A 69,347-nucleotide genomic window follows, 5' to 3' on the forward strand; every position below is an offset into this window, starting at 1 on the left:
TACAAATCAGCTGGGCTAGACAATCTGGACACTCTCTTTCTAAAATTATCCGCCGCCATTGTTGCAACCCCTATTACCAGTCTGTTCAACCTCTCTTTCATATCGTCCGAGATTCCTAAAGATTGGAACGCTGCCGCGGTCATCCCGCTCTTCAAAGGGGGAGACACTCTAGACCCAAACTGTTACAGACCTATATCCACCCTGCCCTGCCTCTCTAAAGTCTTCGACAGCCAAGTTAACAAACAGATCACTGACCATTTCGAATCCCACCACACCTTCTCCACTGTGCAATCCGGTTTCCGAGCTGGTCACGGGTGCACCTCAGCCACACTCATGGTGCTAAACGATATCATAACCGCCATCGATAAAAGACAGTACTGTGCAGCCGTCTTCATCGGCCTGGCCAAGGCTTTCTACTCTGTCAATCACCTCATTCTTATCGGCAGACTCAATAGCCTTGGTTTCTCAAATGATTGCCTCGCCTGGTTCACCAACTACTTCGCAGACAGAGTTCAGTGTGTCAAATCGGAGGGTCTGTTGTCCGGACCTCTGGCAGTCTCTAAGGGGGTACCACAGGGTTCAATTCTCGGGCGGACTCTTTTCTCTGTATATATCAATGATGTCGCTCTTGCTGCGGGTGATTCCCTTATTTATTTTAATTTTAATTTCACCTTTATTTAACCAGGTAGGCTAGTTGAGAATAAGTTATCTTTTGCAACTGCGACCTGGCCAAGATAAAGCATAGCAGTGTGAACAGACAACAACACAGAGTTACACATGGAGTAAACAATAAACAAGTCAATAACATAGTAGAAAAAAAAGATTCTATATACATTGTGTGCAAAAGGCATGAGGATGTAGGCAATAAATAGGCCATAGGAGTGAATAATTACAATTTAGCAGATTAACACTGGAGTGATAAATGATCAGATGAACATGTGCAGGTAGAGATACTGGTGTGCAAAAGAGCAGAAAAGTAAATAAAATAAAAACAGTATGGGGATGAGGTAGGTAAATTGGGTGGGCTATATACCGATGGAATATGTACAGCTGCAGCGATCGGTTAGCTGCTCAGATAGCAGATGTTTAAAGTTGGTGAGGGAGATAAAAGTCTCCAATTTCAGAGATTTTTGCAACTCGTTCCAGTCGCAGGCAGCAGAGAACTGGAAGGAAAGGCGACCAAAGTAGGTGTTGCTGCAATTACTTCGCTACTATGGCCCTGATCCACCTCTACGCAGACGACACCATTCTTTATACATCTGGCCCTCCTTTGGACACTGTGTTAATTAACCTCCAGACGAGCTTCAATGCCATACAACCCTCCTTCCGTGGCCTCCAACTGCTCTTAAACGCTAGTAAAAACAAATGCATGTTTTTCAACCGTTCGCTGCCCGCACCCGCCCACCCGACTAGCATCACTATCCTGGATGGTTTTGACCTAGAATATGTGAACTACAAATACCTAAGTGTCTGGTTAGACTGTAAACTCTCCTTCCAGACTTATATTAAACATCTCCAATCCAAAATCAAATCTAGAATCGGCTTTATATTTCGCAACAAAGCCTCCTTCACTCACGCCGCCAAACTTACCCTAGTAAAACGGACTATCCTACCGATCCTCGACTTTGGCGATGTCATCTACAAAATAGCTTCCAATACTCTACTCAGCAAACTGGATGCAGTCTATCACAGTGCCATCCGTTTTGTTACCAAAGCCCCTTATACCACCCACCACTGCGACCTGTATGCTCTAGTCGGCTGGCCCTCGCTACATATTCGTTGTCAGACCCACTGGCTCCAGGTCATCTATAAGTCTTTGCTAGGTAAAACTCTGCCTTATCTCAGCTCGCTGGTCACGATAACAACACTCACCCATAGTACGCGCTCCAGCAGGTATATCTCACTGGTCATCACCAAAGCCAACACCTACTTTGGTCTCCTTTCCTTCCAGTTCTCTGCTGCCAGTGATTGGAACGAATTGCAAAAATCACTGAAACTGGAGACTTATATTTCCCTCACTAACTTTAAACCTCAGCTATCTGAGCAGCTAACCAATTGCTGCAGCTGTACATAGTCCATCTGTAAATAGCCCACCCAATCTACCTACCTCATCCCCATATTGTTTTAATTTGCTTTTCTGCCCTTTGCACACCCGTATCTCTACTTGCACATCATCATCTGCTAATTTATCACTCCAGTATTAATCTGCTAAATTGTAATTACTTCGCTACTATGGCCTATATATTGCCTACCCCCTCACACCATTTGCACACACTGTAGAAAGACTATTTTCTTCTTTTGTGTTATTGACTGTATGCTTGTTTATTCCATGTGTAACTCTGTGTTGTTTGTGTCGCACTGCTTTGCTTTATCTTGGCCAGGTCGCAGTTGTAAATGAGAACTTGTTCTCAACTAGCCTACCTGGTTAAATAAAGGTGAAATGAAAAATATAAAAAATAAAGAGGGGCTGCTGTGGGGAAGCACACATTGCCATTCACCATCGATCCAGTGCATTGCTATCTGGTATCCAAGGAGGCCACAGTGCTCTCCAGGCCCAGTCTATTCATTGTCGGCCAAATGGCCAACTCTCAATGGGCCGCTTAATGGTCAAGCAGGGCTTCCGCCCAACATGGCAAGGACAACCAATAGAAAAGGGAATTTCTTGGTATCACTGAGAGCGAGGGGACATCTACTGTTTACTATATTTAATGAAAAAAGGAATTGATATTGTGTTTTGGAGTAGTTGCTGTTTCCGAGTAAAGGATTGTCATCAGGCTCAGTCAACAGGGATATCTACAGAGTTCATGAATCATGAGCAAACCTTCTAGAACACGCTAGTATGTGAGTAACACCCTGATTCTGTATGTCTGTATACATTACTACATGTGTCTAAGTCAATAAGGGGAGCATTCCAGTGCCTGCTGGTACAGTAGAACAGCAGCTGACAGACAGACAGCAGATAGATAGACAACTGTTTAAGCAGTGAACACACACACACACACACACATCAAATTCATCTGGTGATGTCTATAGACAGCAAGTCAACACTTATGTTAAATCAATCCCAGACCATTGAGGTAATATTTCCTTTTACAGATGTCCATTTTGGCGTAGAGGTAGCAGGGTGCCCCATTTCACAGGTACAGACACATTTAATTGTTCAGAAATATTTCCTTTGCTGAACAGTAGCAGCTTAGACCTTCACTTCCTGTGGAATTGTTTGTTAAAAACCCATTTGTTGACTGTGGTGTTATTGGGGAATCTGTGTGACTTGTAAGACTACAATCAGCCGCTTGTTGAGAATAAGGAGAGAGAGAAGGAGCTAAGGGAGCTAGTTTGCATGGCAGGATAGTTGACTAGCTCTTCAGTGTCACTATGGGGATGAGAAGAGTCTTTTTCAATTAGCTTCCCTTAACTGAAGGTCTTCTGTTAAGGTATGTTACAAATCTGATGTTCCATTTTAGATGCATATGTTACCATGGAAAAAATACACTTTGGTAAAAATCTATTCATATCAAAAATCTGTATTTACATCATAGAACGTTTAAAAAATAATAGTTCTAAACCATGCTCCAAACATAATCGTAAATTTACCCAATGGAACTATTGCTGTTGGCCGTGGTTCCCCTAACCCGGAGTAATGAGGAAGGAGTCAATTCTGTCAAACATTCCTTTCACAACTGCACAGATCTCAAGAATCTAGGCATTTCAAACTATTTTTCAAAATTAATTGAGGAAAATAAGAACAATCCGAAATTCCTTTTTGATACTGTCGCAAAGCTAACTAAAAAGCAGCATTCCCCAAGAGAGGATGACTTTCACTTTAGCAGTGATAAATTCATGAACTTCTTTGAGGAAAAGATTATGATTATTAGAAAGCAAATTACGGACTCCTCTTTAAATCTGCGTATTCCTTCAAAGCTCAGTTGTCCTGAGTCTGCACAACTCTCCCAGGACCTAGGATCAAGAGAGACCCTCAAGTGTTTTAGTAATGTATCTCTTGACACAATGATGAAAATTATCATGGCCTCTAAACCTTCAAGCTGCATACTGGACCCTATTCCAACTAAACTACTGAAAGAGCTGCTTGCTGTGCTTGGCCCTCCTATGTTGAACATAATAAACGGCTCTCTATCCACCGGATGTGTACCAAACTCACTAAAAGTGGCAGTAATAAAGCCTCTCTTGAAAAAGCCAAACCTTGATCCAGAAAATATAAAAAACTATCGGCCTATATCGAATCTTCCATTCCTCTCCAAAATTTTAGAAAAGGCTGTTGCGCAGCAACTTACTGCCTTCCTGAAGACAAACAATGTATACGAAATGCTTCAGTCTGGTTTTAGTCCCCATCATAGCACTGAGACGGCACTTGTGAAGGTAGTAAATGACATTTTAATGGCATCGGACCGAGGCTCTGCATCTGTCCTCATGCTCCTAGACCTTAGTGCTGCTTTTGATAGCATCAATCACCACATTCTTTTGGAGAGATTGGAAACCCAAATTGGTCTACACGGACAAGTTCTGGCCTGGTTTAGATCTTATCTGTCGGAAAGATATCAGTTTGTCTCTGTGAATGGTTTGTCCTCTGACAAATCAACTGTAAATTTCGGTGTTCCTCAAGGTTCCGTTTTAGGACCACTATTGTTTTCACTATATATTTTACCTCTTGGGGATGTTATTCGAAAACATAATGTTAACTTTCACTGCTATGCGGATGACACACAGCTGTACATTTCAATGAAACATGGTGAAGCCCCAAAATTGCCCTTGCTAGAAGCACGTGTTTCAGACATAAGGAAGTGGATGGCTGCAAACTTTCTACTTTTAAACTCGGACAGAACAGAGATGCTTGTTCTAGGTCCCAAGAAACAAAGAGATATTCTGTTGAATCTGACAATTAATCTTAATGGTTGTACAGTCGTCTCAAATAAAACTGTGAAGGACCTCGGCATTACTCTGGACCCTGATCTCTCTTTTGAAGAACATATCAAGACCATTTCAAGGACAGCTTTTTTCCATCTACGTAACATTGCAAAAATCAGAAACTTTCTGTCCAAAAATGATGCAGAAAAATTAATCCATGCTTTTGTCACTTCTAGGTTAGACTACTGCAATGCTCTACTTTCCGGCTACCCGGATAAAGCACTAAATAAACTTCAGTTGGTACTAAATACGGCTGCTAGAATCCTGACTAGAACCAAAGAATTTGATCATATTACTCCAGTGCTAGCCTCTCTACAAAGCTTCCTGTCAAAGCAAGGGCTGATTTCAAGGTTTTACTGCTAACCTACAAAGCATTACATGGGCTTGCCCCTACCTATCTCTCTGATTTGGTCCTGCCGTACATACCTACACGTACGCTACGGTCACAAGACGCAGGCCTCCTAATTGTCCCTAGAATTTCTAAGCAAACAGCTGGAGGCAGGGCTTTCTCCTATAGAGCTCCATTTTTATGGAACGGTCTGCCTACCCATGTCAGAGACGCAAACTCGGTCTCAACCTTTAAGTCTTTACTAAAGACTCATCTCTTCAGTGGGTCATATGATTGAGTGTAGTCTGGTCCAGGAGTGGGAAGGTGAACGGAAAGGCTCTGGAGCAACGAACCGCCCTTGCTGTCTCTGCCTGGCCGGTTCCCCTCTTTCCACTGGGATTCTCTGCCTCTAACCCTATTACAGGGGCTGAGTCACTGGCTTACTGGGGCTCTCTCATGCCGTCCCTGGAAGGGGTGCGTCACCTGAGTGGGTTGATTCACTGATGTGGTCATCCTGTCTGGGTTGGCGCCCCCCCTTGGGTTGTGCCATGGCGGAGATCTTTGTGGGCTATACTCGGCCCTGTCTCAGGATGGTAAGTTGGTGGTTGAAGATATCCCTCTAGTGGTGTGGGGGCTGTGCTTTGGCAAAGTGGGTGGGGTTATATCCTTCCTGTTTGGCCCTGTCCGGGGGTGTCCTCGGATGGGTCCACAGTGTCTCCTGACCCCTCCTGTCTCAGCCAGTTTGTTATATCTGGAGTACTTCTCCTGTCCTATTCGGTGTCCTGTGTGAATCTAAGTGTGCGTTCTCTAATTCTCTCCTTCTCTCTCTCGGAGGACCTGAGCCCTAGGACCATGCCCCAGGATTACCTGACATGATGACTTCTTGCTGTCCCCAGTCCACCTGGCCGTGCTGCTGCTCCAGTTTCAACTGTTCTGCCTTCTTATTATTCGAACATGCTGATCATTTATGAACATTTGAACATCTTGGCCATGTTCTGTTATAATCTCCACCCGGCACAACCAGAAGAGGACTGGCCACCCCACATATGCTCTCTCTAATTCTCTATTTTTTCACTCTCTCGGAGGACCTGAGCCCTAGGACCATGCCCCAGGACTACCTGACATGATGACTCCTTGCTGTCCCCAGTCCATCTGACCGTGCTGCTGCTCCAGTTTCAACTGTTCTGCCTTATTATTATACGACCATGCTGGTCATTTATGAACATTTGAACATCTTGGCCATGTTCTGTTATAATCTCCACCCGGCACAGCCAGAAGAGGACTGGCCACCCCACATAGCCTGGTTCCTCTCTAGGTTTCTTCCTAGGTTTTGGCCTTTCTAGGGAGTTTTTCCTAGCCACCGTGCTTCTACACCTGCATTGCTTGCTGTTTGGGGTTTTAGGCTGGGTTTCTGTACAGCACTTTGAGATGTCAGCTGATGTACGAAGGGCTATATAAATAAATTTGATTTGATTTGATTTGCCAAATGAGCACTTGATCACTGTAAACCTCAATGGGCTGTCATTATTCAAAACTTTTGAGAAAACCTATTGCACTTAATATATCTGAGTACAGTTACTTAAAGTGATTTTGTAGTCACTACTCAAACCGATAGAGTCACTGTGACCCTATATGGAGTCTAGTTTTAAGTTGTATCAGCTTGACATTTTTTGACTAACGCCCCCACTAAGCTACACCTCAAATACAATTTCCCAGTGTGCTATGCCTTTTCAAGTGAACTGCAGTTACTACCCATTATTGTATTAGTTAGTGACAGAGACATGGTTGTTGAATTTGTTCAAGCCTGGGATCTTCATCAAGTTAGTTCCTAGGTAAATATTATCATTATAATAAAACTCTATACAACACTACATATCTTTTAGTCCTTTACCCTTACAGTGGCCTGAGAAATTTACCAGAATTTTACAACCCTACCTGCAAGTCACATTACGCTGGCTTGCAAAGCAATATGTAAAACCTATTGGAAATAGGATATCCAACAGTTAGACTTTTCATTTACCCACAACCTGTATTCATAATAACTGCCAGGGTTTGGAATGGTGTGAGGAGACTACCTAACCCATTTAAACTGGAACAACCAATTCAGTAACAGGTTAAAAAGAAATCTAGTTTAGAAAAATTTATGTTATTTATAATTTTGTTGCGTAAGATTAGCCAATCAATCACTTAATGTGGCAAGTAGCCTAGTGTTCAGCGGCCAGGTTTATTTTTAATATTTTTTATTTCACCTTTATTTAACAGGTAGGCCAGTTGAGAACAAGTTCTCATTTACAACTGCGACCTGGCCAAGATAAAGCAAAGCAGTGTGACACAAACATCAACACAGAGTTACACATGGAATAAACAAACATACAGTCAGTAACACAATAGAAAAGTCTATATACAGTGTGTGCAAATGGCGTAAGGAGGTAAGGCAATAAATAGGCCATAGTGGCGAAGTAATTACAATTTAGCAAATTAACACTGGAGTGATAGATGTGCAGATGATGATGTTCAAGTATAAATACTGGTGTGCAAAAGAGCAAAAAAAGTAAATAAAAACAATATGGGGATGAGGTAGGTAGTTGGATGGGCTATTTATAGATGGCCTGTGTACATCTGCAGTGATCGGTAAGCTGCTCAGATAGCTGATGCTTAAAGCTAGTGAGGGAGATATAAGTCTCCAATCAAAGGAGGTGTTGGCTTTTGGGATGACCAGTGAGATATACCTGCTGGAGCGGGTGCTACGGGTGGGTGTTGCTATGGTGACCAGTGAGCTGAGATAAGGCGGAGCTTTACCAAAGACTTATAGATGACCTGGAGCCAGTGGGTCTGGCGAAGAATATGTAGCGAGGGCCAGCCAGTGAGAGTATACAGGTCGCCGTGGTAGGTGGTATTTGGGGATTTGGTGACAAAACGGATGGCACTGTGATAGAGTGCATCCAGTTTGCTGAGTAGAGTGTTGGAGGCTATTTTGTAAATGACATCGCCAAAGTTGAGGATCGGTAGGATAGTCAGTTTTACAAGGGTATGTTTGGCAGCGTGAGTGAAGGAGGCTTTGTTTGCGAAATAGGAAGCCGATTCTAGATTTCATTTTGGATTGGAGATATTTTATATGAGTCTGTAAGGAGAGTTTACAGTCTAGCCAGACACCTAGGTACAGTATTTGTAGTTGTCCACATATTCTAAGTCAGAACCGTCCAGAGTAGTGATGCTAGTCGGGTGGGCAGGCGGACAGCGATCGGTTGAAGAGCAGGCATTTAGTTTTACTTGCGTTTAAGAGCATTTGGAGGCCACAGAAGGAGGGTTGTATGACATTGAAGCTCGTTTGGAGGTTTGATAACACAGTGTCCAAAGAAGGGCCATGTGTATACAGAATGATGTCGTCTGCGTAGAGGTGGATCAAGGCAAGAGCGACATCATTGATTTATACAGAGAAAAGAGTCACCCAGAGAATTGAACCCTGTGATAACCCCTCTATGAGGGTGCCCATGTTTACCGATTTAGGGTTGTACCTGGTGGGTTCCTTGATGATTTGTGTGAAATTGGGGGCATCTAGTTTAGATTGTAGGACTGCTGGGGTGTTAAGCATTTCCCAGTTTAGGTCACCAAACAGAACAAACTCTGAAGATAGATTGCGGGCAATCCATTCACATATGGTGTCCAGAGCACAGCTGGGAGCTGAAGGGTGTCTATAACAGGTGGCAACAGTGAGAGACTTATTTCTGGAGAGATTCATTTTTAAAATTAGAAGCTCGAACTGTTTGGGCATAGACCTGGAAAGTATGACAGATCTTTGCAGGCTATCTCTGCTGTAGATTGCAACTCCTCCCTCTTTGGCAGTTCTATCTTGATGAAAATGTTGTAGTTGGGAATGGAAAGCTCAGAATTTTTGGTGGCCTTCCTAAGCCAGGATTCAGACATGGCAAGAACATCAGGGTTGGCGGAGTGTGCTAAAGCAGTGAGTAAAACAAACTTAGGGAGGAGGCTTCTGATGCTAACATGCATGAAACCAAGGCTTTTGACGGTTACAGAAGTCAGCAAATGAGAGCGTCTGGGTATGCACAGGTTCTGGGTTAACCTCTACATCACTCGAGGAACAGAGGAGGAGTAGGATGAGGGTACAGCTAAAGACTATCAAAACTGGTCGTCTAGTGCGTTGGGGACAGAGAATAAAAGGAGCAGATTTCTGGGCGTGGTAGGATAGATTCAGGGCATAATGTACAGACAAGGGTATGGTAGGTTGCGGGTACAGTGGAGGTAGACCTAGGCATTGAGTGACGATAAGAGAGGAGCATCTCTGGACGCACTAGTTATGCTGGGTGAGGTCACCGCATGTGTGGGAGGTGGGACAAAAAAGGTATCTGAGGCATGTAGAGTGGGACTAGGGGCTCCGCAGTTAACTAAAACAATGATAACTATCCTAAACAACAGTATGTAAGGCATATTGACATTAGAGAGAGACATAAAGCGAGGCATGCAATCACAGGTGTTGATTGGGAGAGCTAGCTAAGACAACAACAGGTAAGGCAACAACAGCAAATCAGCTAAGACAACAACAACAGATAGAATGGCGATGAATGGGCAGAGATGGTCAGTTAACTACACACACGGCCTGAGTTCGAGGCTGGGGCTGACAGATTAACAAAACAACCAAAAGGTTCCTGGATCGAATCCCTGAGCTGACAAGGTAAAAATCAAAAAACCAACCCGCATTAGAGCATGCTGGATAACATTTTTATTTGTTAACATAAATCCCAAAAAGGGAGTTGCTGTTACTTCTCATTTAGTTTTGTAGTCAGTACCAAATAAACACTTTAAGTAATAATTACTTTACGATTACTTTGACTTCACCTTACTAAAAGTATTTGTTTTACAAATTCTAGTGCTGAGCGATTAACTGTAATTAAACAACTAATTGATGGACATAGGTTAAATTACTTGAATTCTATTTCTTTCTAGATTTTTCCGTGAGCTCAATTGGCACACATTGTACTGCAGGTACTGCATCTCTACGTGAAAATACATGATCTAAGTGATTGGTAGTTGGTTTTCAGCAGTCATAAAGGTATGCCTTATTTACCTTGAAGAACTATTAAAACAGTGATCTTGTCAGACTGCATAGGCAGCAGCTCATTGGAGAAGAGAGGATGACTTGGAATTAAATAATAAAGTAATTAAATGACAAATATTCTAAACCGATATCGAAAACTGAACCGGCCTCAAAAAGTACTAATCGCTCGCACAAAACAATGCCTTGGTGTTTACAGTGTAAGGTCTAAGTCTCTGGATTTGGGTGACATAAAGGAGAGATGGCAGGTCTGAAAGCTCCAAGTTATCTAGAGGTTTTCAGGACACGGACTCTGCCACCTCTAATTGATTTCCCATTCAAAAATAGAGAGACGGCTCCTGGACAACATCAATAAGACATTTGTCAAACGTCTCCATGAACAATAAATGCATCCAGGCTACTTAGTATGCCGGCCAGCACACCTTCTGAAAGGAAGGGGCCAAGGACCAAGTTGCCATTTAAACACTTCTTTCTTATTCACCAAGTTAGTGATCCATGCAAATCATCTGTACAGAAGTCTCTTTGTTGCTACAGTAGATATCATTTAAAAAATGACATCCATTTATATTCACAAGTAGACCAAAATAATAATCCAATTTGTTGAGACGTCAATGGTGACATGGTCTCTGCAAAACCATAGAATAACCATCCCTTCCCTTCCTACGAGGAACTATGAAACGTAATGTTGCTACCGATGTCTGTCAATAGCAGGTTTTCCATCCAATTGGCGACAATATTAAAAAATCCACATTAAAAACAATATGTGCATTGTCCCACCAGAGATGTGTTTCCATCAAATTCACCTGTTGCATTATAAAAAGCTGTGCGTGATGATGTAGTGCACATAAAAATACCTTTTGCGGTTAAATTCCCATGTACCCTATAATGAATACAAGTTAACATTAATTACATTTTACCAACACAAAGAGATCCCACCTTCAAATCAAATCAAATCAAATGTATTTATAAAGCCCTTTTTACATCAGTTGATATCTCAAAGTGCTGTACAGAAACCCAGCATAAAACCCCAAACAGCAAGCAATGCAGGTGTAGAAGCATGGTGGCTAGGAAAAACTCCATAGAAAGGCCAGAACCTAGGAAGAAAGCTAGAGAGGAACCAGGCTATGAGGGGTGGCCAGTCCTCTTCTGGCTGTGCCAGGTGGAGATTATAGCAGAACATCTAGTGTCTAGTGTTTTGTCAAAATGTTCTGTTTCTATCAGGCCTGTCATGACATTTTTTTATCCCAAAGGCACTTTACTCACATAAAAAGGTTGAATGGAAACTTGGTTAGTGAACCATTTTCAAACCATTTCACGGTATCCTCCAGTATTATTCCTCTAAAACAAACAAATTCAAGTATTACGAGGGGGGGTTAATGATGCACATTTTACTTGCCTTGGAGTCAGACTTGACAGTGCATAACTTGATAGTTTGGACATCAAATGTGAAAAAGTGATTGAGGAAAAAGAAAATGAATTTGCTTATAGACTCTGACAAGGGTATGGTAATAACATGACATTACAGAAAAACTGTAAACTCAAACATCTTTGTCAAGGATGAGGATTTAGTTTCAATACAGCCCCAAAGAGACAACAGATGCCCTCGCTTTCCATTATCAAAGGCTGAAAATATGTGTGCTAATCTATGACTCAAATGCAATGGATTTCAATTTCATTCTTTTGAAATGTTTCCGATCTTTTTGTGAATTTCTTGGCTGCGCCAACAGGCGCTGATGTTGCAACATGAACCATATGACAGATCCAATTAGTTCTCATTTGCACACCCTTTGTGCTGCAATGAGTCAGGGTTTACGGTGAAGTAAGTGCAAAATTGCTTCAAAATCTGACGTATTCAGCTGCCATATCATACTTGCACAACAATATATTCTACATTTTGTCACTCGCTGTTTTTCCCTGAGTTGGATCATCTGGAAAGAAGACTGGCTGACCAGAGAAAACTAGTACTAAACTGGACTGTCAGAATCTGCTGGATTCACGACATTTGATGGGGCGGCAGGGTAGCCTAGTGGTTAGAGTGTTGGACTAGTAACCGAAAGGTTGCAAGTTCAAATCCCCGAGCTAACAAGGTACAAATCTGTTGTTCTGCCCCTGAACAGGCAGTTAACCCACTGTTCCTAGGCTGTCATTGAAAATAAGAATTTGTTCTTAACTGACTTGCCTGGTTAAATAAAAAATAAAACTTTTTTTTTTTTTTCCAGTGACCTTCACTGGAATGATTTACATTCTTCTCTAGAATGGTTCTACACCATGTTGTCGTACATGTACAGCATACTATATAATAGCAGCTTTTTCTCTCTGGAGCAGGTTTCAATTTGGGGTTAAATCACCTCAGCAAATTGAAGCTGGGTAGCTCATTCCAATGTATGCTACATCACGTCAATCCAATATTTTATGAAAAACTAAATGAATTGTAATCTGAAATTCAATAAGGGCAATGAATGCTTATCTGGATAAAAAATTATAATAATAACAATAATAATAATTGAATAGAAAATGAAGAAGGGTTGGTATAATTATGGTGAAATAGAAAGATGTAACTATTAGTTGGTTCATTTTGCATTCCAACAGAAATGTCACTGCAAAAACCTTTGACCTAGTTTTTGAAGTCAGCAACGTGAGGTATAGTCATGGAACACTGTCTGTTTTAACATTATAGAATTGGAGGTAACATTCCCATCTGAAACCAGATATACAGGAACCATATTGTTTACCACGGACCACAAGACGCCTATCAAAATAGTTTGCCATGTTGGTTATCCCTTTAAAGAATGCCTGTACAACTACATTTTGCACTAGGATGAGACATAAAAACAAAGGAAAACATCTGTTGCCTGCATGGCTGTGTCTACTTCAGGCATTGTGGAATTTGACTAGCTGTTCTCTGCTGTACTCAAGCATCAGTTAATCCTACAGTACTTACCTCTTACATGACAAAATAGTTCAAACAATTTCCATTTAAATGTCTTTATGCTTCATTGAACCTCAAGCTTTAGAGTCCATCTGTCAACTCTCTCTGTCTGCTTTGCGTGGAACAAGAGTGTAACATACGTGATTATGGTCTGTACTGGACCTCACTGCACCTTCGTAGGGACCATGTAGCTTACATGGAGATTGGTTGAGGATCAACCAGAGGACAATCAGACCACCAGGAGAGGTCCACCAGACCACGGGAACACATAGAACAGCAGACCACATTGGTTCACTGGGGTTATGCGATCACAGTTCCAGTTTAGGAACCAGGAGAAGCAGCCAAGGGTAGTTATTAACCTCAGCCAAACAAGGATTCCTCTGATGTTCATTTTGATATTCTTACAAATGACGAGAGTGATTCGTCTCAATCACGAGACACTACACATCACGCACTGTAACGCGGAGGGAAAAAGATTCACTATGCAAAGATGCCGTACAGATGTCAAAAATAAGTCAGGGATGTGAGAAGAAGAATAACATACCATGAATATTTGAATGTTTTCTGTAATTTATTTAACAGGGTACAGAGGGACACTACATTGCGGATCGCTACGCAACAGACGGACTTTCCATTAACATCAAAACAGACAGTTGTGAGGGGGAGGGCTGTGCGGCTGTGGCGACCTACTCAGGGATGTCAGTGGATGTGGCCAATGTGTGTGTTGAACTGAGCTCATGTAATTTATCACCCCTATGGCCCCAGGGAGAGGGCACTCCGAAAACAGCTCAACTGTTGGGGGCTAGGGAAGGGAGGTGGAAGTCATATCTACAACTATATCTCTTCGAGGGCCCATGGAACAAAGGGGGGGGAAGCAAAGAAACCTTTGTTATGAAACCCGGGGATGAAAAGGAGCAATATGCTGTGAAGAGAAAAAGTAGGCGTGCAAACTGTGAGAATATGATGGAAATCATTGTTTCTTTGGCTGCTTGGGTATCTGTTAGACCTATAGAGGCCAACAACAAATACAATGTATCAGTTCTTTACAGTTATTGGTTGCTCTCTGTACATTTTGACAAATTCAAAGAGAAAGACAGACATATTCAAATAGAGAAGAGCCGAGCGGTAAGTCCTGTCGCATCTGCTGCCCCTGATTTGTGGCAGAGTTCTAGGGGGAAAGAGCCTCGGCGCGGCCAGATTCTACGGAATCAGACAGCCTTGTTCTGAGAAGTGGAAAACAAAGAGCATCTAAGCGGACCCTTGTGACTCTGCTTCCAAAGATAATTGGGTCACTGCAACTCTCCCAACCTCACTAGCTGACATTGGAGGAGACGCAGAATAAAGGAGGCATTTATCTAGTATAGTAGAGTCCTCATAGAGGACGACTGTCCTTCTGGTTGGATGTCCTCATCAGGCTAGTCATAATGAAAAATAGATCAACTGTATTTTTCTGTGTGTTATGTCCTGTTTTTGTCCTACACAGGGGATCACATTGGAAATAAGTGGTTTTATGCGTTCATGTGTCATCCTCTGGATTTCTTGTAAAAAACTGTTTTTAAACTGTACAAATTGTTTTACCCAAAATAAAAATCAATCAATCAACTCTGACATAGGGAGGTATGCCGAGGTACTGACTTAGGCATTCCCTTGAACTTAGACATTACCTGGAACAAAATATGCCGGCCAAATGAGTATGGACCACAACCAGAAAGACAATCAAGGGTAGCGAGGGTAGCTTGCTCAGGCAAGCCCAAAGATTGTCCTAGTTTTTAAACAAACACACACTGAATACATTACTGTTGTACCCTTTAACTTGGCGAAGATGGCCATGGGCAGAGGCAACCTGACAAAGTAGTCCTTTCTAACAGATCAATGATATGCTATGTGTTTCACAGGGGCAGGCAGCTACACTAGTTATCTGTTAGCAACTGCACAATTAAATGGTGAGAACATTGAGTAGCGAATGTTTTGGAGTCTGTGGGAGTGTGTTGGTTGCAGTGTATCTACAGCCTAGTCTAAGAACCCAGATCAAGGAAAATGCGCATTTTTAAACGAATAATCCATTTTCGCGAAAAGATCACTGCATCCATCTGAGTTATGTCTGTATTATTTTGATTAAGGCCTATGTACGGCAACCTGCTAGAAAAACTGAAAACACTCAAGATGATAAAGTTAAAGGGTTGCACAACTCCTGTCTAAAATCACTTGATCTAAGTAACACAATGCCAACTGCCATTACAGCAACAAGTCTATGAGATTGTAAAGTCGTCCAATAACTACTGTAGGGGAGAGTGGGGTATGTTGAGCCATTCTTTACATTCAGCATCACTCCTTCAAAACATACAGAATATTTCAGGATGTGGTGAATCTCTGGAAATATTCAGAATTCATGTTAACATTACAGTTTTGATAACATAGCTTGTCCAAAAGAAAAGTGCTCTTGGCACATCGTATGGGGCAAAGTAAGTTGATCTTTTGGTATTTAATTTTCACTACATATTCAAATAAATTCTAGAAACATGTTTTCACTTTGTCGTTTTGGGGTGTTGTGTGCAGATGGGTGAGAAGGGGAAACAGTTAAGCAGCCTGTACTGAATGAAATTTTACCACTACCTTTTTAAAACCACGTCTAATTTTATTTTCCAAACACAATTGAACAAAATCACACTATATTTGTTGTCTTTTAATAGTTTTAAGCATATTTTAACCCATGCTTAATACCTTACAAATACTTTGCTCTCTTTTTTTTTACACTTTTAACATAGGCCAGGCCCTGTTGTTACTTGCCTTACATTATGCCTGGGGAAAAAACACTTCAATTTGCTTAACTTTCCATTGGGTCAACCATTTGCTCAAATTACCCTATGACCATTGACTCAACTTACACCAAGGCAAACATTGGTACTATATTAGCCCTCACAGCTACAATAATGCACTTTCATGCAAAGTTTAGGACCTCATATTGAAGCTTATAAAGTCCCTGACTGATGTATAGAATAATCTTACAGATGTATACTTTGGTTTAGATTAAAGCAATATGAAGCCTCTAACACAATAAATTCATAATGATTTGGTGAAAATCCGTTTTTTGGACGTAACTTTCTTACCACTTTTTCCATGCGGTTTCTTCCTTCACTGATTACATGAAATGATGACCCTCTTCCTAAATATTTGGCCAAATTATTAATTTAGTGTATGGTTTCCTAGAAACAAGGGTGGCTCAACTTACCCCTTTTGCTCAATTTACCCCAATCTCCCTTAAAGGTAAATCATTTGTAATCTAACCAGCATTTTATTGAATTCTAACCTGGTGATCCACACAGTAACAGACCTGGAGTCTGTCATTTATCATCTGAGACGTGACAGATCCCAGACTTACAGGCGGAGGATCTTTCCTACACAGTTGCTCATAATCAGAACTAATCAATCATTTCCTTTGTCCAGAGATAAGAGGATCCACGTGCCACATGCTGACTACGAGTCTCACACATTAGTCATCATGGCCCAACTCAAGTATGTCACAAACACATGTGTCAGATGTTGATACCGCAGATGGCAGCTGTTATTCACCACATTTCTTTTAGACCTAAGTTTCCCCCCAAGCAAATTTCCAGGACTGTGGCATTCAGATTATTTCTCTTTAGTCAATATGTGAGAAATCCTCAACTGGATATGTATTTCAACTGAGGATTCACCCCAATATCCTTTATCAGTGAGCTATGCTATGATGCTATGTGATACAATGTGTGAATACTTCTCCTGTGTACATACAGTAGTTTTATTTTGAACTGGACTAACATTGTCAAAGTCGCCTAAATCCTTGGTCCCGAACTTAATTTGTGTGGGAATATGTTAATTATTTATTCGGCTTTTCTTATTTCGGCAATGTCTTTCCTTTCTGCAAAGAGTGAAGAGAAGCGTTAGGCATTATAATATTCTAACTGGAAAAATATATATATTCTAACTGGACATCAGTTATTAGCCATTTCAGAGGGTAAAAATGTATTTTTGGTCCACAAGTCTATACTGCCATCTGGTGGTTGATTCCATACTGCTATTTATGTTGTATATTTTTTGTCAGTCAGCTTTGTCATTCATTGTAATGATGCTGAACCTCTGTTGTGACTCATGAACAAATACATGTGATGTACAGAAGAGAGTTTGAAAACATATGTCCGTTTAAGGACAAGGGGATTAATATTCAAGTATCAAATATATTGAATTACACCCAAACCCATTACTTTAACCTTGTTATTCATCTTTTCCTACAACAGAAAATTACAGACGTGGTATTGATGATTGATGACAAATACACATTTGTGATAATAAGTGATGATAATACAGGACAATGGGGACATTCCTATAGTACATTTGTATACCTTTTTAAATAATAAAAACATCTCAATAATGTGTACATGTCAGAATTAGATCACCTAATCTTAAACTTTCAAAACGAATATAGAAAATAGTTGCTGGGGTTGTATCTGATTGGTCCTCAATAGTAATTCAAGTCCTGATTGGTCTTGTTCACCATAATTGTGAACAAGACCGTAAGACTGGAGCTCAGATTCTTTCAGAGAAAATAACATTTATGGAAGCATTTGGGGGGGGGAAACAAAACCATATAGAGTGCATCCATTAATATAATGACAGCAGTCTTTCCACTAGATGGCTATTACACCCAGTTATAACATTGCTTGTGAAATTGTAAACTCTGACACTTGAAATGCATTCATATCAATTTCAACAACCATAATGAAAGAGCTTTTGAATGTGCACAGACAAGCTTCATTCTGACTCCATTCTCGCTATCCCTACAGAAAATAAAACAGAGGCGCCAACATAGCCTATCGTGAGAAAAGAGAGGGAGAATTATGCACTAAAATAATCAAAAAATAGACCAAAAAGACCTCTCTTGTGGAAAATAACACGTGTCAAACACAATGGCTGTGTTTCGGGCTGACTACATTGCAGATGCCTGCCTCCACATGTCTAATATTAAAAGGTTGTGGAGGTTTCTAATGAGCAATCATCAACTGCACTGCTCAGGTTCATCTGTAACAGATGAGTTAAAAAAAAAAGAAGAAAGTCCTCTTAAAGAGGACAGGATAATATACCACCGCCCATACTTTCTCGAATGTCAGTTTAACGCCTTCTAAATGAGCATGACGACGTGCCCGCTTTTTTTTCAGTTCTGCTAGGCTCGACGGTGTGTCCCCGAGTCACGCCATGGTGGCTTGTGTGTGTGTGTGTATGTAGACACAGGGCTGTGGGTTGCAGTGGGCGGAGGGGACTATTCTATTATCAGTCCAAGCGCATGTGAAGCGTAGGGAGACAGTCAGTGCGTCAGAGATGAGTCATTTTGAAGTTTCATAATGTGATGATATGATGTGACATGTCAAAGGACCACAAAGACTCAAGCTTTTGCCCAGTGACCCCTTTATGTGAATGCCGTTCCATATAGCCTTATCAATAACAGAGGCTGTTGTACATTAAGAAGCATTAAGAAGACTTGGTAAAAATGTACAGAGCCTTGCAAAAGTATTCACCCCCTTCGTGTTTTTCCTATTTTGTTGCATTACAACCTATAATTTAAATTGATTTTTATTGAGATTTCATGTAATGGACATACACAAAATAGTCCAAATTGGTGATGGGAAAATGTTGTTGTTTTTAAAAAGTGGTGCGTGCATTACTGTATGTATTCAGCCCCTTTGCTATGAAGCACCTAAATAAGATCTGGCACAACCAATTACCTTCAGAAGTTACATAATTAGTTAAATAAAGTCCACCTGTGTGCAATCTAAGTGTCACATGATCTCAGTATGTATACACCTGTTCTGAAAGGCCCCAGAGTCAACACCACTAAGCAAGGGGAACCACCAAGCAAGCAGCACTATGAAGGGCAAGTAGCTCCAGAAACAGGCCAGGGACAAAGTTGTGGAGAAGTACAGATCAGGGATGGTTATTAAAAAAATATCTGAAACTTTCAACATCCCACAGAGCACCATTAAATCCGTTATTAAAAAATTTAACTAATATGGCACCACAACAAACCTGCCAAGAGAGGGCCGCCCACCAAAACCCCCGGACCAGGCAAGGAGGGCATTAATTAGAGAGGCAACAAAGAGACCAAAGAAAACCCTGAAGGAGCTGCAAAGCTCCACAGCGGAGATTGGAGTGTCCATAAGACCACTTTAAGCCGTACACTCCACAGAGCTGGGCTTTACGGAAGAGTGGCCAGAATAAAATAAGCAAACACGTTTGGTGTTTGCCAAAAGGCATGTGGGAGACTCCCCAAACATATTGAAGAAGGAACTCTGGTCAGATGAGACTATAACTGAGCTTTTTGGTCATCAAGGAAAACACTATGTCTGGCGCAAACCCAGCACCTCTCATCACCCCGAGAATACCATCCCCACAGTGAAGTATGGTGGTGGCAGCATCATGCTATGTTTTTCCATTGTCAGGGACTGGGAAACTGGTCAGAATTGCAGGAATGATGGATGGTGCTAAATACAGGGAAATTCTTGAGGGAAACCTGTTTCAGTCTTCCAGAGATTTGAGACTGGGACGGAGGTTCACCTTCCAGCAGGACAATGACAATATGCATACTGCTAAAGCAACACTCGGGTGGTTTAAGGGGAAACATTTAAATGTCTTGGAATGGCCTAGTCAAAGCCCAGACCTCAATCCAATTGAGAATCTGTGGTACTGTATGACTTAAAGATTGCTGTTCATCAGCAGAACCCATCCAACTTGAAGGAGCTGGAGCAGTTTTTAGAGACATACCCCAAGTATTGACTTTGGGGGGTGAATAGTTATGCACGCTCAAGTTTTCAGTTTTTTGGTCTTATTTCTTGTTTGTTTCACAATCAAACATATTTTGCATCTCCAAAGTGGTAGACATGTTGTGTAAATCAAATGATACAACCCCCCCCAAAACCCATTTTAATTCCAGGTTGTAAGGCAACAAAATAGGAAAAATGCCAAGGGGGGTGAATGCTTTCGCAAGCCACTGTATGTGTCAGAGGATAGAAGGTTCATGCAATTTGGACATATAGAGTCCACCATTACACCAAAGTGATAGACTGATAAGACTTTAGGAAGACAAACAGACAGATGTATCTTTACTAGATATCTGTGTAACACTACAGTGCCTTGCAATCCTATTCCTTGGATTTCCCTTGGATTTCCCTGGGATTTCTTCACATTTTATTGTGTTACAAAGTGGGATTTTATTGTTGGTAATTGTATTCTTTTGTAAAAAATCGACACCTAATACTCTGTAATATCAAAGCGGAAGAATAATTCATAAAAATAAAACAAATAGTAATAAATATGTAAGAACTAAAATATTGTTTGTTGCATAAATATTCAGCTCTCTGAGTCAATACATGGTACCTTTGGTATTGATTACAGCTGTGAGTCTTCTTAGATAAGTCTATGAGAGCTTTGCCTTGTTGCATGCAAGATGCATGTTTTGGAATATTTGTATTCTGTATATTTGTATTCTTTGTTTCACTCTGTCATTTAGGTCAGTATTGTGGAGTCACTATAATGTTGTTGATCCAATCTCAGTTCTCTCTCATCACAGCCATTGAACTCTGTAGCTGTTTTAAAATCACCAATGGCCTCATGGTGACATCCCTGAGCAGTTTCATTCCTGTCCTGCAGCTTAGTTCAAAAGGACAACTTTATCTCTGATGTGTTTGGGCGGTTTAATACATAATCCACAGCATAATTATTATCTTGACCATGCTTAAAGAGATATTCAATGTCTGATTTGTTATTGTTACCCATCTACCAATCACTGCCCTTCTTTACGAGGCTTTCGAAAAGCTCCCTGGTCTTTGTAGTTGAATCTGTCCTTGAAATGCAATACTTGTCTGAGGGACCTTATAGATGTTGTATGTATGGGGGACAGGGGAAGGGTTAGTCATTCAAAAATCTGGTCAACCGCTATTATTTTACACAGAGGGAGTCCATATAACCTGTGATTTGTTAAGGAAAATTATACTCCTGAATTCATTTAGGCTGGCCTAAACAAAGGGGCTGAAAACTTATACGACAACTATAGTTTAGTTATACCATTTTTATTTATCTTAAAATAACATTTCATGTTTCTTCCACTTTCACATTACAGAGTATTTTGTGTAGATGTTGACCAACCAAATGACAATTAAATCAATTTTCATCCCACTTCGTAACACAATCAAATTTGACGAAATCCAAGGGGTCTGAATACTTTTGCAAGGCACTGTATATACAATATATCAGGGTCCTATGTCTATGTGTAACACAGCCACACCCAGGCATCTGATAGGGCCTATCAGACCTATATACGTGCTGTGTATAACTGCTTGTTTCTTAGAACATAGCACATAGCAGTGACTTGAAACGTTCCTCTCTGAAGTGTTTCAAAAACATCCAAATGCTAACTGAGTTTAAATGGCTACGCATGAATAAGGACACTAAGATGGTGTTGAGAGTCCGAGGTTTGCAAGGTTGAGCTGAAATACGCTGGATGCTGAAGAATCCGAATCACTCTGTTCAGAAGCCCTGCAGCGGCAGAATTTCCAAACCTTGTATGCAAATGTAGTTTTTGTAGGTTGTTTTTTGGACTTGAAAGAGATGGAGAATTGTGCAGGCTGAATTGTCTTTTCACTATGTACACCCTCGTAGACGCTTTTACATCCACCTCTTTGGGGTTTTCTGAAGGCAAAACTAGCACGGTATTTGCTGAGGACAACAAAAGGTCGCCCAAAACCTCATCTACTCAGGTTGTTATCTCGATTCAGAGAGAGGCTCTGCAACCCTATCACAGGGGAGAGCACATTTACCTCCCATTTTACCTCAAATGAGTTCTCAGAAGTTGTTTTGGCTTGTCAAGCTAAGAACTTCTCAGAACTCTGGGCTCTCCACAAAGAACTCATTTTTTTTGTTCCAACTTAGTTCAGTATAAAGCACATCAATGATTTTTTTTTAGGAGAAAGGACAGCCGGGTGAAAAATAATCCACCATCAGATCTAAAAAAAATAAAGTTTAATGTTCGTGTATCACAAAGTAAATATATTAGTGTTTACAAAACAATTGGGTGCATGACAATAATGCATAACCTAATTACGTCTTTTTTTTTTTTTACCAACAACAACAGTGATAAGAACGCCTTCTATCGACAACAAACACGGTTTCATCCCACAGTTATAAATGTATAATTCTACTGTATAAATGCAAAAGCTGTTACAAGTTCAACAGAGTGTGAGAGCAAAGGTAGGTGTTGCAGAGGAACAGGAACTCACAGGGAGCTACGGTGGTTCAGATAACCTGATCTGTTTCTTTTGGAGCCGACTTGTGACTTGCCTTACCTTATTTAGAGATCGCTCTTTTGAATACAGATACAGTCAGGTACAGAATTAGGTAAACATTTTGGAATAAATCATACTGCCAAAATATTTCCATGACGTAGGGGGAATCTATTGAGACATTCGAATTACTTAACAATACTGTTTTCAAAATGAGGGTGAATGTAGACGTCCCATAGGCCATTAAATAGCAATCCCCACATAGGTAAATGAACAAAGATTTGCATGCTAAAAATGATTGGTGTTCTGAACAAAAATGCATCCATCTAATAGATTGTAAAAATGTATATTTTATCCTCACATTTTGGTTGTTCACTAAATATAAAAATTCACGTTTTTTTTTTTACTCCATGGTGTTGCAATGATCAACCCGACAGTTGTTCAGGGCTTATCCTAGTTATTGTGTAAGTGTCAGCATGCTTTGGATAGCCTCCCCTGACCAAAAGCTAACCACACCTTTGTAGGCATTGTCGTCGAATGCTGTGCTCTAAAAACATTAAACACATTTAGTGGTAAATCATACAATTTCGATTTTTAGTGAATTGTCCCTTGAACTATTGCATGAGAATTGAGAACACAAATCGATCAGTGTAATTGAAAGAAGAGGTAATCATTTTAAACATCAATACAATTAGTGAGACAGCTGAACTGGTACGTGACTAAAATATAAATTTGAGAGGGAAACCTGACAAATGACATCATATGATGGTGGCTCTAAAATTGCCTGATCTAAAGTCACATTAATAGAGGGACCCCAGTACCCCAGAAATGCATGTCATTGACTACATTACTCAAACGTTGCTATACAAACATGTACAGCACATCATTCATGGGAGACAATCAGAAATGTGAAAAATACTTTGATGGAAAATCTGAAAACATGACGATGCATTTTACAATCAAACAATAATGCATATCTGTTTCAGGTCATCTTGAGGATGGGTGTTACCTAGGACTATGGCTAACGCTAGTCAACAAGAAATTAAACAACTGTACAGTGAACAAGATCCCCAAAACTGGGACAACTAGACATTTGCACTGGGTTCCTCAACAACAGCTAGTTGGTATTGCTCTACTAAACACACAATTGGTACTGTACGAATCAAAGTGAGATGGTGCGATGGTAAACCCTGCTTTCAAATTCAGTTATTACTGGTTTATGGTTCACACCATTTTAAATTCCCTCCATTTGGTAAAATCGAGAAGGTCAACGTCTACATTTGAAAATACTTGTGCTTATTATTGATGGCTATAATACCCACCCAACGTTATCACATGAAGTTGTCATCCCATATACAGTGCATTTGGAAAGTATTCAGACCCTTTGACTTTTTCCACATTTTGTTACATTACAGCCTTATTCTAAAATTGTTTTTTTCTTCTGATCAATCTACACACAATACCCCATAATAACAAAGCAAAAACAGGTTTTTCAAAATCTTAGAAAATATCAAAAAATAAAACAACTCAAATGTCACATTTACATAAGTATTCAGACCCTTCACTCAGTACTTTGTTGAAGCAGATTTACCAGTGATTACAGCCTTGAGTCTTCTTTGGTATGATGCTACAAGCTCGGCATACCTGTATTTGTGGAGTTTCTCCTATTCTTCTCTGCAGTTCCTTTCAAGCTCTGTCAGATTGGATGGGTAGCGTTGCTGCACAGCTTTTTTTCAGGTCTCTCCAGAGATGTTTGATCGGGTTCAAGTCCGGACTCTGGCTGGGCCCCTCAAGGACATTCAGATACTTGTCCCAAAGCCACTCCTGCGTTGTCTTGGCTGTATGCATAGGGTCGTTGTCCTGTTGGAAGGTGAACCTTCGCCCCAGTCTGAGGTCCTCTGCGCTCTTGAGCAGGTTCCTTCGACCTCATGGCTCTGACATGCACTGTCAACTGTGGGACCTTATATAGACGTGTGTGCCTTTCCAAATAATGTCCAATCAATTGAATTTACCACAGATGGACTCCAATCAAGTTGTAGAAACATCTCAAGGAGGATCGATGGGAAAAGGATGCATCTGAGCTCAATTTTGAGTCTCATAGCAAAGGGTCTGAATACGTATGTAAATACGTTTTTTCTGTTTCGTTTTTTTATATACATTGGCAAAACCTGTTTTCGCTTTGTCATTATGGGGTACTGTGTTGATGAGGGACATTCTTTTTTTAATTTGATCATTTTTTGAATAGGCTGCAATGTAACAAAATGTGGAAAAAGTCAAGGGGTCTGAATACTTTCCGAATGACCTGCAGACCCTACTGTTAGTGCTTTGATCAAATCGGACCACATTGTCAAATTAAATAAGACTTTTCTGAGCCAAATCCTGGTTGACTTGAAGTGAAAGGGAATACTACCAGGATATTCTGGTGTTGTCCTCGTACACTCTTAACAAACCCGAGCCAAACCTGTCCTCGTAACAACTGGGACATCCATCTTCCCAATCTGGACATAACTGACATCCTATAGTCCACCAGAAATATGTTTCCTTATTATACACAGCACATATTTAAATAACATTAACGACAAACACTTTTCAGAGTCAGAATTATGTATGTACAAAAACGACATCTACAGACCACTCGCCATCACTCTTGATAGTAAGAAAGGAGAGAGGGGTGGGGGAATCAGCACAGTCAGTGAAAACACAAAAAACTGGGCTTCTACAAGGAAAGAAATAAAGGCTCTCTAGGTGCTTTGGCAAAAAATAAACAAAAAGTAAAATCCCTTTACTTGAGGCAACATTGGTTGTTAAGGCTCTACTGCAGCTGTGCTTTTTTAGTATTGGCCGATGACGACTATGTTATGAGAGAGGGATGAGGAAGGAGGAGGAGTTGGAGGAGAAGAGGTGCTATCTGGAATCCTCTGGCTCTGATTTGATGGTCTTCTTGTCGGAAAGGTTGAGAGCCCCTTGGGAGAAGTCGGCCCCGTTCCCATTTTCTGGAATGAGAAAGAGAAAACAACAACATAGGAGGAGTTGGATTATTATCAGATGATTCAGCATGAGTGAACTATGACAGAGAATTAACCAGCTGATTCAGTATCAAATGATTCAGAATGAAGGTTAAATGTGATGGAATCTTTGAGCTGATTCCATATCAAATGATTCATTGTGAATTAACTACAATAGAGAATCTCTAGGTGCAGACCTGTGGCCAAAGTTTTGCCCTCGACATTGCCATGGTGACTCGTCGCCGGGGTCTTTCCCTCCCCGTTGCTGTGATGCCTCTTTAGCTCATTGGCTAGCTGTTTCCCCAGGGGTATGTCTCCATCTGACCTTTGACCCGCCACACGCAGGTTCAGTGGCCTCTCCCCTATAGGAACACGCAGCTAGGTAAGGCCAAACATTTGATAAAAACAGAATGACAATACAGTACTTATCTATTCCATTATATTCTAACACTCAATTCAACTCATAAAAAGCCATTAAAACACCGTTATTCAAAATAATGATTTGTGTCTGTTCTGTAGAAAATGCCATTATCTATGTCTCGCTCTGTAATGAATAGAGGCTGTTAAATGAAAGAGCGGTGTGTGTACTGTGTATAAAATAAAAAGGTGTTAGTCACGCCACATTGCTGTCAATGCTGTCAATGAAGACCCATTAGATCAGCCAGAGGTAGAGCACAAAGGAAGATAACTCATGCTGTGTACATGTGTGTGTGTGTGTGTGTGTGTGTGTGTGTGTGTGTGTGTGTGTGTGTGTGTGTGTGTGTGTGTGTGTATGAGCCATCCTCGCTTCATCAGCCTCCACTGGTGTGTGTGTGTGCCCGTGTGTGCCTATGTGTGTGTTTCAGTGTGTATGTCTGTGTGTGTGTTTCAGTGTGTATGTCTGTGTGTGTGTTTCAGTGTGTGTGTGTGTGTGTGTGTGTGTGTTTCAGTGTGTGTGTGTGTGTGTTTCAGTGTGTGTGTCTGTGTGTGTGTGTGTTTCAGTGTGTGTGTATGTGTGTATGTTTCAGTGTGTATGTCTGTGTGTGTGTTTCAGTGTGTGTGTGTGTTTCAGTGTGTGTGTGTGTGTGTTTCAGTGTGTATGTCTGTGTGTGTGTTTCAGTGTGTGTGTGTGTTTCAGTGTGTGTTTCAGTGTGTGTGTGTGTGTGTGTGTTTCAGTGTGTATGTCTGTGTGTGTGTTTCAGTGTGTGTGTGTGTTTCAGTGTGTGTTTCAGTGTGTGTGTGTGTGTGTGCTTGAAGGGAAAGAGAATAAGCAGTATTAACACGGCAGTGTCATGCTGTTGACTGCGTGAGGTTGTGGGTGTGAAAGGTGTCACCCTCTATCCTCTGTGTTCACCACGCACTCTTAAGAGGGCTTCAGATCAATACAATAGCAGCCTATGCTACTCAAAGCAAGCTTAAAGCAACTCATAGCATTTATGGTTATATAAGTCCGTTTTTCCCTATCTGAGGACCATACACACAAGTGGATCCTTCCTGAAACTCCCCAAAATCTCCACAAACAGCTGACAAATGAATGAATGAAATAAAAATTTGACTGAGAAACTAAACATAAAGGCAAAATATTTAACCAGCACTAAAAGAATTGCGTCGGATGGTGGTACGCTTAACCAATATGAACTTTTATGCATTTTCCTTTCCTAAACGTCACTGAAACTACACCTAACCTGAACCTTAACCTAACCCTCGTTCCTAAACCTAACTTCAACACTTGATTACACTGAACAAAAATATAAACGCAACATGCAACAATTTCAAAGACTTTACTGAGCTACAGTTCATATTTGGTATTGGTATTTTGGCAGCCGGCAGGGAGAGGTGAGGGGAGTGGTAATTGAGGAGAGAGATCTTGCAGGTAGCTGGATCCACCCACCAAGCCTAATATGGACTTCCTGCCCCAACGAGGAAAGGCTGTGGGTCATTAAGCCAGGGAGTGCTTGGGGATAAAGGAGGAAGCAGCCTGCACAAAAGGGCAGAGGTGAGAGACAAGAGAAGTATGAAGAGGGAGAGAAATTAGAGCAAAATCTGTGTGATTGCCCAGTGTGACCTGGACTGTTGGACAACCCCCACCCCTCCTCCTCCTCCTCCTGCTGTGTACCGGATTGGCCGAGGACCCGAGTGTGAGGATTACCCCTGGGAAACGGGATGGACAAAGAGAACGGCTTGTGGACTGTGAGGTGACTGGTGAATTCCTGCTTCTTTCCCCGTTGTACCAAAATCCCTAAGAAACTTCAGTTTTGCATTCGCTTTGTGCTACTGGTGCATGTTTTGTTATTGCACTTGGTGACGTGGAAACCCCACGCCCTTGATCTTGCTACAGGATTTGCTGAGAAAGCAGCAGCTACCCTTCCTGGGATCCACACAACATGAAACATGACAATACAGAACATTAGTAGACAGGAACAGCTCAAGGCTAGAAATACAGACATTTAAAAATGGAACACGAAGCCTACATATCAATAGATAAGCCCAAACTATCTAGGTCAAATCTACATGCATGCAGGCCATGAAAGAACAGGGACATTTTCAGCTTCCAGGAATTGTGTACAGATCCGCGCGACGTGGGTCCGTGCATTATCATGCTGAAACATGAGGTGATGGCGGTGGATGAATGGCACGACAATGGGCCTCGGGATCTTGTCACGGTGCCTCTGCGCATTCAAATTGCCATCAATGAAATACAATTGTGCTCGTTTAATGTAGCTTATGCCTGCCCATACTATAACCCCACCACGACCGTGGGGCACTTTTCACAATGTTGACATCAGCAAACTGCTCTCTCACACAATGCCATACACACCATCTGCCATCTGTTCAAACTGGGATTCATCCATGAAGAGCACACTTCGCCAGTGGCTATCAAAGGTGAGCATTTGCCCACTGAAGTCTGTTACAATGCCGAACTGCCGTCAGGTGAAGATGATGAGCTTCCCTGAGACGGTTTCTGACAGTTTGTGCAGAAATTCGTTGGTTGTGCAAAACCACAGTTTAATCAGCTGTCTGGGTGGCTGGTCTCAGACGACAACAGCAAAGGTCCTTGTGAAGATGCTGGAGGAAACGGGTACAAAAGTACCTATATCCACAGTAAAATGAGTCCTATATCGACATAACCTGAAAGACCGCTCAGCTAGGAAGAAGCCACTGCTCTAAAACCACCATAAAAAAAGCCAGACTACGGTTTGCAACTGCACATGGGGACAAAGATTGTGCTTTTTGGAGAAATGTCTTCTGGTCTGATGAAACAAATATAGAACTGTTTGGTCATAATGACCATCGCTATGTTTGGAGGAAAAAGGGGGAGGCTTGCAAGCCGAAGAACACCATCCCAACAGTGAAGCACGGGGGTGGCAGCATCATGTTGTGGGGGTGCTTTGCTGCAGGAGGGACTGGTGCACTTCACAAAAAGATGGCATCATGAGGAGGAAAATTGTGTGGATATATTGAAGCAAATGGGTCTTCCAAATGGACAATGACCCCAAGCATACTTCCAAAGTTGTGGCAAAATGGCTTAAGGACAACAAAAGTCAAGGTACTGGAGTGGCCATCACAAAGCCCTGACCTCAATCTTATAGAAATGTTGTGGGCAGAACTGAAAAAGCATGTGCGAGCAAGGAGGCCTACAGACCTGACTCAGTTACACCAGCTCTGTCAGGAGGAATGGGCCAAATTTCACCTAACTTATTGTGGGAAGCTTGTGTAAGGCTACCCGAAACGTTTGACCCAAGTTAAACAATTTAAAGGTAATGCTACCAAATACTAATTGAGTGTATGTAACCTTCTGACCCACTGGGAATGTGATGAAAGAAATAAAAGCTGAAATAAATCATTATCTCTACTATTATTCAGATTTTTCACATTCTTAAAATAAAGTGGTGATCCTAACTGACCTAAGACAGGTCATTTTTACTAGGTTTAAATGTCAGGAATTGTGAAAAACTGAGTTTAAATATATCTGGCTAATATATCTGACTTCAACTGTAAATGTCTAATGTCTGACCTGGTTGTAGACTGGTGTTATCAGGGGAGCCTCCGTTGGTATGGTGGCGGTGCTCTGGGTCTGTGCTGTGTCTAAATTTGAAGCCCCCCATAGGAACCCTCCACTCCAGGGTCTGAAGTCTGTCCTGGGCCTTAGCCTCGTGGAGGATCTCCATCTGCCTGGCCAGCAGATGCTCCAGCTGCAGCTACAACACACGCAGATGCATATAATCAGTTGAAGATACATGTCTATTGTTACACACACATTAGAAAACACATAACACACAAACAACTGAGCCTGGAGTTCTATCAAAGACCATCTAAAAGGACAGCACAATCTTAAGTTCCTTCTCTAGTCTAGATACTCGTTGTTTACATGTATCTTTTGGGGTGGTAGGTAGCCTAGTGGTTAGAGCGTTGGGACAGTAACCATAAAGGGTGCTGGATTGAATCCCTGAGCTGATAAGGTACAAATCTGTCGTTCTGCCCCTGAACAAGGCAGTTAACCCACTGTTCCCCGGTAGGCCGTCATTGTAAATAAGAATTTGTTCTTAACTGACTTGCCTAGTTAAATAAAACATCTGTCAGCCATTTCCAGCATCTACACTGTCTTGTCTGTTTCTCCAAAACAACAGAAAATAAGCCTGCAATTTGATGAGGGATAATGAGGTGAGTATTGGTGATGATGTCATAACAGACAAAGAGGGAATGGACGGGCTACTGCTTTACTTATTCTGTTTTTTTCCTCAATTATAAATGAGAAACGAGGATACAAACTGTATTATCAAACAAAATAGCTTGTCAATAACTCTGCTGGTGATATGCAGTGGTGAATCTTCACTTTCTCACATTTCTTCTAATTGGTATGACCCAGCCTATGCATCACCCGCAGATTGGACGTCAACTAGCCAGTTAGTCAGTCAGACAGCAAGCCATACAGTCGATCAGACAGCCAAGCAGTTTGCTAGCCAGCCAGTCTTCATGTCTGTTTGTCCATCAGTCTGTCCAGCCATCCCTCAGAGAGTGGTAGTGTAGTCACCTGGATGTTGCGTCCTGTGGTCTCCTCTCCTTTAGACTTGGCTGTGGCCAGCTGCTCCCTCAGGGTCTCTTGTCTCATGTGGATGGCCTGCAGGGCCTCCTGAAGGTCAAAGAAGCCCTCCTGATGAGAGAGGGAGAGAGGGAGAGAGAGAGAGAGAGAGAGAGAGAGAGAGAGAGAGGAATGCCACTATCAGACCATGGTCCCATTCAGATTTTCTCTCATTTTATGCTCTACTCTACTCATGATGCCGTCTAGCTGAAATAATGTCACCCAGTCTCACCAGGGGATGCTTGTCACACTTATCTCCTGTGAAAAATAACTGTTATATTTTCAGTATGTTTACCCTTAGATCTGTTTATCGGATTCTGAAGTTGAAATTGAGGTCTGAATAAGGAGACAGTGGGTTGCCAGGTTGGGTTGGGTTGAGGGGGCTGTCCCTCCTCTCTGTTCAGGGTTTGTGGAGGATGTTTGGGGAAGGTTAACACATGTCTACAAGTGACGTAAATCTGAGCTCACCCTACCGCCACACCTTATGATTTATCACACCTTCACAGCACCCACAGAAGGTGTGGAGTCAGAGTGTGTGTATGTGAAAGATTGGGAAAGACAGAGCGAAAAAGAGCATATGAGTATCGTGTGTGTGGACAACCCAACTGCGCAAGTGCATGGAGGTGGGTGGTTCTGAGCGCGCCCATGCGGTGATGTCATGTAAACCTCAGGACTATGGGTAGGCGTGACTGAGCTCATTTGGGCTTTTGTGTTGTCCATGTGGGCGTGTGGCTGGCTCTTAATGGGAGGGTGGCAGTTGTGTGTGTGTGTGTGTGTGTTTGTTTGAGACGGGGGTAGGGCAGAAGAGTGGGTGGGGATTCATTTTCTAACTCTCCATGGTTAACTCCTCCTTTGTGGAGATAAATATGTAAAACTTCATCTCAAGGACACACAGTAACATGTTGTTAAAAGAAAACAACCAGGTTGTGAGAATAATTCGCCTTTAGTAAGAGAAAAGTGCCAGAAAAATATTTGAAAAACTGAAAAGGTGTGTCATGTGTGTACAGATCTTAATTTGAGGCCATTTTCTACAGCAGGAAAAGAATTCTGCAACAACAGGAAATGTTTAATTATAATGTGGATTATAATTAATTTATTAGGGCATTTTAATGTGTAAATTACAAACTTTAGAAGCCTTTTTAACCTTGTATACACTATAGGTTTACATTGCCTGCTGTGCAGGAACATTTGCAGCAACAAAAGAGTGATCAAATTAAGATCCTACATCTGTTGCAAATATCTTCAGTAGTCTCCAATAAATTCCAGGAAATATATTTTCGATGAAAACAATCCACTTCAACACATTCATTCATTCAAACAAATAACTGTGTTTGTTCTAGCAAGGTCTGCTATGTGGCTGCCCCGGAGGACTGAGAAACAGGGGGAAGGTGATGGGGGGGGGGGGGGGGCGTGGGCCTGCTAGCTAGTCCCACCCTGGCCCACCCCTGGTCTGTGGAGGCGTAGGGGAAGCTCACTCACATCAGAGATTTGGACCGTCATCAAACATACCACTGGAGGGAGATGAATGGACAGCTGCCATAAGCTCAGCTCACAACAGTTCCCTACACAAAGACGCTCTTTACTGAACAACTCAAAAACAACTCAGAGGAGTTTCTGGGGGAACTCTTTACTCAACACACGATGAGGAACGGAACTAGAGAAGCATTGACACACTGACAGACAAAGCCCTCTACTTCGCGGTATCCAACGCTCTTCAAAAGACAAGGAGTGGATGCAGCGAGGTGTGTCAGTCAATCTCTCACTGTGGGTCCTCAGGGCGTTACGTAAGGCGTGGAGGAGGAGGTGACCCGATTCGACAGAGGAAGTTTTTATTCCGGTGAACTTTGATCTTTCCCCTGCATTATGACACCCAGTAGTCTTAAGGGACACGCCCCCTGTCCGCCGAGCCCCATATACACGGCCAAGCTGGCTGACAGGCAGCTATGCAAACAAAAGGCACTGGACACACCCATTCAGAACCATGCACTATCGGTCTGTGGGAATCCGGGATTGTTAAGGGATTTACCCTTTCTAATCTAACAGCACACAGGTGTTAGGAAACTGGGGATATAGGAGTGAGCTTTAATTTATATAAGGTCAAACTCTGTGGAAAGCTCTGTGGTCGTTGGATGATGCGGTGAGAAAGAGATGGGCTCACCTCTGTTTTAATCCTCTTGGGAGAAATCTCATCTCTATCACCACATCGGGACCTACAGGAGAGAAAGAGATAGGGAGAGAGACAAACAGGGAGAGAGAGAAAGAGAGACAGAGAAAGAGAACAAGACAGAGGGAGAGCGAGAGAGAATTCAGAAGATGAACATTTCAAAGAGCATAACCCTTCTAATAGTGTACAGGATAACCGTTTCTTGATCTGTAATGCCTCAAGAAAATAATTTTAAATATGGAAACTCCTGTAAAACATTGTAAAATGTTTATTCATTTCCCTTTAACCTCTGGTGCAACACCAATGAATGATCATTCCAAAAGAATGATTTATGAATCAACATGCAACATCATCATTACAAGAACAAGTGAGAGAGACATGTGGCGCTGGGTGGAATTTTCCATCTTTGTGGTTGCCAGTCAGGAAGCACCTGCATGTCAGATTAAACCTGTCATCTAGAAGCAGTGAGAGGGAAGTGGCAAGCACATACACACACACACAGAAATACATACGCAAACACACAAGCAAACACACTTCCCGGCTGGCAACTACGAGGATGGAGCACCATATCTGATACTCAATAAATCGGGTGACATTTTTTACTTCAACTTTGTTCATCAACCATTCATGAGAAGCATTTCACCCAGTCACATTAAAGTATTACCATTCATCCTCAAGATGTGTGTGTGTGTGTGGCAGCTGTTCTCACTTGCTGGTCCTGTAGGTGTATTTGTAGGTGACCTCCCGGGAGACCTGTCTAGCCAGACCAAACAGCTCATCTCTCCTGGTCAGCAGGGACACCTCCTTCATACACAACTGAGCTGCTGCCTCATTCACTGTCAGCTAGACAGAGACAGAGAGACAGAGAGAGAGAGAGAGAGAGAGAGACAGAATAAGAGGTATGGGAGGAAGAGAGGGGAAGAGGGAGAGAAGAAGAGAGTGGCGGTATAAGGATACTGTTCTATGCAGTTATAAAGCAGGTTCTCTGAAACCACGTGGTCAAACGTATCTAAAGCAGAGCAGCAGCGAACACACATCTGAAAATGTTGTACTCCTTACACAGCGATAGCCAGAAACACACACCCTCTTCCCCCTCTACCTCGTGCAGCGTAAGTTGCTTGCCATCCTTCCTCTTGGAGTCGAAGCGTCCGTAGATGGCACTGTACTTGCGTATCTCCTCCGCCCTCCTCGGGTCGTCCTCGTCCATGTCCAGGATGTGGCAGATCATCTTGGCCAGCTTCTTGTTGCCCCGCAGCCCCTCCTTCACGTCGGCCGGATCGCTCCGAGGCAGCGCCTGGGCCAGCCGCTCCACACACTCCACCACCGACCGCAACGCCGCGGCATCTAGTACCTCCTCGCCGCGGGGGGACGAGGGGGAAGCCAGACCCAGAGTCAACTCCGCTGGGGACAGGCTGCGCTCGCTCTCCGCTCCCCCTCCCCCGCCGTGGGAGGACAAGGAGGCCCAGAAGCGGGGCTCACTGACCCTCTGCAGTGGAGACCCTGAGGTCGAACCCCCTCCCCCCTCCCCCCCCACCACTGACGCCGACGCTTCGCCTCTCCTGGGCTCACCCACACACGCTGACGCCTGAAGTTTGGGCACTTTGACGTGGGTGCTAGCGTTAGCATTACCGTTAGCTTCTAGCTTGTAGACAGGGATGCTGCAGACAGGGAGAGAGGCCAGGGGCTGGTTGAACAGGGCCGGGTTGGTGACCCAGTCTCGCAGGGCCTTCTGGAGCCTCCTCACATGCAGGGGCTTGCTGGCCATGCCCACCAGGGCCATGATCTCCAGGAACTCCTCCTCGGCCGCCTCACACAGCTGCTGCACGTCGTCGCCGCCCTGCTGGATGAAGGCCTCGTAGTAGGACAGCAGGTTGGCCCTCTGGAGGATCCTGTAGAGCTGGAGCTCCCCCAGGGTCCTGGGCAACGCCGCCGCCATCCCTGACCGAAACACACAGGCAAATCAACCTCCAGAGAAACAAAGCACAGCTCAGATCTGAAACCTTGAAAAACAAATCATAAATAGTCTATGAACATACAAACACAGCAAAAACTAAAAACAAACACATACTACTACAGCCTAACCAATAAGTATTGTAGATTAGCCTTTCCGGGTGTGAGGTATAAAGTAGTGGCGCTAGATTAGCAGAATAAAGAATGTGAAGCTGTGATAATGGTGCATTATTAGTCAGACGGGCAGATCTGAACACAGCTTAAGGAGAGCCCAGCCTGCCACACTCCTGGAGACGAGGGAGAGTCACATACCAGACGCCACCTCTGCAGCACACGTAGGTGGTCTCTCTCTCTCTCTCTCTCTCTCAGCATGGAGTCAACCACTGTGCGTGCGTGTGTGCATTCTTCCCCCACTCCCTGTCCCCAGTACATTTTATAGCTACCTAACACAGCCAGTGAGGGGAGTGAAATAGAGCAAGGGTGACAGTGGGATACAGGGCAGGTTGCTGGCTAGCACAGAGGCCCATTTAGATTTGACTCACCCTCCACTTAAGCTATGCCCTTCACGCACGCACGCACGCGCACACACACACACACTCACACTTCTGCCTATCCCGATGTGCAGTTCTAATTAGCTCTATCCCTTGGACTAGCCATATAATGTTTGTTTGGCTGCTATGTTATTGCTAGTTATACCCAGTAGCCAGTGTTTTCCCCCTCATCAACGGATCATTACTGTGACACTGTGCCTCCTCTCACACTCTGTGGCTGAGTCCCAGTACTGAATGGAGTCTGTTGACAACTTGATTAAAAAAGTGGACACCCACTGGACACAGACGCCAGTTCAACATCTAGTATTGCTTTACATCTGGTTGAGTTGTCAACTAACGTGAAATCAACAAAAGAATTCCCCATGCCATTGGATTTAGTTGAACATTTGGGTGACAAAAATATACAATTCCCTTAAACGGATTACTTTTTGTAGTTTTCCACGTTGATTCAACATCATCACAATGAATTCCTTGGGTGAAATAATGTGGAAACAACACTGATTCAGCCCGTTTTGCCCAGTCGGCAGGGTGTGAAGGGTAGAGGCCGAGTGCAGCTCGCACAAGCCTAATGTCAGCATATCACCTGGCTGAAGACCCCCCCCCCCCCCATCATCAGTCTGTTTTTAAATCACATTAACTCTCTTCCCCACTCTGTAACTCTTCTTCTCCCTGTCCGCGAGTCAGCCTTATTTAGACAAACATGTGCCCGAAAGGGGTTTCCTTTTTTTTTTTACCCCTGATGGAGCCTCACACCTACCCACACCACACACACCTTTACCGAGCACACTACCGATCAAAGACACACAGGATGGACGCTGCCCTTTACAATAACAGACAGGTTTTTTTCTGTCCTTCCTTAGAAGCTGAATTTGAAACAGAACACTGAGACGGGCACAGGTGAACAGTCCCCTTGTTTCATGTGGACTAGGTGTTTGTGGACAGTGATAAATGGCTTCGGTGTTCACCCTCTCTGGCCCTGCAATAAAGACGAAAGATCAGACCTAACCAATATGCGATGCCATTTACATTTCCAGTTGCGTGGTGGATAGGACACCTTGCTGTACTGCTATATGTTCTACTCGACAGATACAGTAGAACTGGTGCCTTCGCACATAATACATAGACGATATGAAATCAATTCATTTGTCTGTTTCTGTCTGTTTTGGTTATCAACTTTTCAAGCTCCATTGTGATATTGTTGATTGAGTCACATGTCCGCCTTAATATCAGAGGTTGAAGCAGTTGCTCCTGTCTCAAAACCCCTCTAAGCATCCAGTGTTTTGGCTATTCTCAGAAACAGCACATGGCATCGACTACCTCTAACTTTCTCAAACGAACCACCGTGTTCTGTAAAGAATCATCCGAAGGAGAGAAAAGGTCAATTTGTCAGTGCTGCAGAGACAGTTAGGTCATGCTGTACTCAAGCTGAATATTTAACACAGACGCTGGACTTTATAGCGGTGGTTGCTGAAACCCATTTAGGCTGTACAACCTCATCAGAGCCCTCACCAAACGTGTGATAACATTGGAGGGCTTCTGGCCATTGCCTCTTCACAGCAGTTTCTGGGAAAGTACTCTCAAATGACATATTAACCTGTTAAACTCTTGAGTGGTTGTTTGAGGGCCCTGTAGTATGCATGGAAAGGGTACCGCCTGATGGTCATTGTAAAGCACTGAATTTCCTTCCCCATCCACATTACCTTCTATGCGTCCTCCACAACCTCCATGATCTATCTCACTCGTTTACAATTGGAAAAGTGAATGGGAACAGAAGTTTGAAGTTTCTTCACCTGTCTTGTCTTATTTATTTTTAATTGCTCAGGTCATTTTAAGATGTCAGGCTTCAAAATCAGTTCAGCCGTTTTTGGCACAGTGACTCACTACCCAAACCAGACACAACTGGTTTCAAGAGGACAAGAGACGTCATGTGATCTCCTACTGCTATCTAGTGGACGAACTGGGAATCAGACAGAGGATATATTTACATCAATGGATACAGTAGGTAGAAACATCAGCTTTCTCCTCATATGTTTATGACCATCATTCCTGTAAGAGGAAAAAATGAAGCCATGGCACGTTGCACAAGCCCGGCGCTTTTAAAATGGCCGTGTTCCTATGGGAATTTGCGCACGTTTAGAGCACTATCATTTAGTAAAAGATTTGACAAATGCTTTTTCTTAATGAAAATAAATATACGTTTGGAACTGTAATTGGTGACTTCTTTTTTTATTTCAAACATAGACTTTCAAATCTCTTAGATCCACCACTTCAGCACCTCCTGAGTCCTGCAATATTACTCCTGGAATTCAAATACACTGAATAAAGCCTATCTACAAATATACAATCACTTTAAAAACATACCCTATAGCATCTACTTAATCTGGTTCAAAGACAAGGAAAACAGTGATTTTCAGAGAAACATTTATTACTGGATGTTCTAGCTGGTGTTTGGGTACGCTTACTTCTGACTTGAAAACCTTTCAAATGTCCAATTAACTAACACTAGTATGAATCACGGTCTTTAAAAAAAAAAGGGTAGTTGTAGACTATGCAAAAAGTAAAACTGAAAATCAGAGGAAAAAACACTTTTCCAGAACACTACAAAGGTGACAGTGGTGGGATAATCCCTCAGTTTCTCCCAGGAAATGTGTTCCTCCTATCTGGGCTCCCTCTTAGGTGAGTTTTATGCCAAGATGTCCTGACCTTTATGGCACAGGGGAGGTAGGCTTCTGCACTGGCCCTGTAACTGCAGAGTCGTTGGTTCAAATCCTGCTCTCGCTGTTTGAATTTATCATCATTTCATCTCAAATTAATTTAAATCTGATGACTATCATCCCTGATATCATGAGAAAGCATGCTTTACAATTGACTCCCCAGGATAGCATATCTCACTTCCTTATTGGAAAGCATTGAATCAAGCAGGCCTATGCACCAAAGAAGTTCTCTATCACGTACTCAATGCCAACTAGGCTTAAAATCCAGAAGGAAAGCATACGTTATTTAAGTCATTGTGGGAAAACGACAGAAGCGAGGGAGGGAGCAAGCAGATGCTTTCTTTACACAGCTGCGGATAGACTCCCACCGCCACCGTCCCCGCGCCCGGGAATAAACGGGTTTGCGTCTCCCACTCCGAGAGTAAAAACATAAATAAACATCCTGTTTCTACTGTCTGCCAGTGTAGCTCAGCGCACAGTGCAAAACTCCACGTTCCCCAGATAAAAGTCATACAAAACGTCGTAATGTTGTGCCAACAGAATGAATGAGCCTTAGTTACAGTAGGATGTGCACTCTCTTCATCAATAATATTCATCAATAGGCTAGTATAAACGAGTGTCCTAGCCTATCTCTCTTCTTTATATTATCCGTAATGCTGTCCCATGTCCACACAATTATTTAGGCCATTAAAAGTCCAATCTAAAGTTGTCTGTCTTTAGCATATTGTCTAGTCAATCTATGGACGCATCTCAAATTTGCTCCCTGCTAGAAATTGAAAGAAAGCGGCCACCGCGGGCGCGTACCTGCAGAACTCTTCGCACCGCTCATCCAACCTTTCGTTCCTTTCTTGCTCTTCAATTCTCCCCTCACCGCGAGAAGCAAAACGAGTGTGGGCAATAGAAGTTTAGTATAAAGGACCTGCTAAGTGTTGGTTTATCCCTACTCCCCTACTGTTCCGAGTTGGTTGCTCCTCTCTTGCTACATTTCTCTCTCACTCCCACGCGGCTGCGTGACGCAGATCCTGGCGTGGGTGGCTGCCGGGCGTGGGAGGCTGCTGCATGGAATACCAAGCATCATGTCACACCAGGCAGCGACCGCGGTAAGCAGGGAAGGGAGGGAGATGCTGGCGCGTCACCACACACAGGCTTCAGATGCTTTTTAAAAAGCCAGTTGTACTGAAAATAGGCCCAGAGGCGTCATGCTCATCACAGTGAGTACAGGGGCACATGCCGTAAAAAGTAAATAAATAAATAAAGTACATTGTTACATTTCTCTGTACACTGCAAAATATTTCCAGTAATTGTTTTTACAGTAAATTACTGGCACCACAGTAGCCAGTAAGTTGCTATACATTTACAGTATAGTATGCAGAACGGCAGACTGTTACCTTGTCAGCTCGGGGATTCAATCTAGCAACCTTTTAGGTTTCTGGCCCAATGCTCTAACCACTAGGCTACCTGCCACCCCTAGAATAGTAACAACAACAAAACAACAACCTTCAGAGAACAAATAGTGTTTGGCTACGTATACAGTAGTGACATCAAGATGCTGACAAGACAATACAGGGGACACTTACACTAAAACTCCAAACCATTCTGATAAATTGACAATGTCCAGTGACACAGAACAAGAGAGAGAGAGATCTAAGAGAGATGGAAGGAGAGAGAAATGAGAGAGGGAGAGAGGAGAGGAAGGGAGAAAGAGAGCAATGGGGAGAGGGACTGGTGCTGAGAGGATAGGTAAAGGGGGGGGGGGGGGGGGGGGGGATAAAGAGACAGAGAGCCAGGAGAGAGAGATAAAGCTAGAGAGGTGGTTCTCCAATAAAAAAATAAACTTGCAAGTAGCCCACTTAACTTCAACAACATTCTCAGTAACAGTAGCATAATCTTTTTCCTTGTGATGTGTTCTTGTTAATCTGCCTTAGTTGAACGCACTGACTAAGTCACTTTGAATAAGAACATCTGCAAAATGACCAAAATGTAAAAATGAACACCTGCAAAGCACATTGCTGGATATTACTCGATTGAGCACAGTACAGTAAGTGTATTAAACTAAGGTTGATTTTAAAAAACACATTACAGTAATAGCAAGTGAAACGTTCTTCTGTAATCATTATTAGGAATGTTTTTGTTAATGATACATCGTTCAAGGTATTTAGTATTTTGATGTATCTTTAACCATCTCTGGCTAGTGCCAATTACGTTACTGTAAATAAATCAATCTCAGAGTTTTTTTGTAGAGCGCTCCAACTCTTTTTACCTCATGATTTTTGTCATTGTTGTTGAGCACCCCTCCTCTCCTTTGTTTGTTGAAGCACCAACAACCACCTGAACTCTTACGTTACTAGAATATTCACAGTAACTTGCCACCAGCTTCCTGTAAGTTAGTGTAACATCAGAGCAACAATACAGTAACATTTGCCTACTATACTGAAATAAAGTCAATGCTACTGTAATCATAATGTTGGTATTTTACTGTAATTACATATAATTTGTACAAGCAGGTTGGCTGCTTGGTATATGTAGAGTGCAGCATTTTTATGAATATTCTGTGTTTTATATCACTTACACTGCTAGAGGCCTAAACCATAGCTTGCAATCTGGCCATAATTAAAGGGGATGACACTCAACCAGTAAAGATGTAAGAATTACTGCCAATCTGATCTGTACCTACACACATTCAATTGTTAAGGCACTACTACCACATATCACTTCCATTGGTACAGCATTCTCTCTAACGGGTACAACAAACTATAGCCTCTTTCAAGGCACGCCTCAAAATATGTTAATGAGCCAGAGATTATTTCCCCGCCAACAACATTTTCCCACAACGCACCATAATTCACAGTACACTGCTCTAAATATACTGCACAACAGGTAATTCAGTGCTTTACTGTAAAATTTACTGTAAAATCATAGTAGCTAACTGTAAATGATTTGCTGTATATTTCCAGCAATTTATTACAGTGTCGTCCTACTAGCATACTACTAGCCACCTAGCAATTTTCTGAAGTTGTCTTTAGCTAGCACAGATAGGTTCCCAACATCCTAGCTACCAAGAAGCTATTTCAGGCTGTCTAACAAGTTGGAGTAGCTGGCAAGGTTGGTAGACTAAGAAAAGCAAGCAATAACTAAATGGACTGAATAAGACTCACATTCCTTTATACATTTTACCCAGATTTTAGCAGAGTTGCAGAGAAGCATATTTAGTTGCTAAAAAAAAAGAAACCAGTCAGAACACAGTCACCTCAAGAGGTATGCTTAGACATGCAGACATTTTTTCTTTTTTACATAGAATCAAGCATAATAATTATGTCTCTAAATTGCAAGAAAACGCTGTTTCACATGCAAAATCCCCCAACAGATAGGGGCCCTAGCCCCCAGTGGTGTAAAGTACTTAAGTAAAAAATACTCTAAAGTGCTATTTTTTTTTGGGGGGGGGGGGGGGGGTATCTGTACTTTACTTTACAATTTATATATTTACTATTTTACTTCTACTTCACTACATTCCTTGTGAAAATATTGTACTTCTTACTCCATACATATTCCCTGACACCCAAAAGTACTCGTTACATTTTGAATGCTTAGCAGGACAGGAAAATGGTCCAATTCATACACTTATCAAACAGAACATCCCTGGTAATCCCTACTGCTTCTGATCTGGCAGACTCACTAAACACACATGCTTCATTGTAATTTACGTCTGAATGTTGGAGTGTGCCTCTATCCGTAAATTAAAAAAACAAGAAAATGTTGCCTTCTGGTTTGCTTAATATAAGGAATTTGAAATGATTTCTACTTTTACTTTTACTTTTGATACTTAAGTATATTTTAGTAATTACATTTACTTTTCATACTTAACTACTTAAGTATATTTGAAAGCAAATACTTTTAGACTTTTACTAGAGTAGAATTTTACTGGGTGACTTTTACTTTTAATTGAGTCATTATCTATTATGGGATATTTACTTTTACTCAAGTATGACAATTGGTTACTTTCCCCACCAATGCTATCCCCCCTTGGAACCACCCCGCAGCCATCCTCACAAATTTTGTGGCCCCTCAGATTTTTGGGGTGCATGACGTTCCTGAATAAGCCTACACCCCACTGGCAATTAGCTTTGCCAGCCAAATAGAGACACGGCTTCCCCAAGCATTATGTAGGCTATTCTGTACTGTATATTGTCTTGTGGACAACCTTCACTCTATTATTAAATATTTTTGCAGGCTAATTTAATTTTTTTCCATTGCCACGCTTTCACTCATTTTTCTCAATCCCACTGTAATAGAATAGTAACAACAACAAAACAACAACATTCAGATAATAAATAGTGTTTGGCTACGTATACAATAGTGTCTTACACTAAAACTCCAAACCATTCTGATAAATCGATGTCCAGTGACAGAGTTCTTTTCACAGAACGAGAGAGAGATCTAAGAGAGATGGAAGGAGAGAGAAATGAGGGAGGGAGGGAGGGAGGGACTGGTGCCGATAGGTGAACAGGAGGGAGACTGAGGGGGAGATGGATAAAAAGAGAGAGAGACGGATAAAAAGAGAGAGAGACAGAGAGATAGGAGAGAGAGATAAAGGTAGAGAGGTGGAGGGAGAGAAAGTGCAGGGGAGAGGGACTAGTGCTGGGAGACTGAGAGGAAGAAGAAAGATGAACTACAGGAGGGAGATGGAGAAACAGTGACAGAGCGAGAGGTCCCACATGCAGCAGGGACTACAGACTACTCTTTGAGGATATTTACACTCCCACGCTGAGTGATTCAGTTGGCAGGCAGGCAGGCAGGCAGCCTCTCCAACCACACATACACAGGTCCTGGATCAGCCTCCATCACACATACACACACATTTTACTAGCAGACACCAGGGATGGGCTCCACCTCGCCCTCTCTCTTTTCCCTTCATATCTTTTCTCCTCCTTCTCTTCCTCTCATTCCCTCTCTCTCCCTTCAGTTCTCTTCTCCTCTGTCTCTCTCTCTCTCTCTCTCTCTCTCTCTCTCTCTCTCTCTCTCTCTCTCTCTCCCTCTCTCTCTCTCTCTCTCTCCCCCTCCCTCCCTCCCTCCCTCCCTCCCTCCCTCCCTCCCTCCCTCTCTCTCTCTCTCTCTCTCTCTCTCTCTCTCCCTCCCTCCCTCCCTCCCTCCCTCCCTCCCTCCCTCTCTCTCTCTCTCTCTCTCTCTCTCTCTCTCTCTCTCTCCCCCTCCCTCCCTCCCTCTCTCCCCCCCCCTCCTATTTACCTCATGAAACGTTTCCCATGGACAGGAGGCGTTATTTCCGACAAGCACTGATAGTCAGACAGACTCAATGTTGATTGATGATCATATGGATCATGTCAGAGGAAACAACATCCATAACCTGTTGCATCACAGTCCATCGATATCAGAATCATTGGGTAGTGTGACATTAGAATATGAGTCTTATTATACCACCACATTCACAAAAAATCAGGTTGAAGTAGCCTTAGTTCTATCTGTCTTTAGCAGCCAGAGATGAAACATAAACAGGGTTCTCAATGTTCAGTTTTAGTTTGGAGGGGAAAGAGAGACACAGAGAGAGTGATAGCGGGAAGTACATTTAAAACTCTTAATCTTCCTCGGTATCAGAAGCTATTTTTAGGAAGTAGGCCAGCTCCAGCTAACAGCCTAGGGAAGACATGACGGAACTCTTTGTTTCTCTCATCCCTGAAAAAAAAAACACGCAGTGCAGAGCTTTGAAACAAAAAAACGCACACACACACTGCCAAACGTGTAGCTCTTCTTTCAACAATACGAAAAACTGGCCAACGGTGAAACAAAATATTGTAACATGTTTTTTACTGGAAGACTTGCACCCCGTCAGATCTGAGACATAAGTAGCCATTGGGCACTGGCAAGGCGTCCCAATTTGATCAAGACAGAGGGAGAGAGAGAGAGAGAGAGAGAGAGAGGGAGAGAGAGAGAGAGAGAGAGAGAGAGAGAGAGAGAGAAAGATCACAGTCAAGTATTCCAGATCACAAAGAGTAGGGACTCACTTTAGAAACCTCATCCTTCCCCATCCAGGTTATTTCTTATTAAATGGTTTATTCATATTTCTGATTCATTTTTAATCCTCCAGCCTTCTCTCTTCATGTAACTCTAAAAATCCTGCTCCTTATTAGATATGAGTTAAAGCAACAGTGGAGCTCATTATGCCACAGTAACAGAATAAAATTAAATGTCATATAATCCACTGGTTGTGGGTCTCTCTCTCTCTCTCTCTGTCTCTCTCTCTCTCTCTCTCTCTCTCTATATATATATATATAAAGTGTAACCAATGCATTTACCTACAGCATGACATATAGTACATTTCCATTCTCTGGCACTAGTATTGCAGCCATGATTTGAACCAACGACCCTCTAATCTAGACCAGGGGTGGCCAACATTCCTCCTGAGCAGGAGCTATGGGTCTGCAGGCTGGAGTCCTGCTTTAAAAAATCCTGATTCTACTAATCATCTAACCTGGGCCATGATTATCTGAATGTGTTCGAGCAGGGCTGACGCAAAAACCTGCAAATTCAGTGTGAATGCTGTCTGCGACGCCACATTGGTTCTGATTCTGATTCTCCTCCACCACAGAGTGTAGACCATAATCCACTTTCACATGCGTGCACATGTCTTTTGTATCGTTACAACTGGCGAACAGGGATTCGCATATTTATGCTTTTAATCTAATTCTCATCCCATTTTCTGCCAATTGGATGAGGGTGTCATCATCTAAGGTTCTCTGTTTTTATGTCCCTTTTCCTCTTGTATCTATCTACACACCGAGCCGTCTTTATTTATTTTCTATTATTTATTTTCTAGTTTAGGCAGGGATCGTCATTAGTCAAACTCAGTTTTGTTTCAAGACTAATGCCTAGACGTTTAGCTCAATGGGCTAACACGGCCTTTATGTCACAAGAATGACCAGGGTTGTATAGTACTGGTCTGGCCTGTAATACAGGTTCAGAGGGATGAATTAATGCTGTTGCGTACTTATCGGTGGTATTCCATTAGAGAGTCTCGCCGTAAGGTTTAGGTAGAAGCTGGGTCTTGATAAGGGCCTGGCAGTGTTTTGTTGAGGTGAATCACATGAGAATGAAAGCCACTTCGGTAAATGCATCCGCAGCTCATTCAGATGAAACGTAATCAGATGAACAGCAGAGGAGGCCCAGATGAAAGCAGCTAACAGACGCTCAACACAGAGGCCTATTTCCTCCTTCACTGGAACAATAGACTACCAGGTATAAGAGGAGAGTGGATGAAGCTCGGTGGTGCGTTAGTTGAGGGGGAGACCATTTGAAATGCAAATTCCCTGTAGTGTAGTGATGTGGGAGTCTTTTAACCTGTAGTAGAATGCAGTGTTGTAAAGCAACGAGAAGAAGGGTCATTAAGGTAAGGTGATAGACAAGAAGAACCAAGCCATGTTCTTCATTTGTCTGTGTCTATTTCTTCCTGTGTCACTATGATATAAATGACTAGTCTCCCTTTAATGAACTCTAGGGGGAAATTAGGTACCAATTGGGGGGAATTAAGCCTACACAAGACAACATTGTGGTCGTAGAATACAATATAAGACTTCAATAAGAACTCAAGAAGGAGTTATTCTAACTATCTTGTAGGCAGTTGCAGCATGCTCTCATTTTCTCACCTGTGTGAATGTGATAATTGGTGTCTGGAAGGAAAAATGTCTTCTCTTCACTTCCTGGTTTAGCTGTTAATAAGGATAACGATCAGTTCGGGACGTATTTGCTTCACTTTGATTGTCCTCAATGCCTTACGTGAAAGTCAAAATAGTGTCAATTAACACATTCATTTAATATCAAAACTTTTGTAGAGAGGGAGAGAGAAACGCACGCATGCACACACACCTAACCCTAATTCTAACCCTAAACCTAACCCCTAAACCTAAAATAGCCTTTTTAAAAGGGAGGACCTGCAAAATGTCCTCACTTCTCAGATGTTTTGTTGATGTACTATTCTTGTGAGGACTTCTGGTACTCACAAATATAGTAAAACATGTATGCACACAGCCAGAGGTGATGCCTGGTGCAGTAGAGAGCAGCAACAGCCAGGCTGTATCGATGGCTATTCCTCAGGGACAGGTAGACCCTGCGTTCCCTACGCCCATGCACTCCACACGGCAGCCTGCAGCCCCGGCCGTCCCCCACGCTTCTGGCTCACCTCTCCCTGACCCCCCTCTCCCAGTCTCCCAGGCAGATAGACTGCCGGGCAGGCCTGGCAATTACCCATAGTTCCCCTGCCTACTCTCGATCTCTCTCTCTCTCTCTGTGTTTCTGTTTCTGTCGCTTTTTTTTCATTTTTTTCTTTCTTTCTTTCTTTCTTTCTTTCTTTCTTTCTTTCTTTCTTTCTTTCTTTCTTTCTTTCTCTCTCTCTCTGTCTGTCTCTCTCTCTCTCTCCCAGACAAAAAACAACAATGTTTGTTTATGTACTAGCATTCAGTGTAGATATTTAACACATGGAATGCAAAATGCAGCTATATGTGGCTTGATAATTGGCTCTTTTTTCAATAGTCTATAACAGCTTCCACCATTCCAGCTCTTCCTCTCCTCCCTCCTCTCTCCTAGGTCTGTACTGCAGTGTTTCTGGCCTTGGGTGGGCAGCGGCAACTTTCCCCAATTACACTAACTCCTCCTCCTCAAGGCCTGGGCAGGGCCAGCCAGCCCCTGACTCTGGGATGAACACACCCATGCAACAAAACAAGTGGACAGGCCTCATTCAAACACACACACACACCTCTGAGATGGGCTTCTCTATCATCCTTTTAGACACACACAACCACACACCACAAAGTCAAGCCTCTCTCTCTGTGTCTTAAGCACACGCACACACAACCACAAGCCTCTCTCTCTCTTACTCACTCCCTCACTCAGTCACTCACACATATGCACACAGAGACACACATCCACATTCATACTCCCACGTGCTTGTAGACATGCCCCACACCCTCTCCATCTCTCTCTCTCTCTCTCTCTCTCTCTCTCTCTCTCTCTCTCTCTTTCTCTCTCTCCCTCTATCCCAGCTGCCAGAGACCCTGTTAATCTACTGGCCCGTCTCCCCATCAGCCAAGTCCTCTTCGCCTTCCTTATTACAAAACCCCCGCACACACACCTACACACTCTGGCAGGGTCTGTGTGTGTGTATGTGTCAATGAGTGGGAGGTGAACGGCAGTGTGTGTGACTGGGTGTGACTGAGTGAGAAAACACTAAGTTTGTTTTAAAGCAGGCATTGGATCTTTGTGTGTGTGTGTGTGTGTGTGTGTGTGTGTGTGTGTGTGTGTGTGTGTGTGTGTGTGTGTGTGTGTGTGTGTGTGTGTGTGTGTGTGTGTGTGTGTGTGTGTGTGTGTGTGTGTGTGTGTGCGTGTGTGTTTTTGTCTGTGTTTGTGTTCACGGTGAAAAAGGGACTGAGGGCATATGCACCATATGTCTATGAGTGTGATATATGTGACGGAATTGTAGGGAATTTTTGTGCTTGCAAGCAGCACATCTGTGGGAGTGTGTAGGTCTCAGTTTATGTGTGTAATGTGTGCAAGCGTGGGCAGGTATGTACGTACACAGAAGTGTTGTTATGTATGTGTGTGTGGGTAGATGACTGGTTCACATGGGTGTTTAGTGAAGGGTGTGAATGTCTTTGCGAGTGCATGTATGTGCAAGCGTGGGCAGATCCTTGCGCCTGGGTGTGTATTGTGTGTGTGTGTGTGTGTGTATGCGTGCGGGTGGGGGTGTCTGGCATCCAAAGATAAGAGTGCTGGGGACTTGGAACAATCTAAGTGTCATTCCCAGCTCTCCCAGCTAACTTTCCCATAGCCGCTCAGTCAGGGTCAGAGGGTTCTCATCTGCTCTGGTGAATACTAGTTTCCACCAGGGAAAGAACTGCACTTTAAAGGGGAAATCTGGAGTTGCTACGTCCATTTTTGGACTACATATTTACCCATTGATGCTTGAAGAATATAACTTTTGAATACCTTAGAATGAGCTTAGTTCAACTATCACACCACATCTGAACCCAAAATATAAGCTTGTTTTACTCTGTTTATAAATATTGTAAATGTAAACAAACATTATTTAGCCTAAAACTATAATTGTGATATCATAGTCAGTCCTTGCATCTATAGCTCCGTCTATGAATTTGAGAGTGGTTACATTTCTCCAAGCCCATCCTTCAGCTTTTTCCAAAAGAGAGGCAGTGATCACTTTGTGAAGTTTCAACTGAAGAATAGTTTCCATTAATACGTTCACAATAACTGACTGGCCAAATACATTTTGCTTCATTGTCCTTTGTCCTGAGGTTAACTACCTTATTGGAAAGGTGGTACAAGATCATTGTGTAAAGAATTGGGAAAACCAACCGTTCTGTTTATGTACTTACTGGTATATCAAAATGTGGTTTATTTGTTTAAGTGTTCAGTTATATTCTGTTATTGATCAGTTACATAGTTGTAAAACAGTTTTACATTTCATAGAGTTTAAACTTAGATAGGACTGAGGACAACACGTTCTATGTGCAAATGTCACAAAGTAAACAGTTTTACTTCCTGCATGTGAGTCTGTCTGTCTGTATGTCTATGTGTCTGTATGTGTCTGTGTGTGTGTGTGACACACATAGGGCTCTCACGGTAATTGACCTTTAATTAACATAAACACATTTAGCATCTCCTGGCTTCGACAGACTTTTGGAACATCTACATTTTAAAAAGTCCAATAACTCCATGTAATATAGCCTACACCTTCACAATAAATCCATGATTTATTTTAGACAGGTCTAAAGAAACATGATATGAAGAAAATGTAGTCTGTTTCAGATCAGAAAAGCATACTCTGAGTTATCATTATGTTAGGTCCTCATCTGGCTATGCCATATGGCTGTGGGCAACACTAGTTAATTTAGCAGACAAGATTTGCGTAGAATTCTGTGGCATTATTTTATATTATTTTATAGTATGAAGAATACAATTGAACAAAGATGAATAAAATAGAAAGGATATTTTCTCCAAATGATTTGAGGAAGTAGGAACATGTGGCTATTCTGTGTTGAGTGGTTAACAAAGAAATAGGTATTCCAATATGCTTCATTTAGAGTTATTCATCAAACTTTAGTTGTTCTACGAACGTTGGGCTATATGTTTAGATTTTTAATACATTGCATGATGCGACTCTAATGATGATTTGAAAAAAGTTGCATTAAAGGCATTAACTTTTTTGCACAGACTGTCCTCACTTTTGCACAGCACTTGACTTGAATTTCCCAGTGGCATCCCCTTTGTGTGGCCGTAATGCCCCATAAAAAAATCCATGCCTTTTGCGGCCAGTGGCCATTGTGACCTCGAGATGAATATAATAATTATAATTCCCTTCTGCGTGCTCCGAAGCACCTCTCACTCACATGGCTCTCCATCATATGACCGGGTCTTTCTCACAGGCTACAAGTGAAGACAGACACATCAGGGACGCAACTGTGCGCGTTCTTATCCATTTCCGAGGTGCATATTGTAGGTACATATTACAACATTCCTTAGGCCCTAATCTATGGATTTAACATGACTGGGAATAAAGATATGCATCTGTTAGCCAAATACACCAGCCAACTTCTCTAAAATGACGTTGGAGGAAGCTTATGGTAGAGAAATGAACAGTCAATTATCTGGAAACAGCTCTGGTGGACATTCCTGCAGTCAGCATGCCAGCTCCCTTGAAACTTGAGACATCTGTGGCATTCTGTTGTTTGATAAAACCACACATTTTAGAGTGGCTTTTTGTCCCCAGCATAAAGTGCACCTGTGTAATGATCATGCTGTTTAATACGCTTCTTGATATACCAGACCTGTGAGGTGGACGGTGATGTAAAACAAATATTTGCACAACCTTTTAGAGAAATAAACTTTTTGTGCAAATGAAAAAATGTCTGGGATCTTTTATTTCAGCCCATGAAACATGGGACCAATACTTGACATGTTTTTAAGTTATGATAGCAAATGAACTTTGTCCCCAACATGCGCCAGAGTGTTTTTTCATGTACATTGAGTGATTGATTAATCTTATGCTACACAAAGATAACATATGTACATGTTTTGAAACACATTGTTTTGCACCTGTACTGAAATGGTTGTTCTAGTTTCAATGGCTTAGGTCACAGTCATTATGAATAATAGTTGCTCCAGTTTCAATGGCTTAGGTCACAGTCATTATGAATAATGGTTGTTCCAGTTTCAATGGCTTAGGTCACAGTCATTATGAATAATGGTTGTTCCAGTTTCAATGGCTTAGGTCACAGTCATTATGAATAATGGTTGTTCCAGTTTCAATGGCTTAGGTCACAGTCATTATGAATAATGGTTGTTCCAGTTTCAATGGCTTAGGTCACAGTCATTATGAATAATGGTTGTTCCAGTTTCAATGGCTTAGGATCACAGTCATTATGAATAATGGTTGTTCCAGTTTCAATGGCTTAGGTCACAGTCATTATGAATAATGGTTGTTCCAGTTTCAATGGCTTAGGTCACAGTCATTATGAATAATGGTTGTTCCAGTTTCAATGGCTTAGGTCACAGTCATTATGAATAATGGTTGTTCCAGTTTCAATGGCTTAGGTCACAGTCATTATGAATAATGGTTGCAGGCAGTGGTGTAAAGTACTTAAGTAGAAAAAAAATATATGACTTAAGTAATTTTGTGGGGTACCTGTACTTTACTATTTATATTTTTGACAACTTTTACTTTTACTTCACTACATTCCTAAAGAATATGATTGACTTTTTACTCCATACACCCAAAAGTACTTGTTACATTTTGAATGCTTAGCAGGACAAGAAAGGGGTCCAATTCACACAATTATCAAGAGAAAATCTCTGGTCATCCCTTCTACCTCTGATCTGGCGGACTCACTAAACACACATGCTTTATTTGTAAATGATGTTGGAGTGTGCCCTTGGCTTTCCATAAATAAATAAAACATAGTCAAAAATGGTGCCATTTGCTTAATGTAAGTCATTTTAAATGATTTGTACTTTTACTTTTGTACTTTTGATTCTTACAGTTGAATTCAAAAATGTACATACACTTAGGTTGGAGTCATTAAAACTTGTTTTTCAATCACTCCACAAATTGCTTTGTTAAAAAACTATAGTTTTGGCAAGTCGGTTAGGACATCTACTTTGTGCAAGTAATTTTTCCAATAATTATTTACAGTCACTGTAAATTATAAGTTACATAATCTATTACAATTCCAGTGGGTCAGAAGTTTACATACACTAAGTTGACTGTGCATTTAAACAGCTTGGAAAATTCCAGAAAAATATGTCATGGCTTTAGAAGCTTCTGATAGGCTAATTGACATCATTTGAGTCAATTGGAGGTGTATCTGTGGATGTATTTCAAAGACTACCTTCAAACACATTGCTTCTTTGCTTGACTTCTTGGGAAAATCAAAAGAAATCAGCCAAGACCTCAGAAAAACAATTGTAGACCTCCACAAGTGTGGTTCATCCTTGGGAGCAATAACCAAATGCCGTTCATTTATACAAACAATAGTTAGCGAGTATAAACACTATGGGACCAGGCAGCCATCATAACGCTCAGGGAGGAGATGCGTTCTGTCTCCTAGAGATGAATGTACTTTGGTGCGAAAAGTGCAAATCAATCCCAGAACAACAGCAAAGGACCTTGTGAAGATGCTGGAGGAAACAGGTACAAAAGTATCTATATCCACAGTAAAATGAGTCCTATATCGACATAACCTGAAAGGCAGCTCAGCAAGGAAGAAGCCACTGCTCCAAAGCCACCATAAAAATCCAGACTACGGTCTTCAATTGCACATGGAGACAAAGATTGTACTTTTTGGAGAAATGTCCTCTGGTCTGATGAAACAAAAATAGAACTGTTTGGACATATTGACCATCGTTATATTTGGAGGAAAAAGGGGGAGGCTTGCAAGCCGAAGGACACCATCCCAACTGTGAAGCACAGGGGTGGCAGAATCATGTTGTGGGGGTGCTTTGCTGCAGGAGGAACTGGTGCACTTCACAAAAAGATGGCATCATGAGGAGGAAAATTATGTGGATATTTGAAGCAACATCTCAAGACATCAGTCAGGAAGTTGAAGCCTGATCGCGAATGGGTCTTCCAAATGGACAATGACCCCAAGCATACTTCCAAAGTTGTGGCAAAATGGCTTAGGGACAACAAAGTGAAGGTATTGGAGTGGCTATCACAAAGCCCTGACCTCAATCCCATAGAAAATTTGTGGGCAGAACTGAAAAAGCCTGTGCGAGCAAGGAGGCTTACCAACCTGAATCAGTTACACCAGCCTTGTCAGGAGAAATGGGCCAAAATTCACCCAACTTATTGTGGGAAGCTTGTGGAAGGCTACCCAAAATGTTTGACCCAAGTTAAACTATTTAAATGCAATGCTACCAAGTACTAATTGAGTGTATGTAAACTTCTGACCCACTGGGAATGTGATGAAAGAAATAAAAGCTGAAATAAATCACTCTCTACTATTATTCTGACATTTCACATTCTTAAAATAAAGTGTTGATCCTAACTGGCCTAAGACAGGGAATTTTTACTTGAATTAAATGTCAGGAATTGTGAAAAACTGAGTTTAAATGTATTTGGCTAAGGAGCATGTAAACTTCCAACTTCAACTGTAAGTCCTGTATATTTTAAAGCAAATACTTTCAGACTTTTACTCAAGTAGTATTTTACTTCAACCAGGATTTTTTATAAATCTGGGATTTGGGGGAAAGATAGCAGAATTTTACTACAATAGGTCTCAAATATATATGTAATGTCATCTTGAGTTTAATTAATTAAAAGATTCACCTACAAACTTACTTGGTGAAGGCCACAGGGCTGAAGATTATTGAAGTCAACAACCATGTCACTAGCAAATACAGTCATGGGTGATAACAACGATACATCTCAAAACTGGACTCCATACAGGGACTCTATCGATTTGAGTAATGACTACAAAATCACTTTAAGTAACGGTACTCAGATATATTAAGTGCAACTTGTTTTCTCAAAAGTTTTGAGTAATGACAGCTTATTGGGGTCTACAGTGTGTGTGTGTGTGTGTGTGTGTGTGTGTGTGTGTGTGTGTGTGTGTGTGTGTGTGTGTGTGTGTGTGTGTGTGTGTGTGTGTGTCTGTGTCTGTGTGTGTATGTGTGTTTGTTTATGTGGGGACCCTGAAACAAGCTATGAGTGTGTTGGAGACACTGTTAGAGAAGAATTACAAACATACACAGACAGGAATACACACATACACTATGAACTGACTCGTAGTCCGTAACAAAGAGGGAGATAAAGGAATAACAAACATATATTTATTAAATAATGTAACCTATATGCAAAAAGAACAGTGTGTCTGCGTGGAGAGCTTCCCCTCGATGTATGGGGGAAAGGTGTATTTATCCCCGGGACACACCCAAGCCCAGGTGTATACCATTTCCCTGATGACCCTCCCAGCTCCACCCACCTAACCCCACCAAACAAGAACAGAGAGAAAGAATTCGGCAGACAGAGTGGGAGGGTCGTCACAATGTGGTCACCTGCTTGTCAAATATCTCATCCCAAAATCAAGGCCATTAATATGGAGTTGGTTCCCCCTTTGCTGCTATAACAGCCTCCACTCTTCTGGGAAGGATTTCCACTAGATGTTGGAACATTGTGCAGGGACTTCTGGGAAGGCTTTCCACTAGATGTTGGGACATTGCTGAGGGGACTTCCTTCCATTCAGCCTCAAGAGTATTAGTGAGGTCGGACACTGATGTTGGGCGATTAGGCCTGGCTTGCAGTCGGCCTTCCAATTCATCCCAAAGGTGTTCAATGGGGTTGAGGTCAGGGCTCTGTGCAGGCTAGTCAAGTTCTTACACACCGATCTCAACAAACCATTTCGGTATTGACCTCGCTTTGTGCACAGGGGCAGTGTCATGCCGAAACAGGAAAGGGCCTTCCCCAAACTGTTGCCACAAAGTTGGAAGCACAGAATCTTCTAGAATGTCATTGTATGCTGTAGCGTTAAGATTTCCCTTCACTGGAACTAAGGTGCCTAGCCCAAACCATGAAAAACAGCCACAGACCACTATTCCTCTTCCACCAAACTTTACTGTTGGCACTATGCATTCGGGCAGGTAACATTCTCCTGGCATCCGCCAAACCCCTTGGCATTGCGAATGGTGATAATAGGCTTGGGTGTGTCTGCTCGGCCATGGAAATCCATTTCATGAAGCCCCAAACTAAAGTGGAAGACAAAGAGTGCGGAGAGAGAACTACAGAGAAAGGAAGTGTATGAGAGAGAGAGCGAGAGAGAGAGGAAGAAAAATGGAGAAAGCGAGGGAGAGAGAGCGAGAGAAACAGTGGGAGTAGGAGCAGCAGTGTGGTGTTGATAAGGTAAGGGCTCTTCACAGTCCTTGTCTCCCAGGGGTCAGGACCTCACCTACAGTAAAACTCTATTTTGGCCCAATTTAAAACTGATTGTGCTTGAAGAGATGAGGACATCGATGATGAGAATATAGAAATGTACTTCAACTTCACAACTGTAGAATGTTTCTTTTTTTTTACTGCAACCATTACTTTCTATAATGAAGTACATTATTTCACTCAGAAGTATATGATATAGCAATTCAATGCCTTGTAGCAATCCGTTGTGAGGAAATAGTTATGTTGTTACGATTCTCAGCTGCTTTCAGTTGTATTCGTTCTGTTTGCATAAATTGCAATAAACATAGCATTGGGTTTCCAGGATAAATAGAATTGAAAAAATACATAAAATACATGAAATACGTTAAAACCATACATTTCTGTATGTATCTGCAGAAACACATATTGGATTCATCATCCAAAAGTTAATGGTGTGAAAAAGAAATGAAAGAAAGTCATACATTCCAACAAATCTTGTTGCGTGGGAAGAACGTTTTGCTATCAATATAATGTCAAATATACCATCAAATGTCTTACAATGTACCAACATAGGATGCTGAGCAACACTCTACACAACATGACCATATGTGTTTCTCTTCCAAGGCATTGCCATCATTACAATGAAATGTCAATCAAAGGCATGCCCCTAGCTTCAAGATAACACTGGTTTGAAAAGTAAAGTCAGTAGAATGTTGTATAAGACTTGGTTGTATATTATCTGTATGAAGGCAAGAAAATAAGAAAAGGTGTGTGTAGGTATGCGTGTGTGTGTGTCTTTGTGTGTGTGTGTGTGTGTGTGTATGGGGGAGGGGGTGTTGACATATTATTTAGCACAAAGGTCGGGTGATTAAATTCAACCGTAATTCCTTTATTTGCCAACGAGATCGAGCAGCAAAAGCCCTTGTGCGCCGTACCAAATCATTTCAATGACATTAGAGAAGCTTCTCTGAAGCTACAAGGATTCTTAAATGCTTACTATGCATAGGCTGACTTGTATGATATCCACCATGGATCTCCAACACATACTGAAGGGTTGAACTGAGAGAAAAAAGCATTCAGTTTAACATTATATTATTTACTTTGCACTTCATTTCACCCAAATATCACAGGTGTAGAGCTGGTAGAGCCCTGGGTTGGTAGAGCCCTGGGTCGGTAGAGTTGACAAGGAGGCTGGACTTCCACCCACCCTCTATCTCCTGCAAATCTGCTCTCAGTCCAGCTAATCAAATCAAATCAAAAATCAAATGTATTTATATAGCCCTTCGTGCATCAGCTGATATCTCAAAGTGCTGTACAGAAACCCAGCCTAAAACCCCAAACAGCAAGCAATGCAGGTGTAGAAGCACGGTGGCTAGGAAGAACTCCCTAGAAAGGCCAAAACCTAGGAAGAAACCTAGAGAGGAACCAGGCTATGTGGGGTGGCCAGTCCTCTTCTGGCTGTGCCGGGTGGAGATTATAACAGAACATGGCCAAGATGTTCAAATGTTCATAAATGACCAGTATGGTCAAATAATAATAATCACAGGCAGAACAGTTGAAACTGGAGCAGCAGCATGGCCAGGTGGACTGGGGACAGCAAGGAGTCATCATGTCAGGTAGTCCTGAGGCATGGTCCTAGGGCTCAGGTCCCCAGAGAGAGAGAAAGAAAGAGAGAATTAGAGAGAGCATACTTAAATTCACACAGGACACCGAATAGGACAGGAGAAGTACTCCAGATATAACAAACTGACCCTAGCCCCCCGAAACATAAACTACCGCAGCATAAATACTGGAGGCTGAGACAGGAGGGGTCAGGAGACACTGTGGCCCTATCCGAGGACACCCCCAGACAGGGCCAAACAGGAAGGATATAACCCCACCCACTTTGCCAAAGCACAGCCCCCACACCACTAGAGGGATATCTTCAACCACCAACTTACCATCCTGAGACAAGGCCGAGTATAGCTCACAAAGATCTCCGCCACGGCACAACCCAAGGGGGGGCGCCAACCCAGACAGGAAGATCACATCAGTGACTCAACCCACTCAATTGACGCACCCCTCCTAGGGACGGTATGAAAGAGCCCTAGTAAGCCAGTGACTAATGGACCAGGCTCCCACCAATCACTGCATGCAAAGGAGTTGCAATGAAGTAGTTAAAACTGACCAAACTTGGTGGAGAGCCAACAAAGTCAAAGTAATTGAAATACATATTTCAAATGCATGTACTTGAAATTCTGTCCCTGTAGGCGTATAGTTGAAATATTGTGTTGGCATGTAGTTGACATACTGTGCTTTAACACAACCAGCAGCATAGATCAAACTATGTTGTCTCCATTGAAATAACACTGTGAGTGTATTGGACTGGAGTGCAACTATCCTGTATCACAATGGCCCCCCAAAAAGTTGAGAGGAAAGCACTGACAGGTCAATATTCAGTTGGAAACCTTTCATAAAGTTATACTTGGGCAAGACAGCAGGTTACGCAGGTTTTCTTTTGCATGATAACATTAGCTGCAATGTTTTAACTAAATGATAACATTAGCTGCAATGTTTTAAGTAACTGTTAGCTTCAGCTATACATAGCCTATGTCACTTTGTCTCATACATAAAGAACATTCAGAGTCTCAAACAAACTAGTGTGTCTGTGTGTCTGTTCTATGATCCAAAATGTTTAACAGCAAACTCTGTCGCCTTCTGGAATATTCTACAAGAGAACAAAAGCTCAAAACAAGCATTTAGATTTTTTTCCCCCTGACGTGCTTCGCTGTATCTGTGCATGAAATCAGGTCTCGGTGTATTTGATGTTAACCAGAGAGCAATTAAACAGTAACTCTGCTGAGGATTGGTCTCCCCCACTCATCCGCCCACCTGGCCTCTGATTCAGCCCCGGCTTGGTTCTTCTCAGCCTTCTCCTTCTGTCAATCACCAGCCCTCTCTCTTCAGTCTCCACTCTAAACCCAGCAGGAAGTTCACTGCTAGTGGGCCTTGTGCGTCTTCAACAACTGCAGCTTTGTTTGGATATCACCACCAGGCACCTCAACAGAGGCTGCTCCTTATCCCTCTCCTCTTGTTGCAGGGATAAATACACCAGCACAGTGGTACAAAACTCCAGTTTCCAGTTAATATCCCAACATGGTAATGTTTGAAGATGTATTATCCAAAATGAGCAACCTGTTTGAACTCTCAGATTCCTTTAGTTCACCAATGTTTTTGTGTTTGTATGATGTACACAGAGTGTACAAAACATTAAGAACACCTGCTCTTTCCATGACAGAGTGATGGCTATGATCCCTTACACCTTTATTTAACTTGGCAAGTCAGAAAAAAAATCTTATTTTGATTGACAGCCTAGGAACAGTGGGTTATTAACTGCCTTGTTCAGGGGTAGAATTTTTACCTTGTCAGCTTTTTACCTTGTCAGCTCAGGAATTTGATCTTGCAACCTTTCAGTTACTAGTTCAACGCTCTGACCACTAGGCTTTAGATATCGCTTGTTAAATTCACTTCAATCAGAATAAGGGGAGGGGGTAGTTTAAATGATGATTTTCAAGCCTTGAGACAATTGAGACATGGATTGTGTATTTGTACCATTCAGAGGTTGAATAGGAAAGACAAGAGATTTGAAGTGCCTTTGAACGGGGTATGGTAGTTGGTGCCAGACGCACTGGTTTCAGTGTGTTAAGAACTGCAACGCTGCTGGGTTTTTTACACTCAACAGGCTCCCGTGTGTATCAAGAATGTTCCACCACCAAAGGACATCCAGCCAATTTGGCACAACCGTGGGAAGCATTGGAGTCAACATGGGCAAGCATCCCTGTGGAATTTTGACAACTTGTAGAGTCCATGACTCGACGAATTGAGGCTGCTGCAAAGAAAATTGCTAAGAAAAGGAACATGTATTGAAATCTATACCCTTATGGAAAATGACATGATTTCACGTGGAAAATCACACTAGTTGAAATGTGAAATCATGTAAAACCATGTTTTTCACATGAAGTTTCAAGTGTGGATTTTAGCATGATGACATAAAATTCCATAGGTTATGTCATGTTAATCAAAGGTCATTATGATACACAAAGTGCTTTTAACAGAGTGTTTTCAACTTGCATATTTGACACACTTTGACACTACATTGTGTATGTTTATTTAGTAATTATTATTAAACATGCCTTTACCTGCCTCCCGAGTGGTGCACCAGTCTAAGGCACTGCATCGCAGTGCTTGACACGTCACTACAGATCTGGTTTCGATCCCAGCTGTGTCGCAGCCAGCCATGACTGGGAGACCCATGAGGCAGTGCAAAATTGGCCCAGCTTAGGGGAGGGTTTGGCTGGCCAGGATGTCCTTGTCCCACCACGCTCTAGTGACTCCTGTGGTGGACTGGGCGCATGCACACTGACATGGTTGCCAGTTGTATGATGTTTCCTCCCAGCACATTTGTGCTCCTGGCTCCGGGTTAAGCAAGCAGTGTGTCAAGAAGCAGTGCGGCTTGGCAGGGTTGTGTTTTGGGGGACGCAAGGCTCTTAACCTTTGCCTCTCCCGAGTCCGTATGAGAGTTTCAGCGATGGGACTACCAATTGGATATCACGAAAAAGGAGTAAAAAGTCAAGTTTAAGAAATGGAAAAATAAAGAAAAAAACTCTTTACCTGGGATTTGAACTCCCAACCTCTTGATTCACAGCATTCCAATCATCCTGCTATGCCATCATGTCTGTGTCAGTAACTGAATTTACCTGTATTCCTACACTATATTCCTGATTCGTATTCGTACACCTGTATTCAGCTTTGCTAAAAAAATTAACTAAAGAAAAACTATTGTATTCATTCAAGAGTAACAACAAAACAGAATAATATGCCTCATCAACATTAGACAACTACACAGAAAACCTCAAATTGCCATTGCTGTTACAACTACACAGAAAATACTGTTAGGCATTGCTGTTAATTTTGTGGTTTACGGTACATTTCTACAGTAATATGACAGTGTATTAGTGTTTTGCAGTATATTTACAGTCAATCGCAATGCACTCGGGTACTTTTTGGCCCGTCCTGCAAATTAACTTGGCATGCCTCACTTGCAAATGCATTTAAACGAATAGGATACTTTAGATGCTCTTGTGGCATAAACTTTTAAAAAATCATTAAAAAAAAGTAATTTTATAGTAAGTTACCGGCTACTGAGTTGCGGTGATAAAAGTGGAAACAACGTTAGTTTTTTTCCACAGCTGAACTGTATTTTGTCAGTAAATATACCAACACGAACTACACTACCGTTCAAAAGTTTGGGGTCACTTAGAAATGTCCTTATTTTTGAACATAAAATTGATCAGAAATATAGTGTAGACATTGTTAATGTTGTAAATTACTATTGTAGCTGGAAACGGCTGATTTTTAATGGAATATCTACATGCAGTAGGCGTACATAGGTCCATTATGAGCAACCATCCCTCCTGTGTTCCGCTGGCATGCTGTGTTAGCTAATCCAAGTTTATCATTTTAAAAGGCTAATTGATCATTAGAAAATAATTTTGCAATCATGTTAGAACAGCTGAAAACTGTTGTCCTAATTAAGTAAGCAATAAAACTGTCCTTCTTTAGTTTAGTTGAGTATCTGGAGCATCAGCATTTGTGGGTTCGATTACAGGCTCAAAATGGCCAGAAACAAAGAACTTTCTTCTGAAACTCATCAGTATATTCTTGTTCTGAGAAATTAAGGCTATTCCATGAGAGAAATTTCCAAGAAACTAAAGATCTCATACAATGCTGTGTACTACTCCCTTCACAGAACAGCACAAACTGGCTCTAACCAAAATTGAAAGAGAAGTGGGAGGCCCCAGTGCACAACTGAGCAAGAGGACAAGTAAATTAGAGTGTCTAGTTTGAGAAACAGACGCCTCACAAGTTCTCAACTGGCAGATTAATTAAATAGTACCCGCAAAACACCAGTCTCAACATCAAGAGTGAAGAGGCCACTCCGGGATGCTGGCCTTCACGGCAGGATTGCAAAGATAAAGACATATCTCAGACTGGCCAATAAAAATAAAAGATTAAGATGGGCAAAAAAACACAGAAACTGGGCAGAGGATCTCTGCCTCGAAAGTCAGCATCCCGGAGTTACTGCACTTTGAAAAGTAGCTGGGGGCATTGTGCTGGTGGGGCTCATTTGCATATTTGGGTGTCTAAAATATGCTGTATTTGTGCCAACTGTTAGTGGAAATGCTGTACCAGTTTAGGTGGTTTTATCGTTATGTTGATGAAGCTTGAGCACCCATGTTGACATATTCAGATCTGTACTCTTTGTGAAAATTAAGCGGTGCATGGTTAAGAGATTACTGTGCCTTTTCCAGTAGCTTAATGGCAGCTGGTTCAGAGAAAGTCAATGTTTAATATTCAATGTCTGACTATCAAGTAGTTACAAGTGGGTTATTGTAAAATTCATCATCACTGACCTGACGGTCTGGTAGGAAAGTAAGTATTAAGGAAATTGTTCACAAACATTGGCACATTCTAAGATCCGATGATAGAATCTGTAATGTGTTTTTGGACCTTCCCTTGGTCGTATTCTCTTCGGGCAGAAACCTCAGAGATTAACTGGTAAACTCTGATTTACCACCCCAAGATATCGCTGCACAACGTGTATTTGCACCCCTACTGGGTGGAAACTACAAGTGTAATGGCTGTGTTCAATGCAATGGCACTTATAAATGTACAGTAGATCCTTCAAACACCCCCAAACAGGGAAACAGATCCCAATCAAAGGTGTTATCACGTGCTCCACTGAGGCAGTTATTTATCTTATAACTTGTCCTTGTGGTAAAAATGATGTGGGTAAAACAAAGCGCGTATTTATTGTGCATATGTCGGAGCATCGTAGCACCATTAGGTGCAAAGACTTGACTTACCCAGTTGCGACCCACTTTTTGGAAGAAAACCACTCGATTTCGTCTCTACGTTATATTGGCATCGAACATGTCACCTACCCTAGGAGAGGGGGTGACCTCAACAATTTATTGTTAAAACGAGAGGCTGCTTGGATCTTTAATTTAAAGACCCTTGCTCCCTTCGGTCTTAACGTAAACTTTGATCTGAAGCCATTCAAACATCTGTGGCATTGTGTTCTGTGACAAAACTGCACATTTTAGAGTGGCCTTTTATTGTCCCCAGCACAAGGTTCCTCTGTGTAATCATCATGCTTTTTAGTCAGCTTCTTGATATGCCACACCTGTCAGGTGTATCTTGGCAAAAGGAGAAATTCTCACTGACAGGAATGTAAACAAATTTGTGCACAGAGAAATCATTTTTTGTGGGTATGGAACATTTCTGGGATCTTTTATTTCAGCTCATGAAATATGTGACCAACACTTTACATTTTGCATTGTATATTTTACACTGAACAAAAATATAAAGGGTCAACTCAGATAGTCCGTGTAGCCATTCTGTTGGCTATTTAGAAGTCTTATGCCTTGGGGATAGAAGCTGTTCAGGAGCCTGTTGGTGTCAGACTTGATGCTTGCCGTGCAGAAGCAGAGAGAACAGTCTATGAACAGTCTATGGCACATGTTAAACTCATTCGACGGAGGGCCGAGTGTCTGCGGGTTTTTCGTTCTACCCTTGTACTTGATTGATGAATTAAAGTCACTAATTAGTAAGGAACTCCCCTCATTGTGGGCTGTCTGCACCACCCTTTGTTGCGCCATGCGATAGAGGGCGGTGCTGCGGCCATACCAGGCAGTGATGCAACCGGTCAAGATGCTCTCAATGACGCAGCTGTAGAACTTTGAGGACTTGAGAGCCCATGCCAAACCTTTTCAACGTCCTGAGGGGGAAGAGGTGCTATTGCGCCTTCTCCACGACTGTGGGTGTATCATTTTAAACGTCATGAATAGTCAAACTCATATTTTTCATGAAATTGGATGATCTTTGGATGAAACCAGATCAATGTATGATGACCAAAGTATGAGTATAAAGTTGGATCATAAAGTTACTGGTCCCCTCCCCATGTCAAACACTTGGATTCAACATTAAGGGGATAGGGTGACATCACCCCAACTCTCATTTTAATACACCCATGGTAACATGATATTCTCTTACGTCATTTAAATGAGTTCTGCCTTGTAATCAACACCGGAGAGCGTGTGGTTTATAAAGCCAGATAGCTACTCTACTGGTGCCAACATTTTACTGGATGGTGTCAGCAGCTATGATAAAACGTTTACCCTATTAATCTATTGCAAAGATACTTATATGTTTCCACTTTCATCTGTGTCTGGTGTTAGCTAGTTGCTAGCTAGGGCTTCATCCAGCATGGAACAAAAGGGGGTGAAGGGTCATTCATAACTCTGAAGCAATTGTCAAATCAACACATCCATCAGTGATGCTGTGAACTGCATCACAAAAGACATACAAAATGGGAGCTGTAAAAAAAAAAGAAAGAAATGACATTATTGATGCGATTTCAATGTTGTTTGAGTTGCTGTATCACCAAATAAGCTTGAGATGATTTTACTGCAACACCGCATCCAAGTTGCTTAAAATAGGCATTTTCAAAGAGCTGTCAGTTAAGGCGAGCTCATGAATATGAGCTCCCCGCCCACTCAGCCTGTCTTTTCACACTTCCTGGTAATCAGCCATGAGAGAAAAAGTCATTTTTTCGCACATTTTGAGAATTTATATCCAAAACAAATATTATGGGTGATATTTTAGTCACTCAAAAGGCTATTTTACATGGGAATCATTATGACTGTTAGGGACCTTTAAGTCCTTAGTGATTTGGACTCAGAGGACCTTGAAGCTTTCGACCCGCTCCACTGCGGTCCGTCGATGTGGATGGACGTGTGCTCGACCCCCGTTTCCTGTAGTCCATGATCAGCTCCTTGGTCTTACTGATGATGATATTTGCATGTATCCAAGTGTGCCTTTAGAGTGAACACTGGAATTACCACCCATGACTGTGTTTGTTAGTGACAGAGACTTACTCATTGCATTCACTTGCATGTGAAACCTCTATCAAGGGTTACATAAAACATGTGATTGTAAGTGTTCAACTACCAGAAGGTACATCTTTAATTACTTGTTTACTGCCTAGCACAGCCAAACAATATAACTGACTCTCACACTACCTTAAGCCATTTTGACAAATTATAATAACCTTCAGAGTGACGTTTAATTTCCCTTAAAACCCAGCCAAATGGCAGATTTGCAATATTTTGATTAATTCTTCAAGCACCTTTAATATTCAGACTAATTGCAAAGGTAGAGTTTGAAGTAGGCAAGACAACCTAAACCATATTAACTGTCTCCACCATCTCAATAACAGGTGTAATAAATCCAATCACTAACAGATTAGAGCAGATTTTTTTTTTAAATGTTGTATTTGTCTTTGTCTGAATAACATAAATAACAATCAATGTACATCCAAAAACACAGATATAGAAACAAAGAATTTGAAAAACGGACCGGCAAAACAGCATTCTGGGAAATATGTTAATCAGCCCCCTTAAAATGTGTTTTTCCAACGTAAAAGTAAGCGATGTAACTTGTTGTAGTCCTCTGTAGCTCAGGTGGTAGAACATGACTCTTGCAAAGCTAGGATAATGGGTTTGCTTCCTGGGATTGCCTTTACATTTAAAAAAAGTATGCATGACTGTAAATCGCTTTGGATTCAAGTGTCTGCTAAATGGCAAATGTTGTAGAATTATAAAGCAATGCAGTGTCAATGGGTGTATTAGAGGCGAAGTCAGGTGCAGGAGAGTAGAGTGATGTAAACAGGCGCAATTTATTTTAGTTCCAAAAACGAGAGCATAACATAAATCAAACGCGCTCAAAACACGGAACATAAACAAAAGTAAAGCGCGTAATAAAACACCACAATAACATTTACACACAAAACACGATGGGAAACAGAGGGTTAAATACAAGTAGATTGATTAGGGAAATGAAAACCAGGTGTTATGGAACAAGACAAGACAAATGGATATTTGAAAAAAGGAGCCGCGATGGCTAGAAAGCTGGTGACGTCGATCGCCGAACGAACAAGGAGAGGAGCCGACTTCGGCGGAAGTCGTGACAGTACCCCCCCCTTGACACTCGGCTTCAGTGGCCCCCCGACACCGGCCTCGAGGTCGACCCGGAGGACGAGGCGCAGGGCGAACCGGCCAGCGACGGTGAAACTCCCGCAGAAGTTCAGGATCCAAAACATCTGCAACCGGAACCCAGCACCTCTCCTCAAGCTTGTACCCTTCCCACTCCACGAGGTACTGGAGGCCCCCCACCCGACGCCTCGAATCGAACGATGTACGGGGCCCCCTCGATGTCCAAACGGGGCGGAGGAACCTCCACACCTCAGATTCCTGGAGAGGACCAGCCACCACCGGACTGAGGAGAGACACATGGAACGAGGGGTTAATTCGATAATCAGAGGGAAGCTGTAATTGGTAACATACCTCGTTCACCCTCCTCAGGACTTTAAATGGCCCCACAATCTGCGGACCCAGCTTCCGGCAGGGCAGGCGGAGGGGCAGATTAAGGGGTCGACCCCGTAATCTGCGAACACCGGGGTCTCACTGTAGTGACGGTCCACGCTGGCTTTCTGGCGACGCGTGCTCACTGGAGATGGACACAGGCGGCCTCCCATGTCTCCTCCGCGCACCTAAACCAGTCGTCCACCGCAGGAGTCTCGGTCTGACCCTTATGCCACGGTGCCAGAACCGGCTGGTACCCCAATACGCACTGAAAAGGGGAGAGGTTAGTGGAGGAGTGGCGAAGCGAGTTCTGTGCCATCTCGGCCCAGGGCACAAACGCTGCCCACTCCCCCGGCCGGTCCTGGCAATAGGACCGCAGAAACCTGCCCACATCCTGGTTGACTCTCTCTACCTGCCCGTTACTCTCAGGGTGAAAACCTGAGGTAAGGCTGATCGAGACCCCCAGACGTTCCATGAACGCCTTCCAAACTCTCTACGTGAACTGGGGACCCCGATCCGACACTATATCCTCAGGCACCCCGTAGTGCCGGAAGACGTGTGTAAACAGGGCCTCCGCAGTCTGTAGGGTCGTAGGGAGACTAGGCAGAGGGAGGCCTGGCCCACCTTGCCTGACGAGGATTCAGTCTCCTCACTGCCCGGATGTACTCCAGGTTGCGGTGGTCAGTCCCGATGAGGAAAGGGTGTTTAGGCCCCTCAAGCCAATGTCTCCACGCTTTCAACGCCTTAACCACAGCCAACAACTCCCGGTCCCCACCATCATAGTTACGCTCCACTGGGCTGAGCTTCTTTGAGAAAATAACCTAACTGGAAATATATTGCACATCAACTCCTCATTAGAAAACATTTAAACAATGTATATAATTATTTAATTCAAAACAGTTTGCATTCAATTTCAATGTTAAATGCATTAACTCCAGTAACTGCAATATGCACAATTATAATACAATTCAATTTTTCAAATTCTATTCCAAGGATGTTTTTATTTTCCAATTCCAATTCCATTACAAGGATGGTTCATGTTCAATTCCAATTGCATTCCAGGGATGATTTTCTTTTACAATTCCAATTCAATTCCAATTCAGACATTCTTAATTCAAATTAAATTCCCACCTTTTTTAAAGACTGCTGCCATTCCTAAAGACTTTTGAAGACTGTACCACGTGAGCTCCTATGTGTACCTGTGAAGTGTACCTTTGACCTTTTTGTACCCCAGGTAGCAGCACTGCACCCTAAACATAAACATATTTTTTTTAAATATAGAATGAATAACAGGGATGTAACAATTCACATCTGTCCCCAATTCAAATGTTTAAGATAAGACTGCATAGGTCCGGGTACCCCAAACCAATCCAAATGTTTAAGATAAGTCTGCATAGGTCCGGGTACCCCAAACCAATCCAAATGTTTAAGATAAGACTGCATAGGTCCGGGTACCCCAAACCAATCCAAATGTTTAAGATAAGACTGCATAGGTCCGGGTACCCCAAACCAATCCAAATGTAGCATGCATCGGTCTGAAAATCAATTAAAAGGAATCGCTGAATAAAAATGTTTTCTTTCTAACTTCCAAAGATACCTAACCTTTTGTGACAACTGATGTGTCATCTCCTTCAGTGTTGAACTAAGCATGTAACTGTGTTGACAGTGATCTACAAGTCACTTTGCATGCTGAACAACCCCAGGGAATATCCGTAGCCTAGTCAAACCGCACACTGAGCCCAGCTTCATGCTGTGCAATGCGAGGAAGGCAGCAAATGTTAGGCTTTATTAGTTGGGTGAACCTATGTAATTTGCTAGGTTATTGTTATCTATGTGCTGTTGAAAATGGTGTTTTACCAGAATAAAAGAAAGCTAGATCATCTGCATAGCTGTGGGAAGTAGGGGTGCTGAGCAATGTTCCCTTAAAAATGTTTTGCCGCAGGTCTGCTGAGCACAATGTTGTGAAAATTCTGTGCAACTTCCAGCATGCATTTGCTGTGAACACTGATGCTGTACCCACTTTATAACAGCGGCCAAGTAGGCTACTGTGGCTATTTGATCATAATGTAGGCTTACCAGAGTGGCCTACCATCAGAACTAATGGAGAAAAACACGTCCCATAACATTTTAACATGTAAATGTTATAATGTTATAATATTCAGCCTACAGTAGCAGTGTTGTAGCAATGTAGGCCTACATTCAGTGGTGTAAAGTACTAAAGTAAAACTACTTTAAAGTACTACTTAATTTGTTTTTTTTGTACATTACTTTACTATTTATATTTTTGACTACTTTTACTTCTACTTCACTACATTTCTTATGAAAATATTATACTTTGTACTCCATACATTTTCCCTGACACCCAACAGTACTCGTTATATTTTGAATGCTTAGAAGGACAATGGTCCTATTCACGCACTTATCAACAGAACATCCCTGGTCATCCCTACTGCCTCTGATCTGGCAGGCTCACTAAACACACATGCTTTGTTTGTAAATTATGTCTGAATGTTGGAGTGTGCCTCTGGCTATCCATAAATGAAAAAAAACAAGACAATATTGCCGTCTGGATTGCTTAATATAAGGAATTTGAAATTATTTATACTTTTACTTTTGATACTTAAGTATATTTTAGTAATTAGATTTACTTTTGATACTTATGTATTACTAGGCTTCATTAGAGTTTACCAGCCTCAGAAATTGCAGCCCATATAAATGCTTCACAGAGTTCAAGTAACAGACACATCTCAACATCAACTGGCCTTCATGGCCTTCATGGTCGAATTGCTGCAAAGAAACCACTACTAAAGGACACCAATAATAAGAAGAGACTTGCTTGGGCCAAGAAACACGAGCAATGGACATTAGACCAATGGAAATCTGTCCTTTTATCTGAGTCCAAATTAGAGATTTTTGGTTCCAACCTCCGTGTCTTTGTGAGATGTGAACGGATGATCTCTGCATGTGTGGTTTCCACCGTGAAGTATGGAGGAGGTGTGATGGTGTCGGGGTGCTTTGCTGGTGACAATATCAGTGATTTACTTAGAATTCAAGGCACACTTAACCAGCATGTCTGCAGCGATATGCCATCCCATCTGGTTTGCGCTTAGTGGGACTATCATTTGTTTTTTTAACAAGACAATGACCCAACACACCTCCAGGCTGTGAAAGGGCTATTTGACCAAGAAGGAGAGTGATGGAGTGCTGAACCAGATGACCTGGCCTCCACAATCACACAATCACACAATCAATTAAAGGAAAACCCTGGAATGAGTAGGTGTATCCAAACATTTGACTGGTACTGTACGAAGTAAAATTTCATTCATAGGCTAGGTTGTAGCAACCTCATGGGAAAAGGAAAACATTTGAGTATCATGTAGTCAACGTTACATTGAACTGGGTGAACGGAATATGATCGACAGTCCTCCCATATGTTGTAACAGAAATAAGGCCATGCTCATGAAGAAAAAATATTTGTCCTCCCTCATCTTAAACAGCACTGACTGCCACTGGAGGCCATGTTTCTAGATAGTATCAAATGGTTTTGAAAGGGAAAGTTGCACATTCCTGACGAATAACTATGAACCTGGTGGTACTCCCAACCGAAAGGTCACAAGTTCAAATGCCTATAGAATTCATGTGTACTCTATGACAAGTGTCCTTGAGCATGGTTAGTTTTACGTTGATGTTTGAGTGTACTTACTCTTGCTCACAGATAAAACTGAAGAAATGCCAAATTTACATTACTAAGAATTGCAAAACACTCATTTAAAATACATAACACATAATACAGGACAATTACAGGACATTTTTCATGAAGGACATTGAAATGTTAGAGTGTGATTGCTAAAACGAGAATTTTAGGGGGGAAACATTTAAGAACTAGAGCTCTGACAGCAGTGGGTAGAGTGGAGTTTCTAAAGCGGTTCGTACGGGCAGTTATACAGGACAGTTCATAGCTGTTTCTCAGGAGCCTGGTGGTGCAATTACTGTACTTCTTTTTCGAGGGAGCAGGTCATTCAGTGGGTGGTCAAGAGTCTACATGTTCTTCACCAGGTGCACTGCAGCCTGCTCTCGCCTGCTCTGCCGTGATGGGAGCTGTGGTTGGACTGCTCCACCTCTGGAGATGATCCTCAAGGTCCTCCTTTGCACCCTGTCTAGTTGGGCCTGCTGATTTTTACTGCATCCAACTAACAGCACTCCACCATATTCCAGACAAGGCCTGACCAGTGTAGTGTATACTGTGACCAGAGCTTCAGTGGCTAGGTCCTTTCTGTCAAGAACAGTCAAAACGTACAGGCGCTTTGAGGCCTTCCTCACTGACTGCTCCGCATGTGTTACCACTGAGATTAGAGTCTAGATTAAAACCAACATACTAGGGCTTCCTGAGTGGCACAGTGGTCTAAGGCACTATATCGCAGTGCTTGAGGTGTCACTACACACCAGGATTTGATCCCTGGATGTG

General features: G+C 42.2%; 1 protein-coding gene across 1 annotated transcript; it reads right to left on the reverse strand.

The window, feature by feature from the left end:
* Positions 1-21,331: 21,331 nt before the first annotated feature.
* Positions 21,332-39,055, reverse strand: LOC109871122 (NGFI-A-binding protein 1-like). Its single transcript, XM_020461961.2, has 8 exons — positions 38,804-39,055; positions 33,884-34,722; positions 33,494-33,627; positions 32,779-32,830; positions 30,573-30,692; positions 29,556-29,739; positions 25,759-25,923; positions 21,332-25,549 (listed from the first exon to the last, which is right to left on the reverse strand). The coding sequence occupies exons 1-8, from the start codon at positions 38,826-38,828 to the stop codon at positions 25,461-25,463; spliced, it is 1,608 nt and encodes a 535-aa protein (XP_020317550.1). The 5' UTR covers positions 38,829-39,055; the 3' UTR covers positions 21,332-25,460.
* Positions 39,056-69,347: the final 30,292 nt, after the last annotated feature.

This window comes from Oncorhynchus kisutch, linkage group LG26 (genome assembly GCF_002021735.2).
Source record: "Oncorhynchus kisutch isolate 150728-3 linkage group LG26, Okis_V2, whole genome shotgun sequence".
In the NCBI taxonomy this organism is placed as follows: domain Eukaryota; kingdom Metazoa; phylum Chordata; class Actinopteri; order Salmoniformes; family Salmonidae; genus Oncorhynchus; species Oncorhynchus kisutch.

Coding starts and splice junctions, on each gene's coding strand:
- LOC109871122 (XM_020461961.2), bottom strand. CDS start 38,828: ATGAGCGGTGCGAAGAGTTCTGCAG. Junction 34,723..38,803: donor CGGTGCGAAGAGTTCTGCAG/GTACGCGCCCGC, acceptor TGTTTCGGTCAG/GGATGGCGGCGGCGTTGCCC. Junction 33,628..33,883: donor AGCAACTTACGCTGCACGAG/GTAGAGGGGGAA, acceptor GTCTCTGTCTAG/CTGACAGTGAATGAGGCAGC.